The 72,089-nt window shown below is 33.8% G+C and overlaps 3 protein-coding genes and 1 long non-coding RNA gene across 4 annotated transcripts in view; 2 read left to right on the forward strand and 2 right to left on the reverse strand.

Moving 5' to 3' along the window:
• The window catches only part of LOC129877485 (26S proteasome regulatory subunit 10B homolog A-like), an 8,109-nt gene extending 1,023 nt beyond the window's left edge, over positions 1–7,086 (forward strand). Inside the window, exons 2-10 of the mRNA XM_055952995.1 lie at positions 4,288–4,407; positions 4,884–5,020; positions 5,115–5,276; positions 5,396–5,482; positions 5,569–5,655; positions 5,750–5,887; positions 6,183–6,374; positions 6,451–6,549; positions 6,635–7,086. Coding sequence (XP_055808970.1) covers positions 4,288–4,407; positions 4,884–5,020; positions 5,115–5,276; positions 5,396–5,482; positions 5,569–5,655; positions 5,750–5,887; positions 6,183–6,374; positions 6,451–6,549; positions 6,635–6,709 — 1,097 coding nt within the window. The 3' untranslated portion in view covers positions 6,710–7,086. The remainder of the gene's footprint in view (positions 1–4,287; positions 4,408–4,883; positions 5,021–5,114; positions 5,277–5,395; positions 5,483–5,568; positions 5,656–5,749; positions 5,888–6,182; positions 6,375–6,450; positions 6,550–6,634) is intronic.
• An 8,857-nt stretch (positions 7,087–15,943) lies between these two features.
• Positions 15,944–16,739, forward strand: LOC129876210 (uncharacterized). Its single transcript, XR_008763333.1, has 3 exons — positions 15,944–16,031; positions 16,404–16,451; positions 16,535–16,739. It is a non-coding gene; the product is annotated as an uncharacterized LOC129876210 (long non-coding RNA).
• Positions 16,740–16,986: 247 nt separating this feature from the next.
• Positions 16,987–25,142, reverse strand: LOC129876209 (uncharacterized). Its single transcript, XM_055951574.1, has 5 exons — positions 24,967–25,142; positions 23,533–23,962; positions 18,572–18,600; positions 17,574–18,488; positions 16,987–17,425 (listed from the first exon to the last, which is right to left on the reverse strand). Exons 2-4 carry the CDS (start codon positions 23,858–23,860, stop codon positions 17,595–17,597), a joined length of 1,251 nt encoding a protein of 416 aa, XP_055807549.1. The 5' UTR covers positions 23,861–23,962; positions 24,967–25,142; the 3' UTR covers positions 16,987–17,425; positions 17,574–17,594.
• A 25,511-nt stretch (positions 25,143–50,653) lies between these two features.
• LOC129875657 (uncharacterized) lies at positions 50,654–51,532 on the reverse strand. The gene is made up of 2 exons (XM_055950939.1): positions 51,446–51,532; positions 50,654–51,070 (listed from the first exon to the last, which is right to left on the reverse strand). Exons 1-2 carry the CDS (start codon positions 51,530–51,532, stop codon positions 50,654–50,656), a joined length of 504 nt encoding a protein of 167 aa, XP_055806914.1.
• Between the last annotated feature and the right edge of the window lie 20,557 nt (positions 51,533–72,089).

Below are 72,089 nucleotides of genomic sequence, written 5' to 3' on the forward strand. Positions count from 1 at the left end.
ATAGTTTTGGTTTAGAGCAATGCACAATGAGAGCAATTGCATGGTGTGAAGATCTCTAGGGTCCTTTGTTGTTTTTGGCATTGGATGTTTGTCATCCAATAAATGCTTTCACTTTTTTTCTGGTTAGCAAATGGATAATTTCTTTCTACCTAGGTTTTATCAAAATGTTAGAGGCTTTGATACCATGTGACAAGAGAAAAGAAGAAGAATTCTTGTTGGATTAGATAGTAAATTATACATCACGGAGATTCTTTATATCGGAGTCTTGATCGACTTGTAGTAATGTAAGTAATTATTTTCTATAAGCAATCACTTTCTTCCATTAATGTGTTACATGTCGTGAATCTACTCATATTTTAACATTTAACATCACTGATTCACTTGACTTTGGAGTCTTTGAACAATAAAGATAGTGAGCACTAAGCTTTATTCTTGACCATAGGCAACTCAATTTGAAGTGTCATTTACTTGGTTGTCTGGTCAACAAACATCTACTAGCTTACAACAGTAACTTTCCTAAAATCATTAGTGAGTTCATGTTCAACTAGAAGGATTTTTAATTTCAATTTCTGTAACTTTTAATTTCTGAGATGGTTTGGACATGTGAAGAGGAGATGTGTGGATGCACCAATAAGGAGGTGCGAGTGGTTGGTTATAAAGGGTACGAGGAGAGGTAGATGTAGGCCGAAAAAGTATTGGGGAGAGGTGATAAGACAGGATATAACGCAAAGTTTCAGTATACCGATGACATGACCTTAGATAGTAGGGTGTAGAGGACACATATTAGGGTAGAAGGTTAGTAGATAGTGTAGTGTTTTCTTGCTTAGGATGGTTGGTGTTGGCAATTGATGTATTACTGTAGTTCTTGTTCTTGATATTCATCATTATTTGTGATTGTTTTCGATAATCTATTTTTAGTATGTTGTTGTGTTTTGATTATTGCACTATTTTTTGTTGTTGTTGCTCTTTCTGGTAGACTTTGCACTGTTTCCTGGTGACTTGCTATATTTTCTTTAATGTCTCCTTCTTCTTTATATTTGGATTTGCTGCACTTGAGTCAAAGGTTTTTCACAAACAACCTCTCTACCTCTACGAGGTAGTGGTAAGATCTGCGTACACTCTACCTTCCCCAGATCCCACTTGTGGGGTTTCACTAGATATTTTGTTGTTGTTGTTGTCTCTTGTAATTATGAGCTAATGATGGAAAGCTTTGTTTTTGTCCTACAACTTGCAAACCAATTTAAAGTATAGTTTTTAACCGATCACAATGAACACGTAGTGTATTTTATGCTTATTAAAGAATCTTACAATTCAGAAAAATGAGAACATGTTTCCTGCCTTATCAGAAACAGCTTGCCTTTGTACACCGAGTTCATGACCTGATCTTTAAAATGACATCACAACTTTTCAAAACTAAAAATCTTGAGGAAGTTATTCCTTACTGTAATTCATAGCTGTATTTTATCTTTATGAAAGAATCTTAGAAATCAGAAACATCGCAAAATAGTTTTCCTTATCAAAAACTTCTCATCGCTGGACCTCAAATTCATATCTTGACCTATAAAGCAACATCATAAGTCTATAAAACCTTTGTATAAGGAAACAGTTGATAAGGTTACCTTCTTTTTTCTTTTTTTCTTTTTTTGGTTTTCCACTGTGTTTGATTTAAGTTCATTTGCTGAAATGCAGCTCTATATCATAGGGTATCAGTGCTAGTGCTTCTTAACTAGTTTGAGTATAGGTTGCAAATGGTAATCATAGTTAATTTAGATATACTCCAACATCATTGAAACCTATCATTTTGAAAGGGCTTCAGTAAATGACCTCCCATAGCCAGTAAGATTTACAAAATGGAAATAGCATTGCTTTCTTTCCCTATTTGAAGAAAGGAGAAACTAACGAAGCTTCAAAAATGTTTTGGTTGAATGAGAAAATCAGTTTTATGGTTTGGGAGAAACATGTATGTTTGTAACCATGCCAAGAAAGATTAAAGCGGATTTTTCACTAGTAAGAAGTTTGAGGCACAGAATTTCTAGTTTTCTACTAGGAAATGGCAAGTTAAGAGAAAATATTTTCTTGAGTAGAAGTCTTAACGCTTGAAGAACTAGTTTTAATAGAGAAAGCAATTATAAACATAAAGAGGTATTAAAAGATCAAGAGATATAGTAAACACAAAATGCGGTATAAATTATGAGTATTTTCTCCTTGTTTTTGAATTATGTATTTGATTATTAATACTGTAGAACATCAAACATGTATGATTAATAAGTCCTTGATTTAAAAAAACATGAATAATTATTAAGTTTCAGAAAGCTATAGTGTGTCACAATTTTTATTGAAAAAAGAGGAAAAAATAGAAGCTCTTTTTCAGCAGTATCTATGAGCTTTAAGCCTCGTCCAAATATCCATGACAAGTTGGCTAATTCTTTAGGGGTCGTTTGGTGTGATGGATTAGAAAAATTAATCCCGAGATAATTTTTGAATGGCCTTTAATTTGTTGTTTGGTTGCAAAGACTGGGATAACTTATCCCAGGATTAACAATTAGTACTGGGATAAGTTATCCCTCCCTGGAGGTGGAATAGTAAGTTATCCTGGGATAAAAATGTAAAATAACAAAAATACCCCCTTAAACTCTCTTTTATACACCACTTAATTAATTTTACATTCATGTATATTAACATAATTTTTAACAACATTCATAACTTTATTTAATCGTTGTTTTTATGATAATATACATTTTTTATTAAAAAATTACATCTTATAAATACAATTTCTATTTATGAATATATTATAAGTTGAATTTATTTGTCTAATTCTTATGTTTATTTATATTTTGATTCCTCTTCAAATGTTCACTCCACTACTAAATTACATATTTTTAATTAAATAGTTTATTACTAACTTAAAAATTATATTTTATGTATCAATTAAAATGTAGATAATTTTAATAATAAAATTTCTTTTACTTTAATAAACTTAAAATGAAAGTTTTATTTTTAACCTAAATAAGATTGAAGTTTTATTTTTAAGCTAAATAAGATGAAAGTTTTATTTTTAAGTTAAATAAGATGAAAATTTTATTTTTAAGTTAAATAAAATGAAAGTTAATTTTAAAAACACATGGCACATTCATGGAAATGCATAAATAAAAATACTTAAGTTAAATAAGATGGGAATTTTATTTTTAGGAATGAATAATTAAAGCTTGCACAGAAAATGTAAAAAAAAAAAAGAATTAAATAAGGTGGAGGGTGTTCTTGTAAACAAACAATTTATTCTTAGAAATTATGCAATGAATATAATTTTGAATATGACCAACCAAACAAGCAATAAAAAATACTCTTAGCATAACTAATCCCATTATAACTTATCCCAACATAACTAATTCCATCATAACTTGTATCCAAAACAAACGAGCCCTTAAGGTTTTTGACTTTGTTTAGGAGGCCTTTTGGAACTAATAATCTGGGATGGGGAAAGATGATTAGAACCTTAACCTTATTTTTTATAATGAATTCATGGGTATTGAGTGTTCTCATCGGTATTTCAAGCATACATGGTATACACACCCCTGGGTAGATTCCTTTTGGGCAGTTTACTCCGATATCTCTGTTTGCGGTTACTTTTTATGACTGTTCTTCTTTTCCTAGTTATTTTCTCATTTATGCTTATCTTCTTTGTTTTTTCTTTACTCCTAATTGGCAAAGGGTCTACACTATTGAGGAAAAGTTGTGATGACTTCATCATAAGAAGTCATCAGACATCACCATTGTAGTTTAAAGATTGATTCAAGTATTTTAAGGGGGATCATAACCTTCTTTGCTTAGATTTATTTATTCAAATAATGTGCTTTCTTTGTTATGATTCTCGATTGACTTACTCAGTATTCTTTATAATTATCCACTGTAAAATTTCTGATAGGCCAATTATTCTGGTTTTGTCTGCAACTCTGTTTTGTACAACTTCCATATCAATCAATGAGAGCTTTATTGTATGTGCTTTAATCGGTATATCATCAATAACCTAAATCCAGACACTGCACATCTTACATCAGGAATTGAGAAATGATAACTCAAAAGAAACGAGTCTGCCTTGTGCCGGTTAATTATGCTGTCACCGTTGTTTATATTTCCTTAATGGTCACTGATTTATCTATTTATTTTGTTTCTTTTTATATAAGACCCCATGCAATTTTTCTTCCAAGTAGTAGTAACTTCATTGCTTATTTATTGTCTTTCTGTGTTCAATTGTTGTATAACTGATGCTGGTTGTAAAATTGTACACAGTGAAAGAGAATCTGCGTGGAGCCAAAAGGGAATATAATAAAACAGAAGATGATTTGAAGTCGCTTCAGAGTGTTGGGCAGATCATAGGCGAAGTGCTCCGGCCTCTAGATAACGAACGCTGTAATACATTCTTTTCTCGTATTTCCGTTGATTGTCGTCATTTTATTTGAGATCTACGGATTTTAAGGAGTATAATTCAATGATTGGCCCGTATTCTCACACCCCAAAGATTAAAAATTAAAAAATATATAATGTCGAAGTGAGTCCCTGAATACTAACCTTTATTCTTTTACCTAGAGAAGAATACTTCTAAATGTAACACTCTGGTTTTGTGCTGCAAAGATAGCAGTGAGCTAGTGATAAGTGGTGCTGTTCATAGGTTTAATCACGAATACATGTCTGTTCATACTGTTCATCCTGTTCATCCGTATTCATTTTTATTCTCTTAGCTATAAACCATGCATAGCCATATTTACTATTTTATCCATCTTTGTATTGCATTATGTTAGGAATAATTCTATTGACCCAGTTTTTCATTGTTATTAACAAGTTGAAGTAATTTTTGCGATTAACTTAAAACATATAATATTTTTCAGTGATAGTTAAAGCCAGTAGCGGTCCAAGGTATGTGGTTGGCTGTCGCAGTAAAGTGGATAAGGAAAAACTGACTTCTGGTACTAGAGTGGTTCTCGATATGACGACTCTTACAATCATGAGGGCACTCCCACGTGAAGTTAGTGGTTATTTCTGTGCTAGTATTGGGAACTTGTAGAGAATTATCATATTTGTCCCTCCCTGAGTTCCTTATCTTGAGTTTCTTATGACAGGTTGATCCTATGGTGTATAATATGCTTCATGAAGATCCTGGCAATATAAGCTACTCTGCTGTGGGTGGACTATCAGATCAGATCAGAGAGCTGAGAGAATCAATAGAACTACCTCTGATGAACCCTGAACTTTTCCTCCGTGTTGGAATTAAGCCTCCAAAGGTGCCTTGTTTAATATAATCTGACCATATTCTTGTGTGTGCATTCTTCATGGTGCTTGCATAGTTGAAATTGCTGATACTTTTAGTTTCTTCTGATGCTACCAAGTTTGTTCGTCTCAGGGTGTTCTTCTCTATGGGCCTCCTGGGACTGGCAAGACCTTGTTAGCCAGGGCAATTGCTAGCAACATTGATGCCAATTTCTTAAAGGTGAATAGTAGAGGTTTTGGTTATTTCCTCCCTTTTCAAAGTATTTCATAATGTCAGCATTTATTTATAGTTGGTGAAAAATGCAGGTAGTATCAAGTGCCATTATTGATAAATACATAGGTGAGAGTGCGAGATTAATCCGGGAAATGTTTAACTATGCTCGTGATCATCAAGTAAGGACTTCAAAAACATCCTGGATATATTAAATCCAGTGAACCACTGCTGGTACTGCCTTAAAATGTACTAATAGTTTGTCTTTATGTGAAGCCTTGCATCATTTTCATGGATGAGATTGATGCAATTGGTGGGCGTCGATTTAGCGAGGGAACAAGTGCAGACCGTGAAATTCAGAGAACGCTCATGGAGTTGCTTAATCAGTTGGATGGATTTGATCAGCTTGGAAAGGTCTTAAGCTGATCTTAATTATATTCTGTAGATTTATGATCTATGGTGTGCATACTTTGTCCCTTACTTGCAGTTCTTGTTTCGTGGATTCTAAAATAAGGATGATTCCTCAAAATTTGATTTGTCTGTCATATATGTACATACTAAAAAGAAAGAGAATACTTAAATCAGGAGAGAATATGGGTTATTTGCTTGAGTTTGGCTTTGAGTACTGTGGTCCTCTGGCCCTCTGCTTTTATTTTTTTTCGTAAAAACTACGTCGATGCTAAGTAGTTAATCTTTATTCTGCTTGCAGGTAAAAATGATTATGGCAACAAACAGGCCAGATGTTTTGGACCCAGCTCTTCTTCGTCCTGGTCGGTTAGATAGAAAGATAGAAATACCCTTGCCTAATGAACAATCAAGATTGGAGATCCTCAAGATTCATGCTGCAGGAATTGCCAAACATGGTGACATTGATTATGAAGCTGTTGTTAAGCTTGCTGAGGTGTGCTAGTGATCCTATGAAAATTAGTTTGCTTGTGTTACCTAAGTGGAGTTTTGACAATCTGTTTCTCACTCAGGGTTTTAATGGGGCTGATCTTCGAAATGTGTGCACTGAAGCTGGTATGTCAGCAATACGGGCAGAGCGTGATTATGTCATCCATGAGGATTTCATGAAGGTACGTCTGGTTCTTCTTTTACAATTCATCGGTTAGTTGGAGGGTAATAAATATTTTGAGTCAAAGTGGGAATATTTTATTACAGGCTGTAAGGAAACTGAATGAAGCAAAGAAACTTGAATCAAGTGCCCATTATAGTGCTGATTTTGGCAAGGAGTGAGGGATTTCTGCCATTCTGTGATATAACCAACCCCAAGGAGCTATTGGACAGTTCCACAATCTGTGTCTGGCTACTTGCTTTACGATTGTAGTTCCATATACTTGTATTGCCCATCTTCAGGAATTATGTAAAGCATGTTTTAAGAGAGCATTCGGCACGTGGTCAAATGTTTTGTTCAGTGCAGATGCTTTGTCTCGGACTTTTTTTCCTTTGTACTTTGTCATGGATGGTAAGGTGAAAGATTGGTCAGAAGATATGATATAATTTGCTCAATTTGCAGTTGGTGCGATTGAATTCTGAAACCATGTTAGATATTTCATATAACAGAGACCTTTCGCTTGATTTTCATATAGCAAATGTGCGAGGAGAAATTTTACATATTTAGTGTAATTTTACAGGTGGGGCTATGGGGATGGTGATGGTGATGTAAACATAGCCTTAGTCCTACGAGAAATTATTTTCGATAGACTTTTATCTGAAGTAAAACATATCAAATCAAGTATCAAAAGGAGGTACAATAGAAAAGAAGTCATGTTGATAATAATGGATAAAAGAATAGTTAGCAACAACAAATAATGTGATAATTGAATCAAAGAAAATAACATGTAATATTAATAAAATCAATGCTACAACCCTATTGAAATGATTTCCCTTTTAGCTCAAATTGAAATCACTGCGTAAGTAGTTAAATAGTAGTCATTTGACTAGCACATGTTAGAATAAATTTGTTAGAAGCTTGTTAGGAAGAGAAGGAAGTTATAACTAACTACCTGAACCTTCCACTGTACAAGAGTTATTTCTGTATTTGTAATCAAAATTTGGATTCTAAGGGATCATTTGATAAGGTGTATATGAGTAATGGGGAAAATGGCTCAAAACACATTTATTATGGCCGAAATTGTCGTTACACACTTCAATTTTGCAGGAGTCATATAACACCCCTGGACTATTTTTAATTAGAATTACTATACCTTTAACTGCTTAGCTGGTAAAGACAGTGTAAACACTCTCTTTGAGAGAGTAAGAGCAGAAAAGGATGCTAAAATTTTATTTTTATAATAATTTTTTTATTAAAATATCTATTCTTTTTTTTTCTCTCTTTCTATTTTCCCTATTTTCTCATCTTCTCCATTATATATTGTTGTCACCGGAATCGCCAACTCTTTCATTATCACCACAAACTTCATTTCTTTCATCACATTTAACACGCACTACAACAACAATGGTTGCAACTATAGTCATCACTTTCACCCTTCCAAAGCTCTACAAATCCTCCACCAATTCAAAGCTCATTTCACTTCTCTGTCTCTCTCTCTCTCTCTCTAATTAGAGCAACCTGGATCATGTTTCTCTGTCATTGTCATTATCACTATTTTCACAAGGCCATCAAAAATTCATTACCAAAAAATAATTTAAGAAGTAATAGAAATTAATTATCCACAATGACTCAATTAGCAAAAAAATTAACTCAGTTTGAGAAAATAACTTCTCCCGCCACAATAATTAACTACAGAGATTACAATTGAAAATTAAATTTTTTGTCGGAAAATAAATTCGGCCATCAATAATTTACCTTTCTCCTACCTGAAAATTGAAAAAAAAAATTGAAAGGCAAAAGAAATGAAGCAGAAGAAAAAAGTGAAATGAGAGGAAGAGCCATGGTTTCTTGGTAGTAGCAAAATTGGGAAAAAAAAAATGAAATACCATATGGTAATAAAAAGGAAAAGTTTAAAAGAACTTTAAAAAAATTAAAATTAAAATTTAAATTTAAAAGAAATAAACACGTATCAGCGCGTGTATGTCACCATTTAAAATAAATTTGGATGAGACTTTTTAAGGGGGCATATATTCCACTTTAAAATAGTACCGAGGGTCCTATCGCAAAGTTGGAATGTGTAACAACAGTTTCGACCGTAATAGGAGTATGTTTTGAATCATTTTTGCAAGAGTAATGTTAAATAGAATTTATTAATAATCCTTATATTTAGTTATGCTTGCATTAATTATGAAGAAATAATTTTTTATGCGTTATTTGGTTTGGTGTATTAAAAATAGCATATATTGCATAATCTTTTTTAGAGAAATATTTATTTATAAAGATACCCTTTACAAGCATGGTGAAAAAAATGTCAAAAAGATTTAGAACGGCAATTGAGTCTCTAACCATACTAATGCATTTCATTTGTTCACCCTCTATCTGAAATTGTTTAGATCAAAGAGTTGTTGTTCAAGAACAGTTCTTTCATTTGTTCTTTATGAAAGAAATTTACAGCAAAATCGACAGGTTAGTTACCTTATATTTGAAGTAGAAGCCTTTGATTTTGCTGCTCAAACGGATTGCTTCAAAGTCTCTCTTTGAATCACTAGAAAACAAAATTTGATTCACAAACTAAATATATATTTGTGTTTAAATCGTTTGTTGATCTTTAGACAGAAAGAATTTTTCTTTTTCTCTGTTTTTTGTTCTTACGTTGTCTTTATTAGTTACAAGGTAACTGTTCCCTCCCCCCCCCCCCTCTTTTTTTTAACAAAAAAAATTAAGAGATAATTGGATCTTATCTCTTCTCAGACAACTTTGTAGGTCGGGTAGGATCGGGTCGAATTGTTCCACATGGGCGGCCCACGACCCAAAACTTACATCTCCCACTTCGCACATGGTGGAAGAACCAAGCCAACATGACATCAACTAAACACACAATTCATACTACAAATAGTTTGTGCGACCTGTGAGCAACAAGAGTTTACCTTTAAGGTTTTACAAGCTCATATAGGAATCCAATCACATGCGAAAGGAACTCACTATTTATATGAGAATATTTTTACTCACAATACCCCAGATATCATTACTACTTTAGTAGTTACAAATCTGATCCATCATCCTCTTATAGAGGTGAACTCGAATTTATGTTTAACTTTATATACACAATTACACTCGAGTGTAATAGCCGGCTTGTGTATACAAGTTAAATTATTCATTTGAATCATCTTCCCTTTCTACTCGAATCTATCTATTTCAAATCAACTACTTTCTTAGACATGCACTGCATTGCCGAATCACTCATGGCTATTAGTAACATGCTAAAGTCGCAACACCGGTCGAAACTTCATGAAATAGTAAAAGGTCAAAAGGTATTCTAATGAAAAGTTAATTGAACTTTTTAGGGATCTCACACAATAAAGAAGCAAGGAACCATTCTTTAATTAACTCATCGATCGCTTAACACACGTGGTATGAAACACGTGCTATGATATTTTCACCTTATATTTGTGCATGTGTCTCATTCTTTTAATTAACATCATACAGACATTGGTCTAGACACCTCTATATGTCTAACCCGAGTTTCTCTCTTCAATGATCCTCAAATTCATTTTCTTAGAGATACTCTTGTCTGTATATAAAACAAGTCATCTCATGGTAGTGAAAAACATCTCTTCTCATTCTCTGAAGTAAGAGGCAATTGCTCGTCTGAGAGAGCCAATCTCGTGACTTGTTCGACATACTTTATTTCAAAAAAAATATTATCACATGCATATAAGATATGAATATAAATTCAATAGTTTATATTGATGAGAATGTTATAACAACCAAGTTGTTTTACAATACATAAATATCGTCATATCCTACGCAAACCTAGAGCCTTAACATGTTTCTCAAACAAGTCTCTAGATATTGCTTTTGTAAAAAGAGCAGTTATCATTTCACGAGTAGAATGTATTGTAAATTTATTTCTCCACTTACTACTATGTGTCTCACAAAGTTATTCTTGATGTCAATGTGTTTGGTCTTGCTGTGATACTTAAGATCCTTAGTATATGCAATAGCCGCCTAACTGTCACGATATAAATTTATGAAATCCTTAGAATTTTTTGCAATATTCAAATGCTCAAAGAATCTGTAACACCCCCTAAAACGTTGTATGTGGTGTTTTAATTCTCGACGAAAATGATACTACTTTTGTATTTTGGGCATAACTTTTCATAGAATAGTCCAAATTAGGTGATTCAAATTTTTAAATAACTTCAACGGCATCCTACAACTTTCATTAAGACCATATCTTAAGATTCAGAGAATACATAGGTCAAATAAATTATTTTTTGCAAGATACGGTGTTGTGATGAAATGGAGTATTTGTAGAAGAATAATCATATCTCACGATAGGATGCTCCAAATCAGTTGATTCTTGAATTAAATGAAAACATACTTCTATATCTACAATTCATATGAGACACCAAATCCTAATTAGGAAGTTATCTTGTTCTAACGCAGCTCCGAAAAAGGGTATTCCATTAAAAGAAGGTTCATCTCACCAACCATGGAAAGATCTAGATCAATTTGAAATCACCCATGACATCAATAGTCCTTCATTTGACATCATCCATTAGATCACAATCCTCCATTGAATTTTCAAGATCATCCTTTATAATTATTTTTATTTATTATCAGGTCCCTCCTTCACACCTATAAATACCCACCTTATTTCTTTATTTTATTCATCAAGCTTTCTCAAGAAACTCTTCTCTCTATACACTTCTTTACTCATTCTCAATATAGTTTTAGCTTTTAGTAGTGTAGAAATACTATTCTAGTGATTCTTATACTCCGGGTAGTACACAAAATGCTCCGATGAGGAGAAAATGCTAGGGGTTCAAGAGTGGTCATTGAGTTCTTCAATTCAGAGTAAAGCTTAGAATTCCAGGTATGTAAGGCTATTTATAGCATTGGATTGAGTTCGTCCATGCACCCAATATTTAAATTTATCGTAATTGAGTTATAGTTAAATTTTACCCAAATCTTGAATTCTAAATGAATTAATTCTTCTTCTATTGAGTTAGATATATTTATGCATTGAGATTATTATTATTTTTATCCCTCATATTATTGGAATTATTGTTCATGGATACTTTCCCATGAACCCTAATTGATTTGATGTTCATGAATATTTTTACATGTGTTTTGAGTAAAGATGTTGGCTTTTAATATTTATTGACAAAAAGAGTGATTTGAATTAATACTATATATGTATTTTATTGAGTTTTGAAATAGCAAAAGAATTGAGTTTAAATGAATTTAAGTAAATGATGTTTTGAGCAAGATGTTTTGAGTAAAACTATTGGCTTTTAATATTTATTGACAAAAAGAGTGATTTGAATTAATACTATATATGTATTTTATTGAGTTTTGAAAGAGCAAAAGAATTGAGTTTAAATGAATTTGAGTAAATGATGTTTGAGCAAGATGTTTTGATGAGTTGTAAATAATGTTTTGAAGTGTAATGATTGATGAAGAGATAATAAGATGAGTTTGATGTTTTTCCAATAAGACTAGATGATGATGTTAGTATGAGCACATATTTTGGACGTAATATTGAGCACTAAGTTGGATAAGAGTTTAATTGACTAAAATCCAGAACTACGTAGCCAGCGTAGGATAGAGGCTATACCTCTTAAGTCCCAAAAAGAGGACTTTGATGATTGGATCCAAGATGGTGATGTCCTTTACCCTAGCAAGGTATTGGATGGATGAGGCAAAAACATCGCTTCGTTGTATCATCACTAGCTCATAAGTGATGGTTGTTGGTTAAAGAAACTTTCAACTGAGTAAGCATTGCTGCTTATTGTTGTTGTTGTTGTTGCTGCTGCTTGTTGTTGTTGTTGTTGTTGCTGCTGCTGCTTGTTGTTGTTGTTGTTGTTGCTGCTGCTTGTTGTTGTTGTTGTTGCTGCTTGTTGTTGTTGTTGTTGCTGCTGCTTGTTGTTGTTGTTGTTGTTGTTGCTGCTGCTTGTTGTTGTTGTTGTTGTTGTTGTGCTTGTTGCTGCTGTTGCTGCTTGTTGCTTCTCGTTGTTGCTGCTGCTGTTGCTGCTTGTTGCTGCTTGTTGTTGTTGCTGCTGCTGCAGTGTTATTATTATTGTTATTATTGTTATTATTATTATTATTATTGTTGTTATTATTAATATTGTTATTATTATTATTATTATTTTTAAACTTGCATTACACATTGATGTTGAGTTCTGAGCCGAGTCTTCTGAGAGGAGTTTCTTGATATCTATTCTTACTTTTCTACCATTTTACATACTTGTACATTTCATGTACTGACGTCATTCGACCTACATCATTTTATGATGCAGCTACAGGTGTTAGAAATCCTCAACAGGCGCATCATTGAAGATCATTACTTTTTAGTTATTTGATGAGTCCTTCTTGTATTCGAAGGAACTTTTTATCCTTTTATTATTGTTGAGTATTATGTTTCTTTTGAGGTAGCCATGGACATGTCATTGGCACCGTCTGATAGTGTTAGAGGCTTCATAGACAGAGTTTGATAATGTAATTGGAGTAGTTCTTTTTTGAAACTACTTCTTTTAAGGATTATTTTTTTCATTTAATATTGATGATGGCGAGCCCACATAAGTATTCTTATTTTCACTTAAGTTTTTTACTGACGAACGAATGAGTGATGAGATCAAGTGGTTCTCTCGGAGGTCAGAGATGATTTTTGAGTACCGGCAATGCCTAAGGTACCCTCTCGGGGCATGAAAAAATCTCTTTAACCAAACGGCTTCTTATACTATAGATGCATAAACTACAAATTCAGATTTCATAGTTGAAAGAACTGTGCAAGTTTGTTTCTTACTTTTTCATGAAATAGCACCACCATTAAGTAAGAAAGCATAGCCGAAGGTTGATTCTCTATCATTCCAGTCACCAGCCCAATCAGCATTTGTGTAACCTCTTAGAAATAAATCAGATCCATTATAACATAGTGAATGATCTGCAGTTCCCTTCAGGTGTCGAAATATTCTCTTTACTGCTTTCTAATGATCTCTTCCAGGATTGGATTGATACCTACTAACCAGAACTACAACATAATAAATGTCTGGGCGAGTACACATCATAGCATACATTAAAATCCCGACAACACTGGAATATGGAGCTCGAGACATGTATTTCTTTTTCTTTTCAGTCTTTGGACACATTTAAAGGCTTAAAGTTTCACCTCTTGCTATAGGAGTATCCATGGATTTGCAACTATTCATTCAAAAGCGTTTCAATATTTTCTTTATGTATGTTTCTTGAGAGAAACTCAAAAATTTCTTTGAACGATTTCTTTGGATCTTAACACCCAATATATAGTTTGTTTCACCTATATCTTTCATATCAAATAATTTTGAAAGTCATGATTTCACAGTTTTTACATACTCTAAATTATTTCCGGTTAATAAAATATCATCTACATAAAGAGAAAGAATTATAAATTTTTCATAGGACTTTTTCACATAGATGTAACGGTCTTCATCGATCTTGGTAAAATTAAATGAAATCACCTCCTTATGAAATCTCAGGTACCATTGTCTTGAAGATTGCTTTAGGCCATTGTCATGATTTCACAGTTTTTACATACAATTGTGTTGTGCAGTGTTACCCTCTTCTGGTTGATTCAAAACATAGTTTATACCTTCGAGAGCATTTTTTTATTTCAATACATACCATATTTTATGACTCCGGATGTTATAATTATCACTGTTCAGTTTTTCACCTTTATTCAAGTCAGCAATTATACTTTTTGATGTCATGTTTGTAATTAAGAGACAATCACGCAAGTATTTTTAATCAATTTTGCATGTGACATACACATTTAAGCAAATCAATTCTCATGAAGGTTTCACATTTAGTGTAGAATCGAAAAGATACGTAAGCATCCAATCATCATCTACTAACTAAATATTTAACCAAAATAAAAAAAATCTTAATATGTATTTTAATACTTTAAAGACTATACTCACAAGGATTTTCAGTCAAATAGTTTACATCATTCGATAATGTAAAATAAGATAAAAACACATATATTCATATTAAATATAATCAAAGGTGTTCATTACATAATATGTAAAACATAACAAGAATCTAAATACTAGAATTTATTTATATGGGATCACGCTGGCCATCTAGCTTCTAGAGCCAATGTGAACCTCCAAAGTGGTTCATTAGGACCAAAATCGTGATAAATGTCTGCTAGTTCATTCTTTCAATATTATGGTAATGAACTATACAAAATACCTAACACATCCCAATCCTCAACATATATGTAACAATATATATCTCATTAATTTTAATCCAAAACAGATTGAGATAATTTGGTAATTGGTCAAACGAGTTCATTTTAATGTTTTTGAACTCTTTATAAGTCTTAATCCTTCCCTTACACATGCTCTTTTATCTCTGTTTAGACTTTATAATATCCTTGAGTCATTCCTTATGACTTCAGGCTCAGAATCTGAACTGTTATTGATTCTTATCTTTTTACGACGCACTCTTCTACAATTTTTTTTTGTTCCTCTTTCATTACCACTCTCACTTGGAACAATTTGAGCATGTTCCCGTTCAGCCATATCTGAAATAGGAATAAGAAATCAGAAATATGGTTAATACCATTTAATGTGACAACGTATGTCACAAATTTTTGATAGAAGGCTAAAGAATCTTACTAAAAGGCTTATGACTAAGAGAAAAAAATATATTTTTATATCAAATTTATTTATATATCTGAACCATAATCAATGTACTCATATATTAATACATGACTATTATTATTAATAAAATAAAAGATATTAAAGTCAATATCTCAATCATTTTTTACCATATGTAAAATTAATAATAAAATTGCCATGGTAATGCTAGTAGTCATATATCAGCACACGTTTCTCAGGAAAATATGTTGTCATTTAGTTTTATTTTTTAAAAATAATATGATCACAGTATGTTCTCAAAAAATGACTACTATTTTAACAATTAGTATACTTGTACTATAAAGATATAGTACATGCAATTAACACTTTTTTTTTTAAATGTGGAATAAGAAAAATGTTACACCATTCTCACTTGAAGTCAAAAAGTTGTACTCTATTTCACACAAATTATCAATGAGAGAGAACTAAATAATACTATACTATATTTCCTCTACTTCCGAACAATAAAATAATGACAGTCACTTTCTTCTTTCCAAAAAATCACACAAGTCAAAAAGTTGGACTACTATATTAAATAGTATTACATGACATATTGTATTACGCATCCTTTTATATAATTAATGATAACAACGAAATTTTCACGTTTTTCAATAAAACTTGTTTATTTTTTTTATCTATGAACAAAGTCATTTTCATAATTCATTTCCTTCACATTATATAACTTTGTCAATATTCATCTTCTTCTATCAGAAAAAAAAAAATGAAGAAACGGAAGAAAAAAATTGCAGATATGAAAAAGAACTAATACAAATCTGTCTGTATTTAATCTTTTTCATTATTTCTTGCTTATTATTAACAGGTAAGAGTAAATTTCTACACCTTTAATTTTTAGAATTACCACACTTAAATTATTTCAAAAGAAATTACAGACTTGAAAATTTATTTCAAGTCAGATTTCACAAACATGGAGCAATTAATTTTGACTCTGATACCATTTAAAAGAAATTTAGAGCGAAATCAACAGGTTAGTTACCTTGTATTCGTAGCGAAAGTCTTTGATTTTGCTGCTCAAACGGATTGCTCCAAAGTCTCTCTTTGAATCACTAGAAAAAAAAGTTTGATTCACAAACTAAATATATATTTGTGTTTAAATCATTTGTTAATCTTCAGATAGAAAGAATTTTTCCTTTTCTCTATTTTTGTTCTTACGTTGTCTGTTTTCTTTGTAAAGGAATCCCTCTTATTTGTAAAGAGGATTTGAGAAGTTATTAGTTACAAGGTAACTGTTCTCGCCCCCCTCACCCCCCACCCCCTTATTTTTTAAAAAAAATTAAGAGATAATTGAATCTTATCTCTTCTCAGACAACTTCTTGGGTCGGATAGAATTGGATCAGATCGTTCCACATGGGCGACCCACGACCCAAATCTTACACTTTAGGTAAACTCTGTTCCCTTTCTAAATTCATACTCAATATCAAAGGACCTTATCAGAGATATCAGATCATTCGATTCTCTGACCTGCTCTGGACACAGTAAAGTCGTTTGGTATCAATAAAAAAAACTTGTTCAGGTATTAATTTTCATTTAAGTTATACAATATTCGATAGCTAGTTAATAAATATTTAATGAATAATATTAATACGATATTTGATTTGCAATTTTAAAACCCACATAACTAATACATATATAAATTAAGAAAAAATTGGTATATTATCTTAGGCAAAATAGAAGCATAATTATAAGCCGCTACCAAACGACCCCTAAAAAAATTAGTCCATTTCAAGCTGGACATGCACCATACTTCGACTCCAGTATTCTTAAGTAATAACCATTCCTTTTAAGGTGTCATGACATTCACTGTTGCTGATAAACGGAGTATTACTCAAATAAATACAAAAAAAATACAAAGTTATACAAGGGCGGAGGCTACTCTCAGGCAGGAGTAGAACACCACATATCTGCTACTGTATAGACAATAGAGATGAGCACTTTTTAAGCATATAAAATCTTCAGGACAATTTTTCATGGCCTTGACATGTATGGAACCCAAGAGAACATACCACTGAAAGAACTACTATTTTAGATTTGCATCTTCACCTTTCCTACATAACAAATTAATCATCCAGCTTGTATTGTTCCCATTTTTACAGTGTATAACCTGGCCTGCGAATGCATTTCCATCATCAAGATCATGACTGCTTTCAAGACTCTCCACTACCCAAAAAGGTAGCTGAGAGAGCTTACCCATGGTATCTGCAGATGTGAATGCAATGTAAACCATTTGTCAGACGAGAATGGGCTTTGGATTAAAATCTATCAGAAATCCACTGCAAAACGAGGATGTAAACGAGAAACAAGCTTTACAATATTACTGGGTAAATGTCTAAAGGAATTTCCTTACCTTTTATGCCCATAAAGAAACCTACTTTTTGTTAGACCTTGTCCAGGAAAACCCCTTTTTCCGAGATGAATGACTCTCAGAGTAGGATCTTGATCCCTTTGAACCAAAGGAGAAATAATGCCGTAGGAAGGGCCTCTTTGAAGGGCTCTTCATACTGGAACTGGAGCTCATCCTGGGACACCCTACTTCATGAGCACTACTTTTCTGACTCTCTAACCGAGCAAGATTGCCACTAGCATCACTGTCAACAATTCTGTTTCGAAATCTTTTTCTAGCTTTCAATTCTATCTTAGCTTTTGCTTTTTCATATATCTTCAAGGCTTGCTTCTCCCCAAAAGTACAGGCAGGGCAAGCTGGGTCATACCTATTGATTTCAGGTGTCATATTCTCCAAGCACTCAGCATGGAAAACATGACCGCAAACTAGAACAGCAACAGCAAGTTCATTCAATAGCTTTGCACATATGCCACAGGTTTGGAGATCGAACGAAGATGAACCAGAACTTTGGCTAGTAGCCCTTTCACGATGGAAACCAAAGGATTCAGTATCAAATGACCACCTGTCTCTACGAGGATTTGCCAGGTCAGCAAAGGCAGGAACTGACCAACCATCTGATGATCCACCATGAGAGCCCCTAGTTGAATCATTACTCCAACCAGGGAGCACAAAGGAAGATGATTCTTCAGAAATTGAAAATGTAGGTGATTTCAGCCCTGATACACGGCTATCAGAAACTTGTTGTACCAGCTGGTGCGCTGAAGAATGGTGAGGCAAACAAGGAGTAAAGCTAGCAGGAGGCAGCTGGCCACGCGATGATAAAGGAGATGCAGATAAAGATGATACGGAGGGAGCGGATGGAGATAGCTTTACAGGAGAGGGGAGTGAAAGTGCTGATGAACCAGCTAATTCTTTAACCTAAAAGAAAGAAGGCATGTCAAAAACTCATAAACATGCCATGAAATTGTCTTCAGAAATAAGAAAAACCGCTCTGTTGTTACCTCGGTGGAATTCCTCTCAGCCAAGGGATCTGCAAAGGTAAATAATAATATTGTCATTTTCCAAACAAACATATGATTTCCATCCATAAAGGGCTACTTATATTTTCATAGTATATAGAATCTAAGGGCAAGATGAAAAAAGATAATGTTTTGTTACACATCTAAAAGATAGTCACAAGAAGAATAATGGTTATGGCTTCCATAGCAATTTACACACCAAAAGCGTACAAAAAAAAAATCTCTTAACAAACACTATCCCATAACACTTGCATTACGAACCCAAAAAATCCTATTCCAGTATCCTGGAGTAAACCCCCTGAAGGTCAGCTCAAATTAAATATCGATGGCTCATTCGATCCTCAATCCTCATGCGGAAGGGCAGGCGGAGTAATTAGGAATCATGTAGGAAATTGGATGGTGGGTTTTTCTTGCAAAATCAAAGGGCAAAATGCACTGCATACAGAAGCATTTTCTTTGCTACATGGCCTCACTCTAGCATAAAGAAATAATATAAAGCAATTACTCGTGGAAACTGACTCCCAGGTACTGCTAAATACCTTATATAGCAATAATCACAAATACTCTCATATTTACAATGATTGCGGGTCACTAATCCAGTAGATGGAGGGAGCTTTACTGCAGTTCACCCCGAGGGAAGCTAACTCAGTAGCAGATCTACTAGCTAAACACGGAAGGAAAACACAGGATCTACATATGGCAAACAATCAGCCTTATATTTTTGACGTATCTCCTTCCTTTGTAATGAATGTACTTGAAAGAGATGCTATTGGAACTACAAATACTAGAGTAGTTCCTCTTTTGTATGGTTGATCCGATATTATTAAAATAAATAAAATCCTTCCCTTTTGAAGCAAAAAAAAAAAAGTATCATCAGGGTGCAAAACAAAAACATATAATAGGGTATATAAAAGAACACAATTCATCTTTGGGTAAATGGCCTCCATATAAAGATATGATGAGTCAGCAGAAGACTTCTACCATATGATATGCTGTAAGAATTTCATCACATCCAGAGAGCCAGAAGAATCAAAATATATATAGCATCAATCACAAAAATAATAGAACAATGCCTTTGAAAGAATTAAAGGCATGACATTTCAACAAAAAAAATTAAAATCGAAGTTATCATGTCCCATCCCGACTACCTTCATCTATAAAAAATAACATTCAAGAATGCTTCCAGATGAGATCAACAAGATTCTCCGTTCTTACCAACGGGGCTCCTCATGGCTCCTTTCCTATTTATAGAGGAACTAGTCTCTGAGAAAGTGTATTGAACGTTTATCTTAAAATATTTCATACAAATTTACATATACTATTGGACTCTCTCAATGCTATAAAATAAAAATCAAAACACACAAAAAAATGTAACTAACTCATTAGTTGAGGTTAGAAAATCTTGCAAATTTGATGCTATTTTCGTCACATATATAGTACTTTAATTTAAAGATAAATACATACTATTATAGAAGAACTTATCTTCTAAAATTAACTATCACGCATGAAAAATAAAAGCTAAACTGATACATGTATTGAATCACATCATGATCAACCGAAATGCGGTTAAAAGTCACAGAACCTTGCTTTGACACAAACACATGAATATTAAAAAAGTCAAAATATAAAGGGGGGGGGGATTGTAAGTACTTGATGGAGAAAAAACTCAAGAAATTGTGAACATAACCAGATGAAATAATAGAAAACACTTATTTATAATGAGATGTTACGAGTAGTAAAAGACTCAATTTATTATGAGATGTTACGAGTAGCAGAAAAGATCTAATTTATTATGAGATGTTTTTACTCTTTTAAAACAAAACACTAGAGAAATTTTACTATTTAATGTTTAATTAATTAGATTTTTTATAATATTATAATTTAGTACATGGGTAAAATGGTAATCCAACTTTGCACTTTGGAGCTTCCCACTTTTTTTTAAAAATAAAATAAAATATATATATATATATATATAAGGCAAGGGCATCCCCTGTCTCCATTCCTCTTTTATTCTTGTTATGGAAGGACTTAGTAACAACAACAACAACATAGCCAATGAAATCCCACAAGTGGGGTCTGGGGAGTGTATGATGTACGCAGACTTTACCACTACCTCATGGAGATAGAGAGGTTGTTAGTAAATTGTTCTCAAAAGCTATTCACCTCAGTTGGATGAAAGGTTATGCAGCAGACCACAGAGGATCAAATAGTCTGAACATCTCTCACATTTTATATTCATATGATACTTTAATCACATTTTTTTCAGAATGATTACTGGTCGTCATATTAATTTCTCAAAGAGCTTCCTGTTTCCTGTAGACATTGTTCTCAACATTCAATGACTGGTCTACATCTTAAATTGCAATATAGGCAGCCTTCCCATTATATATCTGGGATTACCCTGGGGAGAAAATTCAGGTCTATTTCTCTTTGGGACTGCATAGTGAAGGTGGAAAAAAGACTTTCAAATCCGAAATGTCAATATCTTTCCTTGGGCAGTGGATTTATTGGCATCAATAGTGTACTCGATACCCTACTTACACTGTTCTCCTGTTTCTCTCCCCGTCTGTTCATTGACAGATTGAACAAGCTGACAAAAAAAAATTCTTTGGCAAGGGAACAACAAAAGAAGGTTAGTCTGGTAAATGGAGTCGCCGCAGATAAGAGATAGAGTGGTCCAGGAGAAAAAGATTTGAAAACATACAAAGAAAGTCTTATTATATAATGGTTGTGAAGATCTAATAAAGATAATAAGGCCCTATGGAGGAGAGTTGTGAAAGAGAAATATTCTTTACTAGATCCCTAGATGATAAAAAACTCAGAACACTCTGCATGGCACAGTTTGATGGAAATTCATTAGATCCTTCTGGGAGAATTCTTTTCCAACACAAGATCACTTTTGGGGGACAATGAACAGATGATACTTTGGCAAGACTGGATGGGGACTTCCCCTCTCGTGGATCAACTTCCAGATCTGTACACTATATGCCTCAGCAATATGCTACGGCTGGGTGACATCAAATTGGAACCTCATTCTTTACAAGACATTGTTGTGTTTGGGAGATACAGAATACATGTCTTTTGTTGCGACTTCTGAACTGAACAGCACATTTACAGCTCTGAACAAGTCTGATGCCCCGGAGTAGTTGGACATTCCATAGGCTTGTTCTCAGTAAATCTAGCTTCAAGTGGATAACTCCTCCTGACACAAGTTCGTAGCCATGGAAGAACTCCATCCAAGGCGAGTTGCTTTATTTGGCTTGTAGCCGATGATGCTTGCCTGACCCATCCAAACTCCAGAAGAAAGTTCCATTTATGCAGTAAATGCTCATTACATGAGGAGCAATCAGAGGATTCGAATCATCTATTTTTACACTGTACAGTTACCTCTCAAATCTCTAAACATCCTAGGATAAGTTTGTCAATGCATAACTCAATGGTAGAGTTTCTAAAATGTTGGAGTAAAAGAGATCTCAACAAAAATGCAAGTTACATTTGGAACACTATTCCACAGGCTGTATGGTGGGCACACTGGATAAAGAGAAATTTTTATGGCAAAAAAAAAGGAGGCATACATAGTCTTGCAAGAGAATGTAAATGGTATTATTGACACAGTCAGGTACTTAACATGAATTGCAACTATGTTTTGATGCATTAACTTACTGCTTCTTTGATATCAATAAAGATTGACCCTTGTTGAATAAAATTACTGACTAAAAAATGATGGTCCAAATCAGCTTCAAGGTATGCAGAAAAAGTTTACTTTAGCGATCTTGCTTCTCGGGGTAAAGAGGTAAGGTTGGCATTTTCTTAAGGTTGAGGAAAATGACAGTCTACATAAGCAAGAAAATGAAAAAAATACTCACCATATTTAACTAATGTTATACTTCACTCTGATAAAAATACAAGTGCAAGTCATATATATGAAGCATACAAGAAAACTCGGAGATTGCGAGTTTCTTTGAGAACAAATATTTGACCTCAACTTTGTAGGGGTAGCAGAGGACGTTCCAACAAAACCTAATATTTCTGTTCCCCACAACTCAAACGTAACGACCAACAACCTGTAATTAAGCAAGTGACAACTTAAAATATTCTTTATCCTTTGATAAAGCAAGTGACAAGTGACAAGTAACTATTTATTTTAACGACAACCTTTCAAACAAAATATTTCATATGCTCCAATGATCTAAAAAGTTGATCATAGCAGCACACAAGAAACTACATTTTCAGCTTAAACTACTTGCACCTCCCCAATGGGAGAACATGCAAATAGTCTACATTTTCAACCCTCTCCACTACTTATCTTCATCATTTGATAATATCCTCTTATAAAAACAGAGTAGCCATCAATCACCACTGCCAGCAGCTCAATCTTCTCTATGACAAATTCTACAGTCTAGACATCTCAGAGCTACAAAGCTCACTTGTATAGTACTTGACACCCAAACAAAATTCACAATAAAAAAGAAGCTCATTGTATGGCTGAACAATTTCACATCCGATAAGCACACACATGCAACATCTTTCATTTCAGTGCTCGCCACCTCCTATTTTTACCTAAAATCAATTCTATATATAGACTTCCCCTTCTTCTAACTCTTCTCTACATTTCAACTTAATGAACATTTCTCGCATGAGAATTTGGTCTGCTAGAATTAGCTGATTATTTCTTCCTGAAGAGGACTCATGATCTTTGATAAAGTTTTGCATCAACATTCCCCACACAGAATGACAAAGCATCCACCATTATGTCATCCAATTAGGTATTCTCATAATTCACAAAGTTCAAAAAGGGAAAAGAGAATGAGTGATTCAAACTCATCATTTGCAATCAGAACTTCACATCTTTTTTCTCTTCAATTTGCATAATCACCTAGTTATTAGGAATTTATCATTTCATTTGATACAAAAGCAAAAGGGAGAGCAGTGCAAGTATTTACCCAATAAAGGAAGTGAAAAGTTTCGATTATTTCCATCAGAAACTGGTGACTTCTGCCATGCAAATGATCTGAAACTTTCCAATGGACTACCCTCTTCAGATGCATATACTGTTCCTACAGTTGTTCCAGATTTAAATTCTAATCCGTCGTTGCCACCAATTCCATCAGAAGACCAATTCACTGGCGTCTCCTCCCCAGCCACTCGTCCCCGATTATCCCACCGAAAGCTCCATGTAGGAGATTGACGGATATTCCTCTGCAAATTATCACAGTTTGATCCATCTATAACAGCTCTATCTCTGGCAGCAACACAGCAAGCGGAACCCATGCTTGCTTACACACAAAGCATACAATATTTAGGCAGCTATCAGCCAGACCAATGACAATGCCAGCATGCTACTTCATGATTCAAATTTGAGAGTTAAATTTTCTGAAACAACAAAAAAGAAAAAAGTCAAAAAACAAAACTATCAAAAGCAAAGCAAAATGCATTTTAACTATCGCGGCAAAATCTTTTTGGTACACAGGAACGCAGCACGAATTATCCTTCACACTGAACACATATAACAAGTTAATGGTTCGAGATATAATGCTGTCATACATGCGGGACACTTTGAGGGCAATTCAAGAGCCAATCTCCACACTCAACGCAGATATTTTCCAGGTTGCTCACATTGTTAAACCCATTCAAGTTTTGCACAGAGAACACCATACATCACTGTAATGCGCCAAGTCACCCATACAACACTCCCCCACCCAATAGAATAAGATTTATGCAGAAAGTTGCAACAGCTAATGCTGAGAATCTGGGAAGGGATGCCTCTTAGAAGAGAAAAACTTATTCATTGAAAATACCAATATAACATTCCACTAGAAACTAAATTCCCATTTTTGGAAGAACATTTTCAGCTCAAAATGGAACCGTGATTTCCAATTTTGTAAAATTCTAAAAGTCTAACATACTTCAACGACAAGACATTAGAAGAGAATAATCCCATATCGAAAAGAAAGCTCCTAGTGAAGAATTACATACAGTAATAAACCCAACGCAAAATATCCATTAAATCAGATCCTCGAACTAAACCTAAGATTTATATTGCCAGAAAAAAATTCTATTACATCTAAGCTAATTTGGACGAAAACACACTGGAGAGTGAGTCCCTGTTGCAAAAAAAAAAAAGGGTATCGAACACAACGGAGGTCATATAGATCCGAAATAAAGCCAAAAAAATGATAAAATAAAAAATAATCACCAATTATCTTCCCAGAAACCTCAGAATTTCCTTACTTATCTCTAAACCTAGTCACTCACACATATCCATTCATGAAACAAATTCTACAGCTCAAACAAGTACATACAAGAAATTCCAAAATATATAAACATATCAATATCAAATTTCCCTGTAAAAACAAAATAAACCGATCAATCCTTACCGGGAAATTCACCGTCCGGCGACCGTGTAGCTGGGAAATCAAGCGATTAGTGAAGAGGGTGGATGAGGTTGGGCATCTACAGATATAGAGAGAGAAAGTAAAGGTTCTGATTCTTCTTCTTCTGAGTTGCGGGAAGAGAGAGAGAGAGAGAGGAGTCAGGTCGTTTTAGACGGCGATTTGCGAATGCGAAGAGCGTTCTTCTGTTTGGGGGGTTACGAAACAAACATAGCAGTTCCACGGGGAAGGATGGTTTGTTTAAACGGCGTTAAGTAAAACGTGCAAGGGAATTGTTTTGTTTGTTATGTTGGTTAAATTGCCTCCTTTTTTTTTTCTTTTAATCATTAGTAAATTTGCCAAACCAGTGAGGTTAAAATATTGGGATTCAACTTTGGATGGTGGTTACTTATCATTTCATGTATCTGTATTAAATTATGCTGTATATTTTTTATGAATGGATATTTAAATAAATTATATTTTCTTTCGTTTTAATTTACATGATGCAATTTAATTGAATATGGAGTTTAAGAAAGAAAAAAAAGATTTTTGAAATTTCTAATTTAAAATAAGTGATAAATATTCATGTGGCTATATATTAGACTTACGCCACGTAGATCTAGGAGACTAATGCCCTGTGTTTTAAGGTTTATGCCTCTCGCATAGTGATGCCTATAACATCTTGCATCATGCTTCACCTTTTAAAATATAACAGCATTGTGTTTAACTATTGTAACAGTCTTTTCAGGGGTAAAATTTATGAATGCATACATTATACATGTGAATAAATACATTAGTTTAGGGTCTAATTACGTCCTCTTACTTTAGTTTTTGAAATTACATTTCATACCATATTTACTTCATCATATACATGTATCTGGCACACTGAGATACATTTATCCTAGATACATGCAGGCTAAATTAGATGTAAATTATTTTATATACATTGTATCCAAGCGTGATTTGCATGTATTTGAGATACATTGACTCTCTCACTTGCCTCTCTCCTCTCTCGCTCGTCTCTCTCCATATGTATCTGTATTTCAGGATTTATCTTATATCAAAGATACATATATCCAGTATATTTGATACAAGTACATAACCAACTTGAAATCTGAAGAAGTGGTGTATCTGGATTGAAATGTAGTACAAAATTATTAATTAGTAACAATATATAGCTATTTCAAACTGTAAAACAGATTAGTATTTATAATAAAGAATATTTGTGCGAGGTAATTATTTTGTATTTTATTCCTCCGGAATAATCATGAAGAAATCCCTAAAATTTTCACCATTAGAAAACATCTTTGAAGATGTAATTGGAAACAATTAAAAGTTCTTTTTATGCAAGTTATGGTCTGTTTTCTTTTCCATTATAAGTTATGGTCCAATATGCCTTCTCTAAGCGAAAAAAGAAAGAGAAAATAGCCAAAATGCCTCTTAATCTATATTCGAATTTTTAACTACACACTTTTATTTTATGGGAGTTTTATTACCCCTTGAACTGTTTAAAATTGAAATAATTATACCCTTAAAAAGCCATAATCACATATGTGTTGATCAGTGAATTGCAGGCCTTTGACATGTGAAAATTTGATTAATTTATTTTTTAAAAGTTTTTTTTAATAATTCTTTTCCCCTTTCTCCTATATTTCCCCCATTTCTTCAAATTCCTAAAGTAATTGCATTAGTACTGTAAACATCAAAGTCCATCGGAGTTGGCTTGTGAGGAACAAAGATGAATAGTGATGGCGGAGTTCGTCGAACGATATTCAAGCTTTGCTCGCTAGAAAACCTGAATGACAAACTAAAAAAAAGTGAGGGGGAAGGAAAGAGAGAGGACGAACGGAGGAGCGGAATTGCCATTAATGGAGGTCAACTGAGACAAGTACTCCTCTTAGGGAAGATGAGGAAGAGCCGATGATGCATTTCATGTCCTCGTCGGCGGCATCAAATTTGAAGAGAAAATGGTTATTCACCATGATTGAACAATTAATGAGGTTGATAACATGTGAATTCTAAGATGTAGTTGATTGATTGAGATTTGAGAAAAGAAAAAATATTCTCTTTTGGGGGTTCAATTGAATTTGATATAAATCCAATTTGATTTTTTTCAAATCTGATCAAATCATTTTAGGGTGATATAAATACATGTCATTTTTTTTATCTATAATTGATTTGTTTGGTTTTACAAATTTTTTACATGACAATTTAAAAACTTGTGTGAAATCAATAATGGTGAAGGTGACGACTTAGAGATGGTGAATGGTGAAGAAATTTTGTCTTTGTTGCTATGAAGAAGAAAGACAATAAATAAGAAAAAAATAAAAATTTAAAATGCATATATTTATGAAAAGAGATATTAAAAATAAAGTTTTAATATTTGTTTTTTGTGTTCACTCTCTCAAATACTTACATTGACAGCTAAACATTTAAGAAAGTAACAATTTCAACTTAAAACACTCTAAAGAATAATAAAACTCCCGTGAAATTAAAATATATAATTAAAAATCCAACTATAAATTAAAATGGCTTTTAGCTATTATCTCGAAAAAAGACCAACGAAAAGAAAATGCGGGCGGTGATTGATGGTTGAATTTGAGAAGTCGGTAGGCATTTGGTCAAAAAGCTCAAATGGGAACAGAAAATCAAAATGAAAGAAAAACAAAACAAATGGGAATTAAGAAAAGCGTTGCTGGTCAAGCAATGCCACTTGGTACATTGAAATATTGGGCACATGCCAAATACTTTATTTTTCTACTTCCAATAATAGGTGTTTAAAATCGAATCGTAATCAATAAGTCAATTGCAAAACTGACATATTAACTTATTGGTATTGAATTATCAAATAAACGGTTGAAGAATGGATTAAAATTTTATAACTAACGGCTTATTGATGTGGGGGCGGATTATTAAATTATCTTATCGGATAAATCGTTAACCCGTTAAGAATTACCATATACCTACACTTTTTTTCAGTCTGTAGGCAATTGACATGTGTCTTTTGCTTTGGTTGTGCACAATTCTGTAAAAATATGATTCACCAATTTGAAGCCAACGTATCCTTAACTTTTGTTTGATGGTATATCTTTTCTTCAATCAACTCCACCTTTTCAATGTCAACTTAAGTTCTTTCTCGTTGTCAAATAGTCTACGAACTTCTTATAGGTTATCTGATACACCGCCCAATAACCGTCCAATAATTGATAATCCGTTACCGAATCAACTGATATCTTATAGGTTCGCTAGCGGATTAGTAAATTTAAAAATCGATATCCGATAGGCCAAATCGTTAAGTGAAATTATTCGCCAGATAAGCAGCCCTATCCTACAAGTTTTCCTTTTTAAAATTCTATACCAAGAAAAAAGATAAATTGACTTAACTATTTTTAGAAAAGTAAGAAGAGGATGTTCGTGATTTTATTTTGGGAAAATTATTGTAAGAATTTAAAATATATTAAAGATAAAATAATACAAAATATGTCAAATTAAAAGTATTTTCCCTGTCCTACTCTAAGTATTTTAGTTTAATTGGATATGAAGTTTAATAAATTAATAAAAAAATTTGAATCTTGTAATAAGATATATGTAGTCTTTTGAATCTTATGTTATTACATTTATCACATGTGATTATTGATATAAAAAAAACTTACTAAATATATATTAAAAAAAAACACTCCATTTTAGGACAAATAAAAAAGTAAAACGCTTAAATTAAAATAAATATTTTATTTTATAAACTAAAAAGGTATATGTTGAAAATGACCATGTTTTAATTTTTAATTAATTATAAATTATAAATTTTTTAAATATTTATTAAATACATAATAAATATTTATAATTAATTTGACCAACTTGGATTCTAATTTTGAAAGTTTCGCTTTCACAGAGTATAAAAAAGTGAGTGCCGCTTGGCCGAAAACAACAAAAGTGAGTGCCACTTGACAAGCTAGTCCGCACAGATTACGGCGTTATATAGAATAACTTATTATGTGTGGATGTCGGTTAATGTTAAGTGCTAATTTTCTATTATTTTAATTAATGTGATGATATTTGGTTAGATATAAATTTTTTAAAATAGAACAATTTATTCATAATTTATAATAAAATTAAAATATATATATATATATATATATATAATTTATAAATTATATCACTAGGAATAAAAGTATTTCAAAAATATTACATTAATTAAATTGAAGAGAATAATACTTTTTTCCTAATTTTAATTAAATCGAAGAGAATAATACTTTTCTACTAATTTTGTTTGCTCTTTAAATATGTGGTGTCTAGAAAGATGACACATGCAAAATTAAAAGATAGAATGTTAATATATTATATCGATTTAATTCCACTTTACCGCTTACCATTTAAGGATTGGAAAATAATATTCTCCGCATAAATTGAATGAGAACGGTTACTTCTATATGTAATATTATCTAGTGAAAGTTTTCTTTTGTTTTGAATTAAAACAAAAATATATATAAAAATATAAAACCATATTATTTATTAGATATAAGCTGGTCATATATCTACACAAATATAAACACTCAAATAAGAAGTGAATTAATTTCATGAAACCAAACAATTCTTCCATAACACTCAAATAATTGCTTATATAAATTATAGAGATAATTTAATTTTAGATAGTAAAATTCGCGTCGAGAAAATAATAGTCAAGACTGAAAAAGACCGAAGAGGATATGAAAGCCAAGTATTCGCATATGTTCGTTGCTTCTAGCGTTGATGTTGAAGGTACTATTTCTATTCTTATCTCAAAGTTTAGTGCCTTCATGAGTACTAGAGTAGTTATTCATAAGTTTGAGTTTTTGAATAAGTAAATTCTTAGTTTGGTCATCATTCGAGGACAAATGATCCAAAGGAGAGATATTGTAACACCCCGCATTAATCTAACATAGAACAACTCCGAGAAGCCTAGAGAAATAAGGGCAGAGCACTTCCCAATGGCTATGAGTGGGAACCTACGACCCATAGAAGGTTTTACAAGTCATAGATGGGACTCGTAGGGTCCCCAAAGACTTGGTGAAATCTGAGTTTAGTCAGACTCCTTCTACGGATGATTTCTACGGACCGTAGAAATTTCTACAGACCGTAGGAAGGGTCCATAGAAGTGACCCTGAGCCCAACCTCCAAACCCAAGTTCCACGAGCCCTTCCACGACCCTTTAAATACCCTACAATCTGTAAGAATATCTCGTAAATTCTGTGTCACATTTCAGTAGCTACTGAAACGTACATTAAGTTTCACGACAGAGTTGTTATGTCTAAAATGGACAAAGTGCAAAATTAATTTCATCTTTATAAGAAAAAATCAATTTTAGTAAAAGAGGAGTCGCCACTTATTTTTTAAAAAAATTAAAGAAAACTTAATTTAAAAGACTCTAACAGATTTAAGTCTTAAAAATTTAGAGAAAAAGGTACGAGGTTCATATTACTATTTTAAGAAGGTTTTAGCACTTAAAATAGCCGTCAACATGCGGTTGTCCAACGATTTGAAAATTATTTGACTTAGTTTTTAAAAGAAATATTAAAAACTAACGTCTTAAAGGATGTCTAGCGTCCCAACTTAATATCCAAGAGGCATTGGACTTACTATTAAGGTAGGTGTTAGACTAAAGAAAAATGTAGGTTTCTTAATTAGACACGTCGTCAAACAAAACAAGTAAGACGACATTTAGCACGTAAAATCTCAAATAAGCCTCTATATTAATTAATTAACATGATTGAAAACAAACATAGGTTGTGAAAGTCAAAGTAAATATCAAGAATGTACGAATACTAAGATAAGATGACATAAAGGTAAAGTATAATTACTCGACATGAATATTTACGATTAATTTGATAAATAAAAGCGCATTTTAATGATTTTAGTTATTAACTAATGTATTTATAACATCATATAAATAAGATTTCTAATTAATAGTAAGTTGAAAGATTATTAAAAATAATATAAGCATGATTCCTCCATAACAAGATTTATCGAAAGTTATGGGCGTGATTTCAATGTAAGAATAATATGACAAATAATTATTAAGATCATATGAGTGTGATTTCTATATGATTAATATGTTAAGAATATTACTTAAAGTATATGTGGACATGATATATTAAAACTTATAAATCCTATGAATATGATGTCCACATAAAATGGTATGTTAAAATATTAATTAAAATATATACAGAAATGATATATTAAAATTATAAAATCATTGGAGCATGATTTCTATACGAAATGGTATGTCGAGAATTAGTTGTTACATCGTATTAGCATGATTTCTAAATTGTTAAAAATGTATAACATCACACTAACTAAGACATGATTTTAAACGACAAAGATAATTTTAATCTATAAGCATGATTTCTACATAAAACAACATTCTTAAAATATGTATATATATATATATATATATATATATATATATATATATATATATATTACATCTAATTGACATGTTGAAATTATTATTAAGTCTTATAAACATGGTTTCTATAAAATTTTGAAAATGTTTATTAAAAACTTAAAAGTATTATTCTATCTAAAGACTGCAAATACTTTATTTAATCGTGCGGATATGATCTTCTTGTATGAATTTAGTATATTGAAATATTAAGTAAATCCAATAGGCATGACTTTAGATAAACATACATAGTCTAATGTAAACTTGATTATTTAAGCCATTTATTTAATAACATGAGTTGGTGATTTTAAATCATTGGTATAGTAACTTTAGGCGATTTTTCCGATTAACTAGACAAATACCTATAGAAACGATATTCAAATCCAAACTTAGATTTTAGTCTAAGAGTTAGGTAACTACATTGTTTTAATAACTACGATCAATCAATCAATACTTATAAGCAAATACACACAAATTATGACAAAGTAAAATAAACAAGTAGCACGTTAGTTCCCCTCCCCTCTTAGACAGTCCCCAAATAATTTCATTATATAGTATTTACAAATTATTACAACCTAACAAAAATAAAGAAAAGTAAATAGAAATAATATGAGTAGACAAAGATGTGAAATGTAGTAGCTTCTCCGACCCAAGCGAAAGCTTCGCATCTCAAACTTTGAAGTTCAAATCCTGCTAAACTATGAAGAAGATACAGAGCAGTATGCGAATAATATAGAGATACATCATAATGATAATTATATTTCAATAGAAATAACAAACAAGGCAAAATGTTTTAAAAATAATAAAAACTAGTATATGAAGAGAGGTTGAGACTAACCTGGATACTTTAGTTATGAAGAAGGAAATCAAAATCTAAGAACCAATGCTCAATGCTAGGAATAGAATATCAAGTGTACAAGGAACTTTCTTTTTGTTTTCTGTTTGAGATTTTTAACTTGTAAAGTAAAATGTTTTCTTCTTCTTTTTCTTTCAACTCTCTCTCTCTACTCTCCCTCTTGTGTTTGTGATTTATCTCTGTCTTTATAGGCATTGATAACAGACAATCCCATCAACCAAGACAATTGGCCAAATCCCTTTAATTCAAAAAATTTCAAAAAAAGATAGATAAAACAAATAACTTTTCAAGATTCCCCTAAAACCACTCAAAAGGTGTTTTATTCCAAGATAGTGGAGCATTAACTTTAAAGTGGTGGGACATTAAAATTATTTAAAGTAGTAGATACTAATTTTATTTCAAACTTTTATAAAAAAGACAAAATTAATTATGATAAATACAAAAAATGATCATAGCATATTAGCAAATCTTTTAAAAAAATATTAGTTACTATAATTATTTCAATTAATAAATTATGTCACAATCAGTAAAATATTAAACCTTCTTCCGAAATTCAGAAAGCAAATCATCAAGTTATTAAATTGACCTCCAAATTAACGAATATGCATTTAAACAATGGCAAATGATAACAACCTTACCATAAATATATTTCATAGGGCCTGAAGGTACATATCCTAAACTTACTCTCTCCTCTCAAAAATGGTTGATTTGTCGGAGCTAGTCAAACTACATAGGGCCTGGCATTTCTTTCTTGGGATACGTAGGCAACCTTTCAAGGTTTGACTTCTATTTTTAAAAGCTTGCTTTCTCCCTTCATATTTTACAAAGAGATACCAACATCAATAGACACAACCGTGAAAGAGACAAGAAGATCTTGATTCAACGCAAGTCATATTTCTCGATACACTAAATCCTAAAATCAATAGGCAAATTCCTATCTATTTTGTCATCTTTCAATACTCGTGGGTTATCTTGTCTTCAAACAAAGCAACTCTTATATGTTTATCCTTTTTGGTATGACATTTTGCATTATCTCTTATGAATGCAGACTGACATATTTGCCTTTTGAGTTATTTTCTATGCAGGTATTTAGAATTGATCTGTGTTGATAATCTGGCCGAGCATCCATACTTCACGAGATCTAAAGTGCCTAAAGATTCCTTTCCTGATCGAAATTCGATAATAAGAAAAAGAAAGATGACTAGAAATAATGAGGACACTGGGTTGACTGATATTGTTGTGACAGACCCTGTCATCGCTGAACAAAATGAGCTGATTGCACAGTTAGTGCAACAAATTGCCGAGATGAGAGTTGAGATACAAAAGAATCGAGAATTATCAAACCTAGCTATAGCCGCCAACACGCCTGTTCCAGGCGATGGAAGACCTCCAATTCACTTTCCTTCTCCAAGTTCAAGTACGGAACACGTTCAAAACCCATTCTTAAACCTCGCGCAAAATGCCTTTATTGTTGACCTCACCGCTTCCAACCCCCATCATGCTTCCGCTTCCTACCAAGCACCACCTCACCCTCAAAATACCAATCCCCAAAGCTTTCCTCCCCCATAAAACACCAACCCTCAAGCCTGTCCTCCACCACAAAACCAAAATGTTAACAATCCACAAACCTTTCCCCATCATCAAAATCAGCATACTAACCGTCAAACATTCCCCCAGAATTATCAAGTCCCTCAAAATACGCCAAATCCTCCCATTATCCCTCCCCTGCCTCAAAAGACAGCTTTCCAAATTCTAATCCCAAATGAGCCCTATACCAACGGTTTCGAACTTGATCACTATGAAGAACAAGAAAGGGAGTGGAGGACCAAAGAAGAAGTAACCAAGCAAAGCATGAAAGAGGAAATTATAAAAGCTATGAAAGAGTTTCACTATACCCCGGATGTGGTTGGTTTGAATTATGAAGATTTGTGTATCCATCCAGATCTGGACCTTCCTGAAGGGTTTAAAGTACCTAAATTTGATACTTTTGGTGGAATCGGGAATCCTTTGGCTCATTTGAGAGCCTATTGTGATCAACTCGTAGGAGTTGGGAAGAATGAAGCTTTATTAATGCGACTCTTTAGCCGAAGCTTAAGTGGAGAGGCCTTGGAATGGTTTACTTCTCAAGAGATGAAACAGTGGCCAAATTGGAATGTTTTGGCTAAAGAGTTCATCGAAAGATTTGCTTACAATGTGGAGATCGTTCCCGATCGTTACTCTTTGGAGAAAATCAAACAAAAGTCTACTGAAATCTATCGAGAGTACGCCTACCGTTGGAGGAAAGAGGCTGCCTGAGTGAGACCTCCCATGACTGAAAAGGAGATTATTGAAGTCTTTGTACTCAATCAAGAGCCTGAGTACTATGATAGGATGTTATTGCTCGTAGGAGCAAAATTTGCTGAGGTGGTCAAAATTGGTGAGACCATCGAAGACGGTCTTAAGACCGGAAGGATTACTAGTGTGCTATCCAAACTAGTTCCTCAGATTTGTTCAAAAAGAAAAGAGAAGATGTGTCCTTTATTTGTCATACGCCTAATAGAAGGATACAAAGATCATCCAGTTTTAGCTCCAGAAAAACCTCACCTTCCAAAATATATCCCCCATCTCCACAAAATCCCTACCCAATTTTTTACGTCCAACCAAGTTATGAAACCCCACCTCCTAATTACCTACCTCCATACTATCAAAATGCTCCTCGTGGCTACCAAACTCAACAGCGCCCAAATTTCCAAACTCCCACAGCTTTCTGCCAAAATCGTCCTAGTTACCGGCATGTACCCCCACCCCCACAAAATAACTATAACCTTACCCAACCCAATTTTGAAAATAGGCCTGCTAGGATTTTTACTCCTCTAGTGGAAAGTCGGACTAAGCTGTTCGAAAGACTAAGAGATGCAGGCATTATTCATCCCATTGCGCCTAAATCAGCTGATACAAGCTCTAGATTCTTCAGAGCTGACCAAATATGTGCGTATCATTCGAATAGTGTAGGGCATGATACGGAAACTTGTGTCAATTTGAGGCACAAAATTTAGGATTTGATTGATCGCGAGGTCGTCACTCTCCAAACCGCCACTCCCAATGTTAATAATAACCCCCTTCCGAATCATGAAGGGGTGAATATTAACATGATTGAAGTTGGAAAAGATTGGAATGCCGATAGCCTAGACAAATCTGACAATCTTAAAAAGCCTCTTCCTCATGTGCGTCAGTCGTTTTCAGTGCAAGAGCCTATCAATAATGTTGGTCTAGGAGAAGGAGTCAGTGATGATATGATAATCGAGACGTCAGACATATGAGATGCCAAGTCAAAAGAGCAAGTGCCTAATTGGACCTACAATCCGCTCTTGGTTCCTCACTTGTCTTGATAGATAGAGACGGATTTTATGTTATTTTTGAAAAACCGATGGTAGTCTGGATACCCACCCTTTATGTCACTTTACCCTATTACGCTTTAATTCTCTTCGTATTGTTTTGAAAAAGGCAGATTGGTCCATGACCATGGCCAAAGTTTATTTCTTTATGAAAGCCCCCTTCATTGCGAAAATTCGTTTTAAATACTTTACTTTACGAAAATTAGTTCTAATTTCCTTTTGTATCTTTTCCTGTAATTGTATCATTTTCTTGTAATCGCTTTCATGCTTGTTTATTTTCAAAATCTCTTTTAATTTGAACTACGTCTGACCTGAATTCTCAAGAATGAGATACGTAGGCGGCCTATGTCGGCCTCGGTCATTTTTATTTATTACTTTTTATTTCAAAATCTCCCATTTTTCATTTATCTCCCCCGGGGGAACTACGTTTGACCTGATTCCTTCCTCAACGGGATACGTAGGCGCCATAACGGTTCGGTCATATCTCCCGTAAGTTCTCTATTTATAATAGAAACTGGGACAAAAGTTTTGAGAGGGACTCAAAAATTTAAAGAAAGATCTTTTTACAAAAGAAAACGAGACTGAAGTGCATCAAAGAGTAACTGGGACAGAATTTTTGATGGGATCTCAAAAATTTTACAGTTCTCTTAGTGTTAGTTTGATATTTACTAAGACATTTAACTGGGACAAAAATTTTGAGGATAACCTCAAAATTTTTATCTAATATCATCAGAAGGTTTTACTCAACTTCAAAGTTTAACGTTGGCCTCAAATGATCCCCGACATTGTTGGAAGGTCAATGTCAACCTCAATAATCTCTAGCACCATCAGAGTTCAGAGTCAAAACTTTCTAGCTATGTCAGAATTTCTCGAGAATCCTTAAAAAAAATAAATTGTGAACAAAATATCAAGCCTGCTCAAAGATTCAGATCAAGGACGTTCACTTAAGTTATGCGTGACATAATATCTGGCAGTGACCCTTTCCAAATTGCTTTTCAAAAAACTCATCTTTCTTAAAGCTTTTAATACATCAAACATTTTACATGAATATATTTTAGTCTTATATCTACCGAGAAGTGGGGAATCAGAGCAAGCGATCAAAGATAGCAAGACAAGGAGAAAACAAATGGAGAATTCAACACAGATTAATTCATTCAAAACTAATAATTTTTCTGTGGATGCAGATTATAAAAGATCATCATATCCCTCTTTTCAGCAAGTACAAAGAAGTTAAAAGAACAAAGAGTTTTCAAAGTGATAATTTTGTCACCAGGATTCATCAGACGAAAAGGAGACGTTCAAAAAATGAACAACAATGCCTCGTTCAAATCTCCAGCAAGCCATGAGCCACAATAAATATAGAGTGTTCGGAAATGAGCATGATATTCACACACTAATGTCAAAGTGATCAGGCACTTTGTACATATTTTCAAGAATTTTCCCTAAAGATTTTTGCTCAAAAACAACAGTGTATCTATTACTTGTTTTCTTTTGAGTGCAGGAAAACGCAAATGAGCTACTTTCAATGCAAGCGTCCATAATGACGTCAAATTATATTCTCCATCCTCAAAGACGTTTAATGGGCACGCATAATGCCGCATACAATGATATAATATAATATACAATAATATGATGCCGTATACGATGATCTAATTCCATATACGATGATATTTTATGATTTATATTATATTACCGGAGGTGGTAATATCATTTGCCAAGAGGGCCATTCATATTTTATTCATATTATATTACCGGAGGTGGTAATATCATTGCCAAGAAGGTCATTCATATTTATTATTCGTGTTATATTATCGGAGGTGGTAATATCATTTGCCAAGAGGGCCATTCGTATTATTTTATTCATATTATATTACCGGAGGTGGTAATATCTCCTTTATTATTTCTCCTTTATTTAAACCTTTTACTAAGTCAATCATTCTTAAATTATCTTAAATATTTTAAAATTTATATTTTTCTCAAATGATTTAATACTTTAATTATTATTAAAACATATTTTCCCAAAGTTAGTCAAATAATTTTCAAATCGTTGGACAACCGCATGTTGGCGGCTATTTTAAGTGCTAAAACCTTCTTAAAATAGTAATATGATCCTCGTACCTTTTTCTCTAAATTTTTAAGACTTAAATCTGTTAGAGTCTTTTAAATTAAGTTTTCTTAATTTTTTTAAAAAATAAGTGGCGACTCCTCTTTTCCTAAAATTGATTTTTTCTTATAAAGATGAAATTAATTTTGCACTTTGTCCATTTTAGACATAACAGAAATGGCGACTCCGCTGGGGACTAATTAGGTTCTAACCATTAGATTTGACTAACCTATTTGACTAACTATTCAGGAATGTAATAATTAATAATTCATTTTCTTTATTTTGCGCTTAAATGTTTGAATTTTAATTATCCTCTTTATCTGCGCCTTATATGTTTAAAATTATGAGTATTGAACTGTCATTGCATGCATAGCAGAATTCCGCCAAATGGCAAATAGTTTGCATTAGGATTAAGGACGGTTACGTAGTCACATGCGACTGTTTCTTCAGAAAATAACCATTACTTTTTTTTTTGAAATAATAAATGGGTAGTTGGTTCGTGGTCGTCCAACGCCGTTTATTATATTCAGCCCGCAGTTTGTCCGACTCGGATATCCGGTCTCTTTTCAAAGCCCACTCTAGTCCACCTAGCATAGAGCGAAACCAAATCCTAATTTAGTGCATTTGCCTAAGATGACCCAATACCTAAGGCGTATTGGGCCCATTAGAAAGACCACCTTGAGTCCAAAATGGCCCCTAGCCTAAATGGACGATCATACCTATGTGTTTAAATTTGAAGGTTGTATACGCCATTTGACAAACATTGTCCCTCGGGTTGGAAGTTTATTTTATTAGTTTAGTAAAAAAAAAACGAAAGATTTTTCACGAAGGCTTAGTTAGGAATGTACCCATGTGTGGGACTTATTATTTGTATTCCTTTTTCCCCTTTATGTATTCCATTCAGTTTATTTATAATATTTGTATAAATATAGCTTTTGGGGCAATGAAATATTTCAAATGATGTTATGGTAAATCAACCTATTTTTCAACCTATGAAATATGCATTTAAACAATGGCAAATCAACCTATTTTTCATACTCGTTTCATGTATCACTCCTCCCAACCGAAGGTGATCTTAGCATAAAAGATTTCCTTTTCAACCGATTGAGTCGAACTACAAGCAATCTGATTCCTAAGTTTAAGGATATGTAGGCGAGCTCGATTTTGAAAACTCGACTGTACTCCAACAAACCTCCTCATCCAGTTCACAAGCTTTCTGGTTTCTCCATAATTCGACATCAGGATAATTCTGGTATTCTTTCAAAAAATCGTGCATCAAATCAAACGTCAAAATTGGATTTGTCAATTTTCTTTGACCAGAATCTCTTTCATCGACCCTACTCAAAGAAAGGGACAAGTTGTTGACACCCAATTTTGACCACCCATAACTACTTTTCGAATTGCTATCTAAAAAAATAGGCATTTTTTCAAAATTATTTCTTTATTAATTAAATAAGTTTACATTTAGTTTAATAAATAAATCGTATATTTTGATATTCATAATTTATAATATTTTTGCTATTTATTAATATTACTACTATTATTTTTATTATTTTTATAATAAACTTAATACGTTTAAATATTCTTACGTATCTGTTTAGTATATATGTGTGTATTTTGTTTACATAAAAAATATTTCTTAACTAAGTTTATTTTATAATTTACTTATTCATATTAACATGCATATATTATATATCTATTTTAATACGTCTTGTATACATGTGCATACAAATTTATTACTTAATTAAATTTATTATATATTTTAGTTAACTATATTAATTATGCATCTATTTTAGTATGTATTATATACATACGTACGTCATATATATATATATATACACATATCTGCGTAACATATACATAAGTAGTTGCTTTATATATAAATACGGCTACTTGAATAAATTTATGTTTTTACTTAGTCAATATATATATTATGATTATTAATTAACTAGCAATCTATTCAATTTTTTTCCATTTGATTTTAAGCATAGTCATTTTATTCAGTCCATTTTAATTTTAATCTATACTAACTAACCCAAATTTAAATCTTGAATCCATCTTTTAATCATATCCATCCATCCTATCTTTATCAAATGTCAAGATCTAATCCTAACCGCTCATCAAAATTGATGAACGGCTAAGATTAGTTTCCTATTTCTAATTACTAAATAGCAACCCTAAGAAAACTGAGCTTTTTCATTCTTTTGGGGTCATCTTCTTCTCAAGAAGAGAAGAAGACTGCGGCACCTCCCCTTATCTTCTCCTCTCACCACCGCGACATCGTCGGAGAACACACCGCAGCAGCCGACGACACGCCGCGACGTCAAGCTGCAGTGACGCGCAGCAGTCAACTGCAACAACACTATGTGCAGCTAAGCTTCTCCATCGCTGCAACAGCAGTCGCCATCGATGGTAAGCTGCGAACCAGCAGCTCCTCTGCGACGCAGCAGCTCCTCAATCCGCTGCAATCAACGAGCTTGCGCCACCAGCAACCTCCAACCAGTGACGACGATCTCTTCGAGTGTCGTTGCTAAACGAACAAGACGATAAATCAAAAACGGATCTTCATAGATCCGTCTTGGTATGATTTTATTTTACATTTATATATATATATATATATATATATATATATATATATATATATATTATGTTATGTTTCTTGCAAATCTAAAATTGTGTATATATTGGTATGGTTGCATTTAAATTTTATGTTATTATATGTGTATATAGATATATATGTTATGTCTCTTGCAAAATAAAAATTTCATAGGATTATTGTGTATATGTTGGTGTGGTTGTATTTAAATTTTACTATATGTATATGTTATGTTTCTTGTAAATCTAAATTTCATATGATTGTTGTGTATATGTTGGTTTGATTATATTTTGTATTCTAAGTTCTTGATAAGTTCTTTGTTTGGATGATTTAGATCTTTCTCATGTTAAACTCCGTTTATAGATTTTTGTTTTCAAAACAAATATTGGGTTGATTGTCTACTTCAAATGATTTGACAAACTCAAGATTCAAAGATTTTTGTTCATTAATAATCGATTAAGATTATAAAGCATACTATGTTGTTTTGCTCTTGTTCTTGTTCTCATTCATGTTCATAAGCTCATATTTTAATTATACACAAAATATAGATCGTTTTTTAGGTGTTTATTTATTTCTTAGAAACGAAGATTATTATACATGTTTGCATTGGTGTTTTCGGTCTATATTTACATTTTTGTATTTAATTATGGATAAGTATAGTTGATGATTATAGTGTCGTCACTGTGTACGAATGTCAACCTCCTCCGGTTTTGACGTAGAACAAAATAAAATGTATTTCCTAAGTTGATGTGATTTATAATATATTTCTCGACTGCAAATAGTTTCAATTTTGATGTAATATACAATGAGATGATATGATGATGGCCTCTTGGCAATGATATGAAAATTATGGCCCTCTTGGCAATGATATGAAAATGATGGCCTTCTTGGCAATGATATAAAAATGATGGCCCTCTTGGCAATGATATGAAAATGATGGCCCTTTTGGCAATGATATGAAAATGATGGCCCTCTTGGCAATGATATGAAAATGATGGCCCTCTTGGCAATGATAAATGATGGCCCTCTCGGCAATAATTTGAAAATGATGGCCCGCTTGGCAATGATATGAAAATGATGGCCCTCTTGGCAATGATATGAAAATGATGGCCCTCTCGGCAATGATATGAAAATGATGGCCCTTTTGGCAATGATATGAAAATGATGGCCCTCTTGGAAATGATAAATGATGGCCCTCTTGGCAATGATATGAAAATAATGGCCCTCTTGGCAATAATATGAAAATGATGGCCCCCTTGGCAATGATAAATGATGGCCCTCTCGGCAATGATATGAAAATGATGACCCTCTTGGCAATGATATGAAAATGATGGCCCTCTTGGCAATGATATGAAAATGATGGCCCTCTCGGCAATGATATGAAAATGATGGCCCTTTCGGCAATGATATGAAAATAATGGCCCTCTTGGCAATGATAAATGATGACCCTCTTGACAATGATGAATGATGGCCCTCTTGGCAATGACGAATGATGGCCCTCTTGGCAATGATATTACCACCTCCGGTAATATAATATGAATAAAATAATATCATCGTATACGGCATTAGATCATCGTATACGGCATTACATCATCGCATACGGTATTATATCATCGTATACGGCATCGTATATGGCATTATATCTTCATATACGGTATTATAACATGAATGGCCCTCTTGGCAAATGATATTACCACCTCCGGTAATATAATACGAATAATAAATATGAATGACCTTTTTGGCAATGATATTACCACCTCCGGTAATATAATATGAATAAAATAATACGAATGACCCTCTTGGCAAATGATATTACCACCTCCGATAATATAACACGAATAATAAATATGAATGGCCTTCTTGGCAATGATATTACCACCTCCGGTAATATAATATGAATAAAATATGAATGGCCCTCTTGGCAAACGTATTAAGCTTATTATAAAAATAATAAAAATAATAGTAGTAATATTAATAAATAGCAAAAATATTATAAATTATGAATATCAAAATATACGATTTATTTATTAAACTAAATGTAAACTTATTTAATTAATAAAGAAATAATTTTGAAAAAATGCCTATTTTTTTAGATAGTAATTCGAAAAGTAGTTATGGGTGGTCAAAATTGGGTGTCAACAAGAGTCCTATGACCCCTATGGATTTCTATGACCCGTAGAGGGGTCCATAGACCCCAAGCTCAACTTCCTCAGTGAGAGTCTACGATCCACTTCCATGAGCCGTCATATGGTCTATGACCCATAGAGAGGGTCCGTAGACCCAACGCACGAAGAAATAGTGGAGTCCAATTTTGCACCCCATCTTCTACAAAGGGTCTTCTACGGCCCATAAAATGTTCTACGGTCTGTAGAACAACTTATAGCGGACCAGTTTAATGTTAAGTGAGGAGTAAATTGTCTTTTTGCACCTTCTCTAAACAAAAATTATGACGTTTTAGGATTAAAATATGTCCCTTATTAGTACTCAACGATGCTTTTCCCTCATCAACACTTAAAATATTTTGAGAGCAAGGATTGGAGAGGAGAAACATTAGGGTTCAAGCGTTTCAACCAAGTTCTACGAGTTTCGCTTAGATCATTTATCTTCGAAGCATGTAAGGCTAATCACAACATTGGACTGAGTTCTTTCTCGTGCCCTACATCGTCTATCAGTCAGTATGAATTTGAGTTTTGAGTTTCAATCCCGTTAAATTGAGTTTGAGTTAATTATGTAAATCTTTTATTGAGTTTCCTGTATATTTAATTATATTGAGATTATTTTTATGAATTCAAGTTTTTGAATTTGTTATTCATGACTGCATTCATATGAGCCTTATTTGCGTTTCTACATTGCTTACTTTTATGTATTATTTTAAGACATAAGAATGATATATTTCATGTCTTAAATTGAGAAAGAGTTTGAGCATGCGTTTTGAGTTTGAGAAGTCTTTTATTCACTGATTTTGAGCATAATCATTAACTAGTCTAAATGAATTTGAGTAATAATGCATTTAAATATTTATCTTGAGACTGAGTTGAGAAATTAAAGCTATGTTTTAAATGCATTCATTGAGTTAAGAGTATAACTATTTTAAAGAGAAACAATGAGTTGAGTAACACTGAGTAAAGTCCAATGAGATTAATTAGATAATATTTTGAGTATTTTCACTCACTTGAGTTCATGAGCACTATAATATATTTTGGGAGTAATATTGAGAATCGATTATAAGAGTTTAGAACATCTCAAACCCCATAAACTACGTAGCCAACATAGGATAAGATCGTATCATTGGTTCGGGCGACTCCTCACCTCAGATCCTGATACAGACTTTTATTGGATCCATGAGATGAGTTGTGTTACTTATCCTTGCAAGGTATTGGACGGCTGTGGCAACGACAGTTGTTCGTTGTATCATCATGATGCTCATAGTGAAGATTGTCGGTTAGAGAAACTCCCCAAAAGAGCAACATATTATTTTATACTGAGTTGCTTTTATTATTTATATTTTGTAAAGCATTGTCTTATTCTTATATTGCATGCTTTATTTAGTTGGGTTATTTCCGTATTGTATTCCATTGAGTATTCTTGAGTAGTTTTTTTTCATCAATTTTACATAGCGTACATGAAAGAGATTAATCCCTAGATTTATTTCATTAACCTCAATAGTTTATATACACAAATACAAGAGTATAATTAGGCTATAATTAAGGAAACTAAATATCTCTATATTAGAAACTAAATAAACTAACTATCTCTATATTATGAACTAAATATATACAATCTGTTACAATCTGTCAGAATATATTTTTACATATTCTAACACACCCCCGCAGTCGAAGCGGGAGGTCGCCGAATTCTAAGACTACTCCGAAAATCCTCAAATAACACCAACGGAAGGCTTTTGGTAAAGATATCTGCAATCTGATAACGAGAGGGGACATGTAACACTCGAACCTAGCCACGAGCCACCTATTCTCGCACAAAATGTCTATCCATCTCAATGTTATTAGTGCATTGATGCTGAACAGGATTACCAGTCAGATAAATGGCACTAACATTATCACAGTAAACCAAAGTAACTCGTGGAATAGGACATGAAGTTCCAAAAACAAGTTTCGCAACCAACACGACTCAAAAACCACATTGGCAACCCCTCGGTATTCTGCCTCTGCACTCGAATGGGACAAAGTAGCTTGACGTTTAGTGGACTATGAGATCAAGTTATCATCCATAAGGACACAATAACCTGAAGTCGAACATCGTGTATCGGGGCACCCACCCCAATCAACATCAGTATACGAGACAAGAGTGGTTATGGAAGAAGGATAAATGTGGACCATAATCCAAAGTACCTTGTAGGTAGTGCACGATGTGCTTGAGAGCGTTCATGTGCTTATCCTGTGGATCATGCATGAATAAGCATACCTGTTGCACAACATAAGTAATATCCGATCTTGTGAATGTGAGGTATTGCAGTGCCCCTGGAAGACTATGATAAAGAGATGAGTCCTTAAACGGTATGCTCGTAGTAGCCCCAAGCTTTGGTTTTAGAGAAACCGGAGTAGGAGATGGCTTACACGATAACATGCCATCTCGATCAATGATCTCGGCCGCATACTTCCTTTGAGATAAAAATAAACCACCTGTATAACGAGTGACAACAATGCCTAAGAAATAACTCAACGGGTCCAAATCCTTCATAGCAAATTCAGAGCTAAGAAGCGATATGATAGATCGGAGGAGCGCATCAGAGGAAGCAGTTAAAATAATATACAATAAAAGATAAGACATAGAAGTACCTTGACGATAAACAAACAAGGAATGATCGGTCTTATTATAAGAAAATTCAAGGGTACGGACATAATCAGCAAATCGCTTATACCAAGCCCGCAGAGCTTGTTTCAGCCCATAAAGAGATTTCTTCAGCAAACACACATGATTAGGTCTATCAAGATCCCGATAGCCCAAAGGTTGATATATGTAAACAATCTCCTTAAGTTTGCCATGTAAAAAAATATTTTTGACGTCAAGTTGATGAATCGGCCATGCCTTGGAGCGAGCCAAATTAAGAACCGTATGAATAGTCGCCGATTTGACAACTAGACTAAATGTCTCACCACAATCCATGCCAACCTGTTGGGTTTTACCATTACCTACAAGACCATCTTTATGTCGCTCAAACGAACTATCAGATTTTTTTAATGAGCAAAAATCCACATACACCGAATAATATTAACATTTAGAGGACGGAGCACCAATTCCCACATCTTATTTTGAATAAGAGCATTATATTTATCATCCATAGTCAATTTCCAATTCGGGTCACGAAGAGCGGATATAGGGTTACGGGGTAGAGGGGACTTCGAGATGGATGTAAGAAGGTTGAAGGACCTCTTATGTTATAACCCGTATTTTGCACATTAGGATATTTTGGAGATAATGGTAACAAGTCAAGGACAAGGCTATGTTTGATCTTGTTGGATACAAAATTCTTATGACTAAATTAGAATTTCAACTTGGAAATATTATAAAAGGTGAGGGGCAAAAATTGGAATTCCTCATAGAGAATGTTATATCCCATATTTTATACGGTTGGATGTTTTAGGGTAGCTGTGGTAAAGTTAAGGGAATGACCATCTTCCAAAATTTATTTAATATACAAGTTGGATATGAATATTATTTATGATCATTAATAGTGTGGAAATAATGGAAAAGGCAAAGGGCAAAAAGGAAAGTTGGCAAAGTGGCCTATGGTAATATTGTGGAAGGCTAGGGGTAAAATAGGAATTTCATAAAGTCTTCAAGAAGATTCATGTGGGCCCCACATGCCACATGAAAGCCCGTGATTGGAGGAAAGGGGTGTGTTGGACCAATGAGATCTTGACACGTGTCACCACTTAGGTCTTGACATGTGTCACCACTTAGGGCTTGACACGTGTCACCACTTGGGGGATGACATGTGTCGCCCCTAAAGTAGTATATATATATATGAGTCTTATGACTCATTAAATTCCACACTCATCTAGAGTGTTCAAGAGCAAGGAAAACGAAATTACAAGAAGAAAAAAAAAAGAGAAGAGAAGAGAAATTAAGGTAGAAAGAAGGAAAGAGCTACGGTTTTGGGAGGAGAAAAAGGTAAGTTCTCCAATTCCGTTCCAAGAATTAATTATATGAGTTATACCATGATGTTATGAAGATATTAGTAATGAAATTTTATAGTTTGAAGCAGCCCAAAACGTTACCAAACAGCCAATAAGTTTCAGCTGCGCTAAAGGAAATTCTGAGGCGAGTTTTGGCGAGTTTTGGCGAGTTTTGGTGAATTTCGGGAAAGGTAAGGTTTTATCTTTCAATTTAACTTTATGAGGATGTTATGAAGTATATTAAATGTCTTAAAATATGATGGAAGTGTAAAAAATGTATAAGGATGCTTGAAGTTAGAAACAAACTAAATGGAAGTCGTAGTAGTTAAATCGAAGTCGCGTAGTGTGTTGTTTGGTGGTGCTGCAGTTTGGTGGTGGTTTAATTGCGTGTTTCAGGGCTGTAAAGTACTCAAAAATGGATGTCGGTGCTGCTGGTTGCAGCCACATGACCCTCCATTTGGTATGATTAAATATTTTACGAAATAAAGGTTAAAAACTCTACTTTGGTATCGTAGTTTTGAACAAGTTATTTGGAGCTTGTATTGTGTAAATTTGAAGTGATTTACTTGTATACATGCTGCTGGCTGTTGTTTTTGGTATGGTTGTTGACATTATGGCCGAGTTGAGAACTCGGAGATGTTGAAGTTATAGGAGAGATGCTGCCCGATTTTCGGTAGATTCGGAGCTAGTAATGAATAGTTGAGGGAAATGAATAAGGAAAGGACCTCTATGGAGACTTGGTTGTAGAGTTGGAATTGGAAAGTGAAAGGTTATTAACCTTAGTATTAATTTCATGTTAAATAGGTTCAAGAGACGATGAGGCGAGCATAGTTAAGAGTAATCCGTAAGAGGTATGTAAAGTCTATCCTTTCTCTTCTTTTGGCATGTCTTTGTCATAAGTATGTAAAGTCTATCCTTTCTCTTCTTTTGGCATGTCTTTGTCATAAGTATGTAAAGTCTATCCTTTCTCTTCTTTTGGCATGTCTTTGTCATAAGTATGTAAAGTCTATCCTTTCTCTTCTTTTGGCATGTCTTTGTCATAAGTATGTAAAGCCTATCCTTCCTCTTCTTTTGGCATATCTTTGTCATAAGTATGTAAAGCTTATTCTTTCTCTTGGTATGTTTTGGCATAAGTACGTAAAGTTAATCTTTCTTTTGGGCATGGTATTTATGAAACAAAAATATGTCTTTTATATAATTTCAAATAAGTTCCTATTCCTAGAGCCACTAGGATGGCCAATTTCTTGATTTTCGAAAGCTATTTTATTATGCTTCGATACATGTATATGATTCTAGAAGATTTATTTTGATATAATCCAGGGTAACTTTCAAAAGGTAATTGACATGACTCTTGTCTCGATTTTTACATGATAGCTCATTCTGATTATTTCATCGAGTCTTAAATATGATTTAATTTGCATTAGTTTCTCACTATTTCACTCGTGGATACCCCAATGCTTCCTTCACCGAGCCCGGGCCAGGTTTTGTTATCGTGCGTACTTCTCTGCATTGTTCGCTGTGTTCCAACATGAGGGGGCAGGTATGACATGTACATGGGGTGGTGTATGTTATGCCACGGAGTTATGCTATGCCATGTACACATTTGCTTATGATATGATATGACATGATATAATATGATATGATTTGATATGGCCATCTGATATGATATGATCTGTTACGGAGATATTTCCTACTCTGGTGTTATGCTGTGCTGTGGCGCCAATGATGGGAGGGCGACCACGTTTGTTCATCGAGTCCCATAATGGGGCCGGATATGGCATATGTTTTTCTGCATACATTATCTGAGGTTTTGATCAACATTTGATATTTTTGGATATTTTGCTCATTTTTGCACATTCTGCTCTGGTAATGACTTTACTGATTTCAGTCCATGCTTTACATACTCAGTATATTTTCCGTACTGACCCCCTTTCTTCGGGGGCTGCGTTACATGCCCGCAGGTACAGACGATTGGTTTGCTGATCCGCTCGCTTAGGACATCCACCATGTTGGTCGATAGTGCTCCGTTGTCCGGAGCCATATTTTGGTACTGACACTTTCTGTTGTATATATATATACATTGTTCAGGGGTACAGCGGGGCCCTGTCCCGTCATATGACTAGGATATCATTCCGTAGAGGTCTGTAGACATGAGATGTGGGTTTTGTATATATGTCTTGGGTTTTTTTGTGTTTCGTGATGGCCTATCGGCCCTCGTGCATTATATCTGTTTCGAGATCCCTTCTAATTATTACCTATGTTTATTCGATTAATGTACTAAGTGGGGCTAAGGGTACGTATGGGTGCCCAACTCGGGCACCAGTCATGGCCTACGGAGTTGGGTCGTGACATCTTAGGCTTATAGATCCCATGCTGACTCCTAGTAACAGGATCAGTGGGTAGACTAGAGGGAGAGATGGGAGTGGGTGGAGGAGGAGAGCTAGGTGGGAGAACAGAAGAAGACGTTGGGGCTGACCCAACAGGCACCGAAGGAGTAATCTGCCCAGGTGAGGGGGAAGAGCCGCTGGCTGAGCACAGTGGGATGGGCAACGGTGCGGGAGAAATATGGTAATCCAGCTGGTTTGTGGAGGTAGTGAGATGACGAACCACATAGGGAGATGGTCTATCATCTAAAAATTAGTATGTGTAATTTTGAGAAGTATGTAACTTGGCAAAAGGAAATTGCATCTCATCAAATATTACGTGAAAGCTAATGATGATTTTTCAAGATGACATATCAAGATATTTATACCCACGATGATGTGATGGATATCCCAAAAATTACATGGGATTGACCGGGGTTGAAGTTTATTTATGAGTGTGGAGGAAATAAGAGGATAACATAAACACCCAAATATACAAAAATGGGAATATGAGGGATCCTTCCGATAAAGAATGCGAACAGGAGATTGATAGTTTACCAGTTTATGAGGAAGGATGTTGAGAAGATAAGTTGTCATTTACAAAGCATGATGCCAAAAGTAAAGAGGAAGGGAAGCATGGGCCAATAAGGTACGAACAATGTTATTAATCGTATGTATTTATCTTTTGGCTTTCCCATTTTGAGGAGATGTGTGAGGACATGACAATCACAATGGTAGACCATTGACTCTACAGAAGTCCCAAAAAGGGCCATTATCAAATTCCTTGCCATTATCACATTGAATATTCTTGATGTCCCGCTCAAAGTGAGTTCAAATAAATATCTTGAAAGTTAAAAATGTGGAAAAGGTTTGTGATTTGTGCGATAAAGGAAACGTCTACAAGAATTTAGAATAATCATCTATAAATAAGACATAATATTGATGACCTGAGGAACTCAAAATGGGCGATGTCCAAAGATCACTATGAATAATATCAAATGGCATAAGAGTGCAAGAATTTGAAGCATAAAATGACAACTTAACATGTTTTCCAAGAGGAAAAGAATGACAAATACGAACATCTCTACTTGGATTACAATCAATCAATTTATTCTTCCAAAGGGAATTCAACACAGGTGCTCCCGGGTGACCCAAACGAACATGTCAAAGAGATAGTGCCAAAGCAGCAAAAATAGATGGTGCCAAAATAGCAAAAGTAGATGGTGAAGTGATTGGATTGGTGATCGGATAAAGCTCTCTCCAATTATTACACTTCATTACCAGCCTTCCCATCTGAAAATTCTTTACAGAAAACCCAAAGGGATCAAAATTAACAGAGACAGAGTTATCAGTGGTAAATTTATGGACAAACACCAAATTTTTAACTAGGTGAGGGGCATGAAGGACATTGTTTAAGTGCAAGGGAGGACATGGGGAAGACAAAGTCATCTGACCATAGCCATGAATTGGAATTGATTGACCATTACCAACAATTATACCACGTTTATTGCTCTTATTAAAATAAAATGTGAGGTTACCTTGCGTGGATGTCATATGAGTAGTGGCATCGGTGTCCATGTACCAATTTGCATTCGGAGGAGTGATCTGAAGTATGCATGGCGGCTTCAATGTCCATAGAATTAGGGGCTGCCGTGTAGGCCTACTGAGGTTGGGGATAAGAAAACCCACTCATGGTGGCTGCTACTGTCCATAACTGGGTCGGGACCAAGAAGTTGAAGGATATGGAAATGGTGGTATAGCCCAAGGACCCCATGATGCCATCCACGTCCACTGCTGCCCACCAGCCCATGGAGAATAAAACAGAGGGTTCTACCCCGCTGACTACTGCCCAGTGCTGCGGCTGTTGCCGCCTCCCAGCGGACAACCACTGCCTATATTACCGCTGTTGTTGGCAGCTCCTTTGCCGCCTCCACGACCACCATTGTTGTCGCTATATTTTCCCCCATTATTTCTTCGGTTGTGGTTCTTCTTCCCATCATTAGAATTGCGGTTGGAAGAGGAATTATCAGGAACATCAAGAGGACCCTCGGACGAGCGAGCAACTAAGGCAGCGAAGGAGCTTTGGGCCGCTTTCTTAGCACGGCCAGCCTCTTCAAGAGTGAGAATCGAATGGGCTTGATAAAATTGAGGCAACGGGTCATATTGGCAAATAAAAGTGGCCACACCTTGGTAGGGCTTGGTAAGGACAGAGACCAGTTGAAGAACTAGTCGATCGTTAGCAACCGGGGAGCCGACATTCTTGAGTTAATCTGCCAGAGATTTGAGATATTGACAATAGGCAGAGATATTCGAAAAATCTGCCATGTCGACATGAGTGAAGTCTTACTCAAGGGTGATAATACGAGAGTGTTTATTATCCTAGAATATGTCACGCAAGCGATTCCAAGCCTCTATCGTCGTGGTGTTAGATTCAAAAATTGTATGCAAAAGATCATGAGAGATAGTAGTGTAGAGCCATTGGATAACGGTGGCATCCAGGGTGGATCACATTTCTTTGTCCTTCTCTTGTTAAGGCCGTTTCTCAATGCCCGTTGCTGGAGGAATAATATGATCAATCACCCGATGGGATCTTGCATGAATCTTAAAGAGTTTTGCCCATGTGGAATATTGTACGTTCTCCATTTTAAGAGTGATGGAAACATGATTCTTGATGTTGGATACAGCAAGACCAGGATGAAAGGAAGATTTGGAGTTAGACATGGTGATTGAGAAGAGAGGAAGATGGAGAGAATGGGGGCAGCGGTAGCAGGAATCCGAGAAGAAGAAGAAGGTCGGATCATGCCTTAGAAATTTGATACCATGAAAGAGATTAATCCCTTGATTTATTTTATTAACCTCAATAATTTATACACACAAATATAAGAGTATAATTAGACTATAATTAAGGAAACTAAATATCTCTATATTAGAAACTAAATAAATTAAATATCTCTATATTAGAAACTAAATATATACAATCTCTTAAAATCTGTTAGAATATATTTTCACATATTCTAACAGTACATTCTATGTTCTGATGCCATTTGGCATTGCATCATTTTATGATGTAGATACAAGTGAAAGAGATCCTCAATAGATGCATCGTTGAAGTCTGTTTCCTTCCAGCTTTTTGGTGAGACCTCCTTGCATTCGGAGGAATTATTTAGTCATTTATTTCAATCATTGTTTATTAGTCTTTTGGGATAGCCATGGGCCTGTGTCATGACTCGACCTAGGGCCTAGTCGTAACAAGACAATCAAAACCCCCGAAGGGCTCCAACCAAGCCTTTTGACATATCGTAAGCATACATAAGGTAAAATAAATGCAGAAATAATATAGGTAGAGTCTAAATCATGAATAATAAAGAGTAATATTGACTACATAGACTCAACAACATATGTCTAACAAACGCCTCTACTAAACAAGAAGGGTGGGGGCTAAGCATGTCCCTAGCGCACCCTCATCAAAATGTAAAGAAAAGTCTTTTAAAAGGAAACAACTCAGAATTTATCCTCGATAGATGATGGATGACTCACCAATCTCCGCCAATATGAAAGCTCAACTAGGCACGTGTGGAAATATGATCCTTAACCCTTACATTATGAAATAATATATGCAACAATATGCGTTAGTACGTTGAATATACTAAGTATGGAGGTATGACATGCAATATAAATCATAGGATGCAATGATCAATTAATGTACATGATAAAGAGGATAAGTAAAATCATGGAAAAACTATAATGATCAAAGCATTTAAGAGACATTGTTAAAATCATAAAAGAACATAAAAGAGTATATACATGTGTGGGATAGAACCATAACTAACAATAAGACCATGCAAGCTATAACATAGAATCCCGATGTCTCCTTATATAATGGAAGAAAAGAAAATCTACTTGCCAAGGTAGACTCTATCCAATAGGCGGGTCATGTACAAACGCTATATGTGGATCCACTAGCTAAGCCATAAGGCAACCTACGGTGGCACATAGTTATGAGACAAGAGACTTTATATAAGGACCCCGTAGTTTGATCCCCCACCTCAAGTCCTCATTCGGTTCTAAGTCAAATCCCACGAAATACATAACATAGTAGTCATACTTAACATAAATCATATACTTGTTCATAATCTTCATAGTTCATAGAATAACTCATTTTCATATTATACTTGCAATGTGAGTATAAGCCTTTCAACATTACAATGTCATACTTGAATAATTCATGTCATTAGATTCCTAGGTCACCAATTAAAGATCCTAAGTCACCGTTATTCATAGCTTGCATGGGATTCATAACTTGAACATAATTATAATTCATCATCGTAATTCATACTTGAATTTAGAGTAAAACTCATATACATAATCAATTTTGAATGAAAAATATGAGAATACATTGAAATCATTGAACCTCTTAATCATACATCATGTATATCATCATTGAAAATAACCTCATGCATGGGCATTCATAATTCATCTTGAAATCATGCAATTAATGTAGAAACATACTTATAATGATTAAAAACATAATTAAAACATCCAAATGCAATTCATCAAACTAAGGTTACAAATCCAATTGAAATTAATGAGATTTTGAATAAAAACCTTAGGATTCCATGGGTGAAAGGGACCCATGGATCAATCCCTACATACCTTGAATGAAATTGAGAAAGGAGATTTGTTCTTGAAGAAATCCTAGCGGAGCATTTAGGACAATTACATAGTGAATCTAGTCCCAAAAATGTCCATATACATTAATAAAAATGTAGGAAATAACCAGAATACTCTTCATTCAAACTGGAAACTGGGCTGCTCGAAGAACCCACCACGAGATCCACCACGGCCCGTGAAAGGAACCACGGTCTGTGGTGGTCTTCCGTGAATATATACTTGAACTTGTAAATCTTAGGGTCTTTAGGGGAAGTTTAAGTAGTTCTTCCACGGAGACATTCACGGTCTGTTATCATCACGATGGTCCTTGGTGATGTCCATGATAATTGAATTGATCTATGAAATTTTGGGGTAGCAGGGGCGGGTTTCAGGACTTCCTCCACGGAGACCTTCATGGTTCGTGGAGGTCGTCACGATCCGTGAATCATAGGCGTGGTGTAGGACCTACAAGAGGGTCTACATGAGCAATCACCACGGTCCGTGAAGGGCTACACGTCCCGTGGTGGTCAAGCGTGGTCTCTGCCTTTGGAAATTTTCTAAGGGCCTTAGGGGAGGGCTCACCACGGAGGTCACTAGAGTTCATGGTGCTCACCACGACCGTGGTCCCTTGACACGGTCCCTTCCTTATAGGACTAAGTTTCAGAACCACCACTACTATGGCTCACCACGAGGCGTGGTGTGTACCACGGCCCGTGATGGCCTTCGTGGTCATCACCTGGTGTCAAAATCTGCATTTCTCTGGAATTTTATATTTTGTTCCTCATTTTATGATTTTTCAACTTTTGGGGTCTTATAGCCTATCCCGGTACCTCTTTAGAATCAGTTAGAGGCTTCATAGACTAGAGTAGATAGAGTACTGAGTACATTTTCAGTTTCACAGATTATGTTTTAAAGCATCCCTTTATCTATATATTGAGTATTTAAAACTAAATTTGAGAAGTTACATTTATATTCTTTGCATGACCATCATTGTTAAAGTATTCTAATTGGATTGAGTCTTCCGCTAAGTAGTTAGCTAGGTTAAGGATTCGCTTGGAAACCAACAGTGATTTTTGAGTGCCAGTCACGTACGCGTAGGATGTAGACTTGGGATGTGACACCACCTAAGCCATCTATTATATTAAAACCAGCTGTCAAACTAATACGGAAGTATTATTGTACAAACTCAATGACATCTAAAGGTAACAAGTGACTTAAAACATTCACCAAGGAGAGGTACATTGAAAAGCCTCGAATTAATGAGGCAAAGTTAAGGGCAATATTTCCACAAATATGGGAAAGAGAGCAAGCACTAGATGGGATTGCAGTTTATATATATTGATCTAAGAGAGTGCAACTTGAGTCTAATCAGGAAATTTTATTCCAAATGGCAACCTTCATATATATGACCCTAAGAAGTTTGTTACTCAGGGATTGGTTGTGAAGATCAATGCTGACAAATTATGTGACCTATTGAGGACTCCTAAAGGTGATCCCAGTCTGCTGATAGAAATGATTGCTCGCCCTCCTTACCAGGCCATACGCCACACATTGTATGAGGTTACATCGATAGTCAAGTGGCTAAGGCAAAAGAAGAAGAACATTCATAAGACCAAATGATGGTTGAGGATCGTTTGCAGCAGATTGATGCTTTGCGAGCACTTCAAAAAAATTACTAGAGACCTATTGCCCAAATAATAACTAAGACAAATAAATTCAAATTGAAATGACGTGATTATATTTCTTCTTCTACTACTACTGGCGTCAGTGCCATCACCATCTCTACACTTTGTCTAAAGTTAAAAGAATAGAATAGAAGGGAAGATTTTAAAAAGTGAAAGCTTAGATCATCTTCAATCCACCTCTATTTTACTCTCTATTCTTTATATTTGGAGAGTAAAATATAGAATAGGCACTCCAACCACGCTCTATTTTACTCTCCACACTCCAAATATAGAGAGTTGAATAGTAGTTCTACAAATTTGGAGAATTACTATTCACGCTCTCTATTTCACTTTTTAAATACTTTTGTATTATTATATTATATTTCTACTTTCTATTATACAATATTTGTAATTAACATATTATAAATCATATAATGCCATTAATTAAATCTCTAATATTCGTAATTCTTTTTTAATGTAATACAACATTTAAAAATATATATTATTTAAATGCTCATTTTGAACACTGTAATACATTAATAGAGCATTTATGGGAGTAACATAATAATCTTGAAAGTTAAGTATTTATGTAATATTTACGTAATTATATTTCATTAATGATATCACTTTTATTTGAATTGTCCATTAATATGTATATTATTTAATATTTTCTTGCAATTTATGTTATTTAAAAATTTAAAATAAACAATTAATTTTATATTAAATATTAAGAATTAAAAAAATATAATTTTATATTACATGAAAATTAAATATGGTGATTATTTGGAAAAAAGAAAGAAATGATTTATATTATGAAATAAGAAAACAAAAATGAAATAGAAATAATAATACAATATTGAGGACAGAAAAAAAGATTCCTTTTTAAAGAGTCAAATAGAGAATTGGGCTGGAGTTGGTTGTCTGCAAATACTCTCTATTCTCTATATTTGGAGAATAACATAGAGAGTGGATTGAAAATACCCTTAGCCTTAAAATTCGAGTCATTTCTTTTATGAGAAAACAAATTGTAACATAGACATTTTATGGATTCAGATTATTTAAGATATGATTACTAGTAGTTAGTAAATTAACACACATTTTTTATTTTAATTGACGTAACATATTATAGTTTGAATCCGTACAAAATTTTAAAAAGAAATTAATTTTTTTTAAACATATGCTTTTATTTATATCATAACAATTATATGAATATATAAATACTTATTATTATAAAGACTAAAATGAAGAACGGAAAGATATTTTTTTTATAATTTTTATTTTTTAAGCGGACTAATAAGAATATATATATATATATATATATATATATATATATATATACAATTCTCCTATGTGATTTCTCTTCCTTTCTCTTTTAGGATCTGTCTGAAATGACCGGACAATGGAAATTAAAGTTTCTATATTATTCGTTGGTTCTTTTTCATCTATATTAAGGATGTTATACTCTCAATCTTACTTTATTTGTTTACCTTTTTTTTTATCCGTTTCAAAAAAAAAATAATTCTTTTCCTTATTTGTAATTTTTTAATTTTAATTTTTTTCACATGACATGTTCACACTATTAAAAGACATTTTGGAACATTGGACATATGTTTAATTTAAGATTTCACGATTCAATCATTTAACTTTTATGTATATACTCCTGTATATTCAAGTATGTCTTATATAGTACAACAATGTATATCACTCAAAATTTCTGGTTTGAATTTAACAAATGAAAGCCAAATTGTTTTACGTGTTTGTAATTATTCGTGCATGTATCCATGTATAATAATGTACACCCCACCCCCATATCTCCATTTATCTCCAATATATCATGAATATATATGTATATTTAAGAAAATACGAGTGTGACATATATAATATACATATATACACATATTTTGGTGGATATTCAATATGTCTTGAATTTGTGATGTCAATAAATCAATTTATCGAGTTATCTTTTAGGGAAAATTACCCTTTTACACATATTAAGATGCTATATTTACTTTTATTCCCTACTACACCAAAAAATTTCCAAAATCCCTCTTTTTCCTTTCTCTCTCTCTCCCTCACTGATACATCCGCCTCCTCCTTCATCCTCGCCCTAATTTGCTCTAGTTAATTTGATCCTATTCAACCGTTAATCAATTTCAAGGTTTCAACTAAGGTATATTTTAATCTTTCCTTATATGGAATTTCACTTCATCCTCATTCAATCTGATTTCTCCTAAAATTTGTATCTTTTGATTTCTTCTGTAAATCTTTGAAAAATCTTCTAAAATTTTTATCATTTGCTTTCTTCTGTAAATCTTTCTATTTTTTGTTTCTCATACCTTCAATAATACATATGGTATCCGTTCATGGTCTCAAACAGTCCACTAAAAATCAAGAAATTCTTGTTTCACCTGGTTCTGATTCGTCTTGGGAAGGTTACAACGAGGTTAGATCCAAACATCGTAATGATCCAGCAGTGATGAATAAGCTACGTGAGAAATTGAAGTCGAAAGCTACAGTTAAACATGCACCCAAAGAAATAGACAACAAGATTGAAGGGGTTACAACACACCCTAATCTCCCAAAGGTATGGGTTCAATTAAGTTTTGTTTTAGAATGAAAATTTTGTGAAGGTTTTAATGATTCTGATACATATCATTTATGTATCAGATACATAATGTCTTTTTCAAATGCAATTTTTTGGAGATTTACTATTTCTGATACATCATGTTTAAGTGTCAGTTTCTGTTGTTTCAAGTTTTAATGATTCTGATACATATCATTTATGTATCAGATACATAATGTCTTTTTCAAATGCAATTTTTTTGGAAATTTACTATTTCTGATACATCATGTTTAAGTGTCAGTTTCTGTTATTTCAAGTTTTAATGATTCTGATACATCTACATTTATGTATCAGATACATAATGTCTTTTTCAAATGCAATTTTTTGGAGATTTACTATTTCTGATACATCATGTTTAAGTGTCAGTTTCTGTTGTTTCAAGTTTTAATGATTCTGATACATATCATTTATGTATCAGATATACAATGTCTTTTTCAAATGCAATTTTTTGGAGATTTACTATTTATGATACATCATGTTTAAGTGTCAGTTTCTGTTATTTCAAGTTTTAATGATTCTGATACATCTACATTTATGTATCAGATACATAATGTCTTTTTCAAATGCAATTTTTTAGAGATTTACTATTTATGATACATCATGTTTAAGTGTCATTTTCTGTTGTTTTAAGTTTTAATGATTCTGATACATCTACATTTAGGTATCAGAATATAATATATAACTGCTTCTGATACATCTTCTGTATGTATCAGAATCTCATCTCATGCATCAGATATTTTAATGCATATGATACATCATATTTATGTATAAAGTTCAAGTTGTATTTAACCATTTTCATGTCAATGCAGGGAATGAAATACGTCATCAAGAAGATCCCGTCCCACCCATTGAGATTCGGAACTATAAGAGCCAATCATACCTTATCTCAATCTTCTATCCATAAATAGCTGATGTGCATTAACTATTCTATAGCTAAAGTTATGTATTAGATACATAACTTATGTATCAACAAAAGTGAAAAAATAATAGAAATCAACTTCGGTTTGAATTGATGCTCTGTTTTTTCCATTCGAGACGATGCTCTGTTTTTTGGCTTGAATCTTCATGAACATCACAATTGCTTTTTTAAACAAATTAATCTCATTAATTAGATCAGTGATTCAATTAAATAACCAATCAAAACTTACATTAAAATACTAACCATAAATAGCTGATATGCATTAAGTATTCTACATCTAAAGTTGATGTATCAGATACATAACTTATGTATCACCAAAACTGAAAAAAAAATTGAAATCAAATTTGATTTGAATTTATGCTCTATTTTTTGGCTTGAATCTTCACGTACACAACCGTTATTTTTTTAACCAAATTAATCTCCTTAATTAGATCAGTAATTGATTTAAAGAACCAATCATACCTTATATTAAGATACTATCCATAAATAGATGATCTTCATTAATTACTCTATAGATAATTGATGTATCAGATACATTACTAATGTATCAGAAAAGTTGAAAAAAGGGGATATCGGGTAATTTTGATACAATGAGGGATGTATAGTAATTAAACTTTTCCATTATGGGATTTAGGTAAAGTTTACTATCTTTTAAGTGTTATGTTTACAACAGAAAGTTGGTTACGAGTTTTCAAATTGAATTGTTGGATAGCTAGATACCAATATTTTACTAAAGAGTGGTGCATATAGCCAACTTTATTTATAACCATGCAAATCTAAATCAACAACTTTATAGATTGATTGACATCAAAGATTCAATATAATAATTGGTAGCCAAATTATTTTGTGTCTTGTATATATCTTAATGTATAATCATGTATATTTTTAGGTATATTCTCCTGTATATTGGTTCATCTCTTATATATGTGATGTATATTAATGTATTTCACTCAAAATTTCAAGTTTGAATTTGGAAAATAGATACCAAATTGTTTATTGTTTCTATGTTTATTCGTATATATCCATGTATAATAATGTATACCCCCTATATCTCCTTCTATATATCATGAATATATGTATATATTCTTGATAATCTGAGTGTGAGATACATGATATACACATGTTTTGGTAAGATTTTTCATGTTTGAATTTTAACTCCATGCTAGTTACATCACCCCAATCTTCCTCAAATTTGTATATATTCTTGTTTAGGCGTTTCAAATGAATACCAACCACACCCACTCAAGTTATGATTTTAAAATTGGGGTTTTAATGAAATTCTTGCAGTGATAAATAATTTACATTTATTATAATCTTTTTTGGCATGTTGATTCATCTCGTTTCACCTTTAAATTAATTTCCCTTCTTTTGTGCTTTTTTTTCAAAACAATTACTTCTATAAATGTAAGTGAAGCTTGTTTGTGAAATCTTGAAGTTTTGGTGAATTTAATTATTTCAAGTTGATATTGAAATTTGAAATTCAGTGCAAGTAGAGTTTTTGGGCTTGCCAACGTTTCAGAAAAAGTAACAATATATATTTTGGAAAAATTGTGGAACAAGGCAAAATTTTCAACATATTTATGGAACACGGATATAGTTTTAAAAAATTACAATAAATGACTATATTTATTTTTATATCAAATTTCTCTTTCCTTCTCATTCTCTCCATTGCCTCTCCTCCCACTGTCCTCTCCCCCCCCCCCCCCCCCTCTCTCCTGCCAATAAGAAGAAATACATTCAAATGTATTATGTATCAATTGTATTCAATCAAATATAGATGAGAGATTTGTATTTTATATCAATTGTATTCGAAAAACTATATTTGTATTTTTTATCAACTATATTTGTATTCATACGAATACAATATTCATTCATTCTCTCTATCAACTATTATGTATTAATTGTATCCAATCAAAGATATGCAAGAAAATTATATTTTATATTAATTGTATTCAAAATATTTGAAAAACTAAATTTGTATTCAACTGTAGTTATATTATGTATTTTTGGTTGTATGTATATATAATGTATTTATATATAAATAGTGTATAATTGTGTATATATAACATATAATTAAGTATCAACGATGTATTTACCTCCATATACAATATTATGTAATATTTATGCATTGCAACAATTCATCTTCTTCAACGAGTTGAATATTTTTTAATCCTGACTAGCTCAAATCTCCTCTAAACAATCCCAAATTTTAGATATGAAGAACACATATCGATGTCAAGTCTTTTGATATATTGTTCACTTGAAAGGATCACGTTTGTGATAGGTCAAATTTTAAAATTTGACCAACAAAGCTCCTTAATGACGGATTTCAATGGACGCTAACTCAAATGTTTCTCTAAACAACTCAAATTTTAGATATGATCCCTCTCAATGTTTCAATTCTTTTGACATATTATTCACTCGAAATTCATGTTTGTGGCAGGTCAAAGTTTAAAATTTGAGCTTCGAAACTCTCCAATACAAGATTTGGACTTCCATTTGACTTGTTCATTTAATTCTCAAATAAAATGGTTGGTACTTCATTTGATCCTTTCGGTTTTTGATGGGAGAATAACATCGAAAAGAAAAGAAAAATTATGCATAGCAAATTCTTTTGCAAACATAGGAAGACAATGGAGAAAAAAAACGGAGGAGGACACGCAAAAAACAAGGAGGAAAATGAGATTACATGGTACATTTAGGCCCGTTTGGCCATGCTATATGAAATTATGATATGAAATCATGAGATGAATTTGAAGTTTTGTTTGGACATGTAATTTGAACTTTTTATATCTTATGTTTTCTCATAAACATAAAAATCTCATAAGTCTTAAAACTATTAAAACTGTCTCAATTCTTTATACAATCTTATTAAATAAGCAAAAAATTATAAAATTGCACAATACACTATTATAAAGATATTTTAAAAAAATACAATATTTATTGAAATAACTTTAATCCTTTAAAAAAAATTGAACATAAATTGTAGTGTTATAGTCTTTAATATAATTCTCCCATATAGTATCAACAATCTCGTTACTTGAGCTTGCATTTATCGATCATATGCAAGAAGATGATCATATGACCGAGAAGTACTTAATATATCTCATTTCTCTATCATTTGAATAAAGTAGTAATAAATTTAGTTGGTAAATAAATTTGATAAAAAATAATGAATATGGTGAATATAAATAATAAAGTAGAAATTGATTTGAGGTAATAATAATTTTACGTTGGTGAGAATAATCGAGATATAAATGATTTAGCAAGTAATGATATGAATTATAAATTTTATTTACACACGAAAGAAATGGTTAGTAGATATAATTTTGAGTTCTTTTTTTTTTTACAAAATATAAACTTGTGGTCAATTTTTATTCTGAAAAATTCCAAATCATGATTTGAAATTCTCAAATCATGCTTTTTGGAGAATTTAAAATTTCCTCTCATGATACTTTCACGTTGATTTCATCTCATGATTTGATATCGCGGTATGAAATCACATGTCCAAACGCCTACTTAGCAATAAAACAATAGTTGGACTATTTTAAGTAACAAAGATGACCGAATAAAATTATGGTACAGGGCAAAAATGACAACATATTCATGGGAAAAAATCTATAGTTTAAAAACATTACAAAAAGCCACTATATGTTGTTTTTATAGCAATCTCTCTCTCCCTCCCTCTCTTTCTCCTGCCAATAAGAAGGAATCCATTCAAATATATTATGTAGAAATTGTATTCAATCAAATATATGTGAGAGTTTTTTATTTTATATAAATTGTATTCGAAATTACAACTATATTTGTATTTTTATATTTTTTGTATCAATTGTATTTTTATTCATACGAATACAATATGCATTCACCCTCTGTGTCAAATGTATTATGTAGCAATTGTATCCAATCAAAAAGAGGATGAATACTGATGAGCAGTTAGTTAGATGCACAGTTATTACTTAACCACAAAACAGTTGTCATCTACACTAGTTAGTTAGTTAGTTAAGTTAACAGAACAAGTTGGTTAGGGTTTGCTAGAGAGTCATCTAGTTGATTCTCCTATAAATATACACTGCTAGTAATAGCAGTAGAGAGTATTAATTGTTTGATTTCTCCTCTCTTTGTGGGGAAGTTCTAGTTTGAGCAATAGAAGATTCTCTTCACTGAGCTTGGTGTTCATCCAATTCACTCATTTTATTTCTTGAATTTAACATGGTATTAGAGTTTGGAAGACGAATCTAGAAACTTATCTCAAAAATTTGGGATAAATTGAGAGGTTTCGCCTGAGTTTAGGTCAACTATGGCGATCGAGGAAGGATCCACAGGATGATCGGGTGACAGAGCACAAGGAGGAGGTGTCAATGGCAGCTCAATGACAATTGATCATAATCACCCACTTTACTTGAGTAATTCAGATGTATCAAGAACACTCTCAGTGGGGACTCCACTAACAGGAATAGAGAATTATACATTGTGGAGTTGATCTATGGAGATCGCATTGCTTGGATAAAACAAGTTGGGATTCATTGATGGCTCCGTTCTATGCAGTGATTTTCAGGGAGAATTGAAGAAAATTTGGGATCGTTGCAAAGCTATTGTCATCTCTTGGCTTATATGCAATGTCAGTAAGAAGCGGCGGATGCATATTTCTATTGAGGGGGTTCAAAAAGATAAGTAAGCATGGTAATAGTATTCACAAATAAGTAGGTCGGATTGGGTCAGATATGAACGGGTCAAATCAGATATAAGCAACTAAATAAAATTCAACTCTACTTTAACACAAACAATAAAATCGAGGAAGTATGTGCTTGATATACTATTAAAATGAGTACGAGAGAATGTATTTTTCTAATTTTAATTATGGGTCTTATTGTTGTATATATACACTATTCAATTTTTGAAACTAAGGATCAAAAAGATTATACTATCAAAAAAAACTATTAAAATAAGATAAAAATTAAAAAAATATTTAATAATGAGGATTTTTTAAAATTTTGAGTTGTGATCACTGATCTATAGTAGAAGATCTAAGAATAATCCAATCATTTTTATTTAATCTTATTTATAGTTATATTATTCCTTAATCAAATATAAATTAAATGTTTGACTTAAAATGAGTAGGAGAGAATGTACTTTTTAAATTTTAATTATGAAAACTTAAAAGAAGTTATAAGTTTTACTTAATTTTATAAAAATAGTAAAGAATTTATTTTTTCAATATCTAGTAAAATAATAAATCCCAATAGGTTTTAAAATAAAATGGATGTTTCATTTGTTTAGAAAATAAAAATGAAAATTGACTGAAACTATGGAAAACAAATGTAGTTACCTAGGCTCGAACCCGCAAAGCAACACAAATTTGGTGAAATCTTGAACCCCTTTTTACTACTGAACCAAGCCCTTGGCTTATGCTGAGGGGGTTCATCCCTAAGTATATGCATGTATGTCAAAAAATTAAACCTATATATATAATATAATTTTCCGACGAAGGGGGTTTGGATGAACCCCCTAATTATCATGTAGCTCCGCCCCTGTTAGTAAGGAGCTATTCAGTGAAATTTCGTACTTATCCAGTGCACATCATGTATGGATTGATCTCTAAGAGCATTTTGATAAGATCAATGGCTCCAGAATTTACCAATTGCATAGGAACATATTTACTCTTACCCTGGAGTGTTGACTTGTAATGTCCCAATTTTTGAAAAATTACTTTTTGCGTGAAATAATTTTTTTTTCTTCTAGCATTTTCATATTTGATTGTGTTGTGGGAATGGTTGACACGATTTTTAATGTAATCGGGTGTGATTTTAGTGATTTGAGACCTTGAGTGGAGTTTTTATTGAAATAGTTGACTTTGGTCAACATATTGAGATCTAAGCGTCGGATAGAAACTCCATCATTTCTGTTGCACCCGAAAATTGAGTTTGATCTAGTTGAGTATTGACTTAGAGTCCCGAGACTTTAGAATTCGTTTTGAAAATTTAGGCTAAAAGTTGAGTTTTAGGCCTAAAAGGGATCCGAGAGGGTTTTTCTTCATAATAACCTTTTTTGAAAATCCAACGATTCCATTGAGTCCGAAATATCGAATTCATTGTAGTAGTATATACGATTTATTTTTATCGGACCCCAAACTTTTTTTGAGGGTCCAACCAGAGGCATTTTTAAAGTTGCATTGTTGTTGTGTTCTACAATATGGTGCATGGTATTTTCTTCATCGTGATCGCGATTGAGGTCACTCGATCACGATGTATAAGGTCCATGAGCTTTGCGATCGCGAGGAGGGGCATCCTCTATCGCGAGGGGGCGGTCCGCAATCATGATGGGTAATCCTTCAGGTGCTTTGCGATCGCGATGTGTAAAAATTGCCTAAATAGTGTTCAACTTTGGGAATTATTCCCATTTTCTCATTTCCACCATTTTGGACGTTTGGAGCTTGAAAGAGATGAATTATGAATAGAATTTTTTGGGGGATTTCATCTGAATTCCTTTTTCTGTTCGAAATCGTTTTCTATCAATTGTACCTTCTAAAATCATTTCTAAATCAAAATTTCAAATGAGTATTGGGAGTTTTTTCTCCCAAGTTTCAAAATTTGGTTTCTTTGATTTCAAACCCAATTCTTGCTTAATTTTAATGCGGATTTCAACCACGAACTCCCCTTGATGTGTAAAATATGAATTTCAAATAAAATTTCAATTTTTTCTTTTTTGTTTTTGAGATGATTTTCAGACGATTTTGACCCCGGTTCTAAAACCTTGTAATATAGGTATCGTTAGATTTCTTTTATTGAACTCTTTCTATTCTTGATAGTTGAGATTATTTTGGAGTCGGTAATTGAGTATAGAGCTCCGATTCGGGTGTTCATGTGAAGTTTTGGCATTCAAGATAGGTTTAACTATCCTTCTTTGAGATTGAGATTAGGTAATTAATCATTCATATGTTATAGAATTTGAGATGGGGTCGTAATGTGAATCAGGACTGTTGATTTTATTGTGATGTCCACGTGGGGGCTTGATTATACTATGTTGCCCGTGTGGGCTTATTTGTGCAAATTATCCGTGTGAGGGCCTTAGTTATTATTCTATTTGCTTTGAGAGCCCGTGATTCATGATTTTCCTGAGTGAGAGGCTTGTAATACTATTTGACTTGTAATGTCCGCATGAGGGGTTGAGTTGGGAGGTTTTTTTATTACACTGAAGTAGTGAAATGTTTTCAAAAAGGGTGAACTCTTATTTTAATGTATCTCCTTCCCACTAATATCTATTTGAGGGTGTATATCATGTTGGGTTGAGTTTTAAGAACTTTGAACCTTATTTTATATATTGAGTTGAATATTGCCTCCATTCCATATGTGTTGTGATGCATCCTCATTCATCATATCATTGATCTTGAAAAGTTGAGAGATGTGGAAATTCTTTTTGAGAAAGAAAATGTGACACCTTTTTATATCATTGACCACGAGCTAGGTGGCAAGTTGAAGATATATTGAGATTATGATTCGGTATATGGATTGCAAGTCCTCAATGGGTCCTTGTCTGGAAGCCTTAGGCCGATAGGTGCATATGACAGGTTGTGCGACAACCTTGATTCTACCTTACCACCGCATCATTGTATCATCTCATTGCAGTGCATTGCATTGATCTATGAAATATTTGACTTATCAGATTATATATGATATTGAACTATTTTGATGTATTTACTTTAATTGCATTGTTCTATATAAATTTGTGGCCTGATGCCTGAGTGAGACTTTTCTATATGAAGATGGAAGCGTTCCTTTGTTTATTTCATAAGTTTGATATTTCTTATACTTAGTTGGTCAAACTTACTGAGTACATGTGAATTGTACTCACCCCTTCTTCTGTGTCCCTTTTGATACAGATTGGATATTCTATACGGCAGCTGATTCCTATAGTGGATAATGTCGTATCAGATCCTGTAATTCAGATCGCCATTAATTCTATCTTTTGTGCTCAGTATTTACTATTATTCGAAGACTTATGATGTATATTGGATTTGATTGTTGCACTAGATGCTCTTTACCCTTATGACATATGGTTTTGGGATATTTCTTTGTTATTCTTCTTTTCATTTATTTTGTTGCCTGGCTTCACTTCTTAGGAGTCTCGTATGAGATTTATTATTAGGCTCTTACATCAGATTGGGTATTAGGATGTGTGCCATCATGACTTTAATTTTTGGATTGTGACAAATTTGTATCAGAGCGCTAGGTTATTGGTCTCATAAGTTAAAGAGCAGGGTGTCTAGTAGAGTCATGCGGATCGGTACGTAGATGTCTTTACTTATCTTCGAGAGGCTATAAGATACTTAATAGGATAAATTCCTTCCTTTGATTCCTTTTGTGCTATTTGTTCACATCAAGTGTTGTATACCTCTAATCTATTCCTTCTGTGTAGATGGTGATGACTAGATCCAGAGTTACCCAGGGTTAGGCTACACCTGCTGTCTGAGCCCCAGTTCGTGGGCGAGGCAAAGGACATGGTGGAGTTAGGGGTCGAGGCCGAGCGAGAGAAGCGTCACCTACTCTAAGACAAGCTAGAGAGGCATCACTTGAGTCTATATATGAGCATGAGGATGTTTGTGATCAGTAGACTAAGGAGAAAAGGCCAGCCCAGCCTCCTGCTATGATTCAGGGTACAGATAGTATAGGTGGATCCAGATCAGGTCAGGCTAGTTATGGTGGTTCTTCGGGCTTTAGTGGATGTATTGACACTTCTAGTTATCCTCCACGGGGTTTGGGTCCTCGAGGTTGTTTTTTTATGATGAGTTTGGGCATAATGCAAAAGATTCTCCCATACATACTTCTTTTACTATTCAGCCTGGGACATCGGCTATCCATACTACTCTCGTCTAACTGCTCGAGGTGCATCACAGAGTGCTAGAGGTGGCACTAGAGGTGCCAAGGATGGAGATTGAGATGGTGCTCGTGGCGGTTCATAGGCTAGTGGTGATTATAGACTGTGCTATGCTATACCTGGTAGAACTGAGGCGGAAGCCTCTAATATAGTGATTACTAGTATCATCCCAGTTTTCCATCGTTCTACTTCAGTATTATTTGATCTAGGGTCTATCTATTCTTATGTGGCGACTTATTTTTATGTGGGCATTAATTATGTGTGTAAGCCCTTTGCTGTGACTATTAGTGTTTCTACCTAGTAGGTGAATCTTTAGTGGTGGATCGGGTATACCGGGGGTGTGTGGTGATATTTTTGAGTAGAGAGACTAGAGTAGACTTGATCTTTGTTAGATATGTGTGATTTTGATGTGGTATTGGGTATGGATTGGCCATATTCCTATCATGCGATTCTAGATTATTTTGCCAAGACTATGACCTTAGCTTATCCTAGTTTTCCTTAGTTAGTGTGGAAGGGTAATCCAAGTTCGTATTCAGAGGGTGTGATATCTTATATTCGTGGTTGCCGTATGATGGATAAAGGTTGCTTGTCTTATTTGGCTCATGTGCATGATCTTACTAAGGAGTATCTCCTTTAGAGACCACGAGGATGGTAAGAGAATTTATGGATGTGTTCCTCCATATTTTTTGGGTGTTCCTCCAAACTGTCATATCGATTTTGTGATTGATTTGGAGCCGGGAACCAAGTCCATCTCTATTTCTCGTTATCGGATGGCTCTGGAAGAATTGAAGAAGTTGAAGGAACAGTTGGATGATTCATTGAAGAAGGCATTTATTATGCCTAGTGTATCACCGTGGGGTGTACCGATCTTATTTGTGAGGAAGAAGGATGATACTATGAGGATGTGTATTGACTATAGACGGTTGAACAAAGTTAAAATCAAGAACAAGTATCGACTTTCTTGCATTGATGATTTATTTGATCAACTTCAGGGTGTATCAGTATTCTCTAAGATCGACTTGAGGTCGGGTTACACTCAGTTGAGAGTTCAGAATTTTGATTTCGAAGACTGCTTTTTTTTTTTTTAATTTTTTTATTATGGGAACAGACCCTACACGAGGCTCCCACCTCTCGTGCACAGTCAGGGGTTGAGCAACACCCCCAAGCCTTAACATAAATAATCAAAATAAAATACAAGGAGGGGGACATAAACCTTACCTCCGATCCTATGGTGGTTCATAAGTCGGCTAACCTATTAAGGTCGGCTAACTCATCCCCGATACAAAAAAGAGACTAACTATAATTAGAAAGCATTAAACCTATGAGAGGACTCCTCTCGGTACAAATCAACTAAGAAAGCATAAATGAGGGAGACTCTCCCCTTCCATCGAAGACTGCTTTTAGGACTCATTATGGGCATTATGAGTTTGTGTTATGTCCTTTGGGCTGACTAATGCACCGACTGCTTTTATAGAGTTGATGAACCAGCTATTTTGGCCTTATTTGAATTTTTTGTGATTGTATTTATCGATGATATGTTGATTTATTTCAAGAATGAGGCCGAACATGTTAGTCACTTGAGGGCCATAGTACAAAGATTGAGAGAGGATAAGTTGTATGCAAAATTCTCTAAATGTGAGTTTTGGCTCGAGTCCATGGCATTCTTAGGTCATGTGATGACCATGAATGGGATTATGGTCAATCAGGGTAAGGTTGCAGTGGTTCGTGATTGGGTTAGACCTATTTTAATTACAGAGATTTGGAGCTTTATTGAATTAGTAGGCTATTATCATCGGTTTGTTAAGAGTTTCTCTTCTATCGCAATCCTATTGACTAGGTTGACTCAAAAGATCATGGCATTTTAGTGGACCGATGAGTGTGAGGTGAGCTTTCAAAAGCTCAAGAAGTTATTAACTTCGGCACCTATTCTAGCATTACCACTAAAGGGCGTGTCTTTCATTGTATTTTGTGATGCTTTGGGTGTTGGTTTGGGTGGTGTATTGATATAGAAGGGAAGAGTTATATTAGATGCTTCTCGACAGCTAAAGATACATGACAAGAACTACCCTACTCAAGACTTGGAGTTAGCGGCGGTGGTGTTTGTTTTGAAGTTGTGGATACACTATCTTTATGGTATGTATTATGAGGTATTTACCGATCACCATAGCCTTAAGTATATCTTTTCTCAACTGAATCTAAACATAAGGCAACCTAGGTTATTAGATATATTGAAAGACTATGACATCACCATTCTTTATCATTCGGGTAAGGAAAAAGTGGTAACATATGCCTTGAGTCAAAAAGCACCTAGTATGGGTAGTTTAGCCTTTCTTAAGGGAGAGGAGAGGCCTTTGGCTTTAGATGTTTAGTCATTAGATAGACAGTTGGTCCGACTCGATATCTCTACACCTCATAGCATTTTGGCCTTTGTAGAGGCTAAATCTACCTTAATGGATCAGATTCGTGACCATCAGTTTGATGATGAAAAGTTGAGGACTATTCTGGACAAAGTGTTGAGAGGCAAAGCTAAACTAGCTTCCCTTGATCCCGAGAGAGTTTTGAGGATTAACAATCATAATTGTATGCCAAAGGTTAGTGATTGGGTGTATATGATATTGGAATAGGCTCATTGATCTAAGTATTCTATTCACCCAGGAGCGAAAAATATGTTTCATGACTTCAAACAATACTATTAGTGGTGTGATATGAAAAGAGATATTGTTGATTCTGTGGCTATGTGTTTAAATTGCCAACAAGTGAAGTATGAGTATCAAAATCCTGGTGGTCCTATACAAAGCATGCTCATTCTTGAGTGGAAGTGTGAGCGCATTATTGTATACTTTGTGATAGGGTTACCCTTGACTTTGGGTAAGCATGATTTAGTTTGGGTGATTGTGGATCGGTTGACTAAATTGGCTCATTTTATTTTGGTGAAGACTAGCTATAATGCAGAGAAGTTGGCTAGGATCTACATTCGTGAGATTGTTCGGTTGCATCGAGTGGCATTTCTATTGTGTCTGATAGAGGTACACTATTTACCTCTCATTTTTGGAGTTCTATCCAGGAATAAATGGGTACCAAGCTTGAGTTGAGCACAATTTTTCATTCCCAGACCGATGGTCAGTCGGACTGGACTATTTAGGTACTTGAGGACATGTTTTGAGATTATGTCATGGACTTTGGTTGTTATTGGGACAAGTCTCTTCCTCTTGCAGAATTTGCATATAACAATAGTTACCATTCCAGCATTCAGATGCGCCGTTTGAGGCCTTATATGAGAGGAGATATATATCTTTCATGTGGTGGTTTGATTTTTTTAGCGTATGACCTTGGGGAACCAATTTGTTGAGAGATGTCATGGATATGGTGAAGTTGATTCAGCAGCACCTTGTGACTGCCAGAGTAGGCAAAAGAGTTATGCGGATAGGCATGTTCGTGATGTGTCATTCTATTAGGGAGTGAGTGTTGCTCAGGGTGTCACCCACTAAGGTTGTGATGAGGTTTCGGAGGAAAGAGAAGCTCAGTCTGAGGTTTTAGGCCCTTTTGAGTTTTGGAGATTATGGGAAGGTACCCAATAAATTGCCTTTGCCCCTAAACATTTTATTTGTTCATGATGTTTTATATCGATGAGTAAGCGATACCGCTATGATGATTCTCATGTGATCCAATGGGACTCGTTTGCTTTGTATCAGGACTACTCATTTGAGGATGAGCCTGTTGTTATCTTGGATAGGCAGAGTAGATAGTTGAGATCAAAGCATATTGATTCAGTGAGGTGTAGTGGAGGCACCAGCCTATTGAGGAGGCTACATGGGAGGTGAAATCTGACATGCATCATAGATATCCTCAACTTTTTGCCCTACAAGTACTAATTTTACTTTTTGTTCGAGGACGAACATGTGTATTAGTGGTGGATGATGTAATATCCCAATTCTTGAGGAATTACTTTTGTTGTGTGAAATAATAATTTTTTCCTCCCCCTCAGTGTTTCCATACTTTGTTTGTGTTATGAGGATGATTGACATAGTTTCCGATATGATCGGGTGTGATTTTAGTGATTTGAGACCTTTAGTGGAGTTTTTATTAAAATAGTTGACTTTGGTCAACATATTGAGATCCGAGCATCAGATAAGAATTTTGCTACATCCAGAACATCAAGTTCGGTCTAGTTGAGTGTTGAATTAGAGCCCAGGACCTTAGAATTTATTTTGAGAATTTAGGCTACAAGTTGAGTTTTAGGCCTAAAAGGAGTCTGGGAGGGTATTTTCATCATAACGATCTTTTTTCATAAATTTAAAGATTCCATTGAGTCTGGAATATTAAATTGAGTGTAGTGGCATATTTGGTTTATTTTTATCGAACTCCGAATAATTTCTGAGGGTCCAATCGGAGGCATTTTTGAAGTTGCATTGCTGTTGTTCTTTGCAATCTGACACAGGGTATTTTCTTCATCAAGATAGTGACCTGAGGTCAAATGATCGAGATGTATATGGTCCACGAGCTTTGAGATCGCGAGGGGGGACTCCCGGTCATGATTGGTCTTATTTA

This window comes from Solanum dulcamara, chromosome 12, assembly GCF_947179165.1.
Source record: "Solanum dulcamara chromosome 12, daSolDulc1.2, whole genome shotgun sequence".
NCBI lineage: Eukaryota > Viridiplantae > Streptophyta > Magnoliopsida > Solanales > Solanaceae > Solanum > Solanum dulcamara.

Excerpts from the sequence above, each read along its gene's own strand:
- LOC129876209 (XM_055951574.1), bottom strand. The coding sequence starts at position 23,860 with ATGGGTTCCGCTTGCTGTGTTGCTGCCAGAGATAGAGCTGTTATAGAT. Across the intron at positions 18,601-23,532 it reads CTTTTCACTTCCTTTATTGG|ATCCCTTGGCTGAGAGGAAT; the intron begins GTAAATACTTGC and ends TTACCTTTGCAG. Across the intron at positions 18,489-18,571 it reads CTGAGAGGAATTCCACCGAG|GTTAAAGAATTAGCTGGTTC; the intron begins GTAACAACAGAG and ends TCTTTCTTTTAG.
- LOC129875657 (XM_055950939.1), bottom strand. The coding sequence starts at position 51,532 with ATGTCTAACTCCAAATCTTCCTTTCATCCTGGTCTTGCTGTATCCAAC. Across the intron at positions 51,071-51,445 it reads TCACTCTTAAAATGGAGAAC|AATGTCGGCTCCCCGGTTGC; the intron begins GTACAATATTCC and ends GATTAACTCAAG.